Below are 72,089 nucleotides of genomic sequence, written 5' to 3' on the forward strand. Positions count from 1 at the left end.
TCTTTATCTGAATAAGTACGCGGGACCACTGTGTGCAGTAAGACCATCTCTTTCTTTACTTCCTGTCATGCCAACTCCCGGCATGCATTGCCAGTGCGTAACACGTAATTACACAATCAAACAATGAACACATACTGCCCATACAACAAATGTACCAGAGACAATTATGAATACACCACACAATACACCATAGAAACACAAGACAAGCAACAGGGGCAGGTAAAGGGTAAGAGAGAGCCAGTGTAGACAGCGCATCCGGTCCTGCAGCATCTGTGCTGGTCCAGTCGACCGCCATCTTCCCCGGTAGGGCACAAGCATCGAAGGCGTTTGGAAAGGGAGGGGGGATCAGTGTGTGCATATCAGTGTATGTGTGTGTGTGTGTGTGTGTGTGTGTGTGTGTCTAGAGTTCAGCTGAGACAGTGTCCTTCGCCCCGCCAGGCAAAGTAAACAGTCTTCCAGCCAACCCAGGTGGCCTTGCATGGAATGGGGGGGAACAGTCTAAACACAGTCGTTATCAGGGTGTTTTGTTCAGCTCCAGCCTTGAGGCCGCAGCTGGCGCCAAAGGGGTATCCGCATGAAGTGATGGTGGTTTTTACTTTAGTGTGAACAACTCATATGAATTTCAAAGCTGTTCTAACAGTCCAACACTGGTCTCTCAATCTCCCGTTGGAGAGCCGTGAGCTTTCTATGATGTTATCCAAACTTATGTTCCGTGATGTTGTCATTCTTTTTGCTCAAAGAGCCGATTCTGAGAACTCACGACCGCAGTGCACTTCCCCAAGATGTGGTCGAATTTGCGCTCAAAGGTGTTATTCGAGCTAGCTAGATGCAATCCAGTTTTTCACTCAGAGGTCTTGTTCTGAGTATTTACAGCAGCTGTAGCCTCTCCAAGATCTTCTCCGTGCTGCACTCAATGAGCCCATTTTAAGAAACTCACGCCTCGTTCCATCATTTCAATCCCAGCGGGCAGCCTTGTGGGGGTTCCGCTTTCTTAATTCTTCGATAAGCCAGGGCCAAGCCAGCTCCGATCAGCAAGAACCCTGTTACAATGGTTCTGAATAGGTAGATATCTTCAGCAGTCAGGCTCACCCGAGCCCAGACTTCTCGTTGACAAGGGGTGTCAATTGCATTCAGAGACCAGTTGAACAAATCCATAATTCCTATTTTAGGTTTTAGAGAACAGACTGTGAGAGAGTGTTCCAGGGAAAAGTAAGTAAAAACACAAGACAAGACAAGGACATAAGAAGCTAAGCAGGGAAGTTAAGGGCAGGAGAGGAGAAAAGTGCGACCGTCTTAGCTGAGAACCAAGAGACAAAAAAAAAAAAAAGAGACAGACATGTACAGACTGAACTATCTGTTCAACAGTCAGAGTGTTTATCTAACAGGAGACACTCTTTACACTCCACTCAGCACAGGGACACCGAGGAACCTCGGTAGACTGTAAACCCAGGATAAAGAGTTTGAGTGAATGTGGTGTTGAAGGTGTGGAGGTGGATCAGAGTGTCAGAGGAGACTCTGTAGAAGGACAGAGTGCCAGCAGGACAGTCCACATACACTGCTGCTCTGTTAGAGACAGAGGAGGAGGAGGAGGAGGAGGAGATGGATGTTTGTCTTTTATTATGCCAGACATAGCAAGGACCATCATCAGAGAACTCAAGACTCCAGGACTGATCATTGAGTCCAAAAACAAAATCGTTACTGTCTCCTTTCCTTCTGATGCTTCTGTAACTCACTGATATACAAATGTCTCCTCTCCACTCGACCTCCCAGTAACAGCGACCAGTCAGACCATTTCTACACAGCAGCTGAGGATGAAAACCAAATCTGTCTGGATGATCAGGATATGACTGAACCTCCTCCACATGTGTCACCTTTGTGTTGTTGTCAGACAGTTGGAGGTTTGTGTGCACTGTGTTTGTGTCGATTGTGAGTTGACAGGAATCTGATGGAGAGAACAAACACAATCCAGCTGCAGTTATTGATCCATCATCTGTTCATTGATTGACACTTTGATGATGACTCCTGACATGATGAAGATGGTTGAATGTGTGCTGCTTTGTTTTCATGAATCCCATTAAAAACACACTTACACTTCCTCAGACCTGGTCTCAACCATCGGACTCCAGCAGGCTCCACCCTGAAAGGAGGAGGGGGGTCAGAGCAGCACAGTCAGCATGCACACATGGACATTACATGGCTCTCATACACACACTGTTACACACTGATAAAGGAACAGGCCAATATTCTCACAATTTCACTTGAATCCGTATGTAGATCAAACTGCTCATGACTGATCCTGGATCTGTCAGCACACTCCATTGAATGAAATATGTCTTGATGAATGCTCAATCATCCAGGTAAATAGATCCCAAAAGGCTGATTCTGTTCATCTTGACGTAACATTTTCAGTAACAGTTGAGTAACGAGTAACAGTTTTGTCACTCATCCAAAGTGACTTCTTCAGTCTCAGCTGACTGCAGGTTTCCCAATCTTATAAACAGTACATTTGCACAATAACTGAAACCAACCCAATGAATGAACAATGGACTGTGAGGTCAGTTCCTTGATAATTAATATAAAAATTGTCATGACCATTGATCAACAACTACTGAACAAAGCACACTGATTAATTCAATTCAATTTATTTATATAGCGCCAAATCACAACAAAAGTCACCTCAAGGCGCTTCATAGATACAGAGAAAAACCCAACAATCATATGACCCCCTATGAGCAAGCCCTTTAGCATCAGTGGGAAGGAAAAACTCCCTTTTAACAGGAAGAAACCTCAGACAGAACCAGGCTAAGGGAGGGGCGGGGCCATCTGCAGTGATTGGTTGGGGTGAGAGAAGGAAGAAAGGATAAAAACATGCTGTGAAAGAGAGACAGAGATAATAACAGGTATGACTCAATTCAGAGAGGTCTGTTAATACATAGTAAGTGAGAAAGGTGACTGGAAAGGAAAAACTCAATGCATCATGGGAATCCCCGGCAGCCTACGTCTATTGCAGCATAACTAAGGGAGGATTCAGGGTCACCTGGTCCAGCCCTAACTATATGCTTTAGCAAAAAGGAAAGTTTGAAGCCTAATCTTACAAGTAGAGACAGCGTCTGTCTCCCGAATCCAAACTGGAAGCTGGTTCCACAGAAGAGGGGCCTGAAAACTGAAGACTCTTCCTGCCATTCTACTTTTAAATACTCTAGGAACAACAAGTAGGCCTGCAGTGTGAGAGCGAAGTGCTCTAATAGGGTGATATGGTACTACAAGGTCATTAAGATAAGATGGGGCCTGATTATTTAAGACCTTGTATGTGAGGAGCAGGATTTTGAATTCAATTCTGGATTTAACAGGAAGCCAATGAAGGGAAGCCAAAACAGGAGAAATCTGCTCTCTCTTTCTAGTCCCTGTCAGGACTCTTGCTGCAGAATTTTGGATTAACTGAAGGCTTTTCAGGGAGTCTTTAGGACTTCCTGATAATAATGAATTACAGTAGTCCAGCCTGGAAGTAATAAATGCATGAACTAGTTTTTCAGCGTCACTCTGAGACAGGATATTTCTAACTTTAGAGATGTTGCACAAATGGAAGAACGCAGTCTTTCATACACTCAACAAAAATATAAACGCAACACTTTTGTTTTTGCTCCCATTCCCCATGGGATGGACGTAGAGACCTAAAATTCATTCCAGATACACAATATAACCATCCCTCCCAAACAGTGGTCACAAATCAGTCCAAATGTGTGGTAGTGGGCACATCTGCCATATTGAGATAATCCATCCCACCTCACAGGTGTGCCACATCAGGATGCTGATCTGACATCATGAGTAGTGCACAGGTGTACCTCAGACTGCCCACAACAAAAGGCCACCCTGGAATGTGCAGTTTTGTCTCACAGCAAAATGCCACAGATGCCACAAGCAATGAGGGAGCGTGCAATTGGCATGCTGACAGCAGGAATGTCAACCAGATCTGTCGCCCGTGCATTGAATGTTCATTTCTCAACCATAAGCCGTCTCCACAGGCGTTTCAGAGAATATGGCAGCACATCCAACCGGCCTCACAACCGCAGACCTCGTGTAACCACACCAGCCCAGGACCTCCACATCCAGCAGGTTCACCTCCAAGATCGTCTGAGACCAGCCACCCAGACAGCTGCTGGAACAATTGGTTTGCACAACCAAACAATTTCTGCACAAACTGTCAGAAACCGTCTCAGGGACGCTCAACTGCATGCCCGTCGTCCTCATCGGGGTCTTGACCTGACTCCAGCTCGTCGCCGTAACAGACTTGTGTGGGCAAATGCTCACATTCGATGGCGTCTGGCACGTTGGAGAGGTGTGCGCTTCACAGATGAATCATGGTTCACATTGTTCAGGGCAGATGGCAGCTGAGAATGTCCCAGTTCTTGCATGGCCAGCATACTCACCGGACATGTCACCCATTGAGCATGTTCGGGATGTGCTTGACCGGCGTATACGACAGCGTGTACCAGTTCCCACGAACATCCAACAACCTCGCACAGCCATTGAAGTGGAGTGGACCAACATTCCACAGGCCACAATTGACAATCTGATAGACTCCATGCGACGATGTGTTGCACTGCATGAGGCAAATGGTGGTCACACCAGATACTGACCGGTTCTGGGTCCCCAGACCCCCAATAGCGCAAAAAACTGCACATTCCAGGGTGGCCTTTTGTTGTGGGCAGTCTGAGGTACACCTGTGCACTACTCATGATGTCAGATCAGCATCCTGATGTGGCACACCTGTGAGGTGGGATGGATTATCTCAATATAGCAGATGTGCCCACTACCACACATTTGGACTGATTTGTGACCACTGTTTGGGAGGGATGGTTATATTGTGTATCTGGAATGAATTTTAGGTCTCTACGTCCATCCCATGGGGAATGGGAGCAGTAACAAAGGTGTTGCGTTTATATTTTTGTTGAGTGTATTTGCTTAATATGTGCGTTGAAGGACATGTCCTGGTCAAAAATGACTCCAAGGTTCCTCACAGTGTTACTGGAGGCCAAGGTAATGCCATCCAGAGTAAGAATCTGGTTAGATACCATATTTCCAAGATTTTCAGGGCCGAGTACAATAACCTCAGTTTGATCTGAATTAAGAAGCAGAAAGTTAGCGGCCATCCAGGTCTTTATGTCTTTAAGACATTCCTGCAGTTTAACTCATTGGTGTGTGTTATATGGCTTCATGGACAGATAGAGCTGGGTGTCATCAGCATAGCAGTGTAAATGTATGCTGTGTCTTCTATTGATGCTGCCTAAGGGAAGCATGTATAATGTAAACAGAATTGGTCCTAGCACTGAACCCTGTGGAACTCCATAATTAACCTCAGTGTGTGAAGAGGACTCTCCATTTACATGAACAAACTGGAGTCTATTAGATAGATATGATACAAACCACTGCAGCACAGTACCTGTAATACCTACAGCATGTTCTAATCGCTCTAATAGGACATTATGGTCGACAGTATCGGATGCTGCACTAAGGCCTATAATTAGCTAACACTGCTGGGTCTCGAGATGCTTTTTGAGTAAAGGTTTAACTACAGCCAGCTTGAAGGCCTGTGGTACATAGCTGATTATTAGAGATAGGTTGATCATATTTAAGATTGAAGAATTAATTAATGGCAGGACTTTGAGCAGTTTTGTAGGAATGGGGTCTAGAAGACGTGTTGATGGCTTGGAGGAGGTAATTATTGAAGTTAACTCAGAAAGATCAATTGGAGAAAAAGAGTCTAACTTAACATCAATGGTACTAAGAGTAGCTGTAGATAATATTACATCTGTGGGATGATTATTGGTAATTTTTTCTCTAATGATTAAAATTTTATTTGTGAAGAAGTTCATGAAATCATTACTAGTTAACGTTAAAGGGATGGTTGGCTCAACAGAGCTCTGACTGTTTGTCAGCCTGGCTACAGAGCTGAAGAGAAACCTGGGGTTGTTCTTGTTTTCGTCAATCAGTGACAAATAGTAAGATGTTCTGGCTTTGCGGAGGGCTTTCTTATAAAGCAACAAACTATTTCTCCAGGGTAAATGATGATCTTCTAAATTTGTGACATGCCATTTCCTCTCCAGATTACGAGTCATCTGCTTTAGGCCACGTGTTTGAGAATTATACCACGGAGTCAGGTACTTCTGATTTGAGACCTTAGTTTTCACTGGAGCTACAGTATCCAGAGTTGTACGTAGTGAGGAGGTAAAATTATTATTAACAAGATGATCGACCTCTGTTGGAGTAGCGTTCAGATAGCTGCTCTGCTCTGTGTTGGTACAGGGCATTGAAGATGATAACAGTGGGTGGATTATATTCTTAAACTTAGTTACAGCACTTTCAGAAAGACATCTACTTTGATAAAGTCCACTCGCCACTGCTGTGTAATCAATTATTGTAAATGTAAATGTTGTCAGGAAATGATCAGACAGGAAAGGGTTTTCAGGAAACACTGTTAAATGTTCAGTTTCTATGCCATATGTTAAAACAAGATCTAGATTGTGATTAAAGTGGTGGGTGGGTTCTTTTACATTTTGAGAGAAGCTAATTGAGTCTAATAACAGATTAAATGCCATGTTGAGGCCTTCATTTTTAGCATCTACATGGATGTTAAAATCACCCACAATAATTATTTTATCTGAGCTGAGAACTAAATCAGACTTAGAAATCAGAGAGAAACTCTGTGTAAGGCCCAGGTGGACGGTAGATGATAAAAAGTAAGGCTGGTTTCTGAGTTTTACAGCTGGGGTGGAGAAGGCTAAGCATCAGGCTTTCAAATGAATTAAAAGTCTGTCTTGGTCTTTTGTTAATGTGAGGCTGGTGTGAAAAATTGCTGCCAAAAGCATGGATAAGTTTCTCAAGGTCCTTGCGTGGTATGTGATGCTTGGCCTTGGAGATTTGACGCAGTTGGTAGATAGATATTAACTAGATATTTAACTAGAGAGGATACTGGTTTGTCGAACTTAAAGGAGCTGTCAAAAATATACCAAAGTTGTTAACAGTGCCAGGAAGAAAGGCGGCAAGGGGTCCAAGAGTGTCAGCAAATTGGCCCCGGGGAATACGGTTTTCAAACAACACGATTTCCATTTTCTTGTCATTTAATAAACAGCGTACTGACGGTGAAATATCATTATTCAGCTGAAAGTACATTTTTATATCATCAGCATAATAGTGAAAGGAGATATTATGCTTTTTGAAGATAGAGTCTAGGGGTAGCTTATACAATGAAAACAACATAGGGCCCAACACAGTTCCCTGGGGCACACCACACACTGTTCCAAAAAATAGTAATGCCAAAGTATTTTACTGTGTAGTTTACAGTTGTGTACTGTTTTTCTAGAATATCATTACATTTACATAAGTAGACTGTGATCTGACACGTCAAATGTAAAATAACATAACATCACTGTAAATGTAATAAAACACAATTTACTTGTTTGTTAAATATATTTTGTTGTACATATGCATATTTAGATCGTAAAAATACATCCAGGAATGTCTCCCATCATGCCTTGGGACATGTGCTGCTGTTTAGATGTTATTGTTCTATTGTTTATGGTTACGTTACTTTTAACTGTTATCTCGAATGTTGTGTTTACGCCGTGGTGCAGCATCACTGACAGTTGTTGTTTTGTAGAGAGAGTGCTGTACCATGAGTGACTTCTGTTGTGCTGTTGTTGAACCTTGAGGCACATTGTAGCACACTCAATAAGGAGCTCCCCCTATCAGCTTGGGGTTAAATAACAAGCTCAATCTCTCTCTGTGAGCTTATTTGTTAAGATTTCTCTGCATGCCACAATGTAAAACATTGCACGGACACGCTGTGCTAATTATATATTTTGAAAAAGAAATTTAGAGGTAGGAATTGCAATTAATATAAATAACATGACGCTAAGCATCGGCCAATGAATGTGAACTAACAACAAGGTCGCGGGTATGGCTGCGACCGTAGGAAAAAACCCCTAATATGAAGGTATTTTACTGTGCATTTTACAGTAATGTTCTGTTCTTCTAGAATATCATTAAAGTTACGTAAATAGACTTTGACTTCACATTTTGAATGTAAATTAACGTTAAATCACTGTAATGTAATACAACATAACTGTCATGATTATTAAATGTATCTGTCTGTACATATGCATATTTAGATTGTTAAAATACATTCACAAATGTATCATGATTTCACAAATATCTGTCCGTTATTTGAAAGATCGAATTCAAATGTAATGCTATGGAAAAGTATATAACATGATCCCTATAAGCTTGTGTTACATCAGATAAGTATTATTATCGCTGCTAGTTAGGCCGTTCGTGGCTCAAGAGTTAGCAGTTCGCCTTGTGATCAGAGAGTGTTCGAGCCCCGGCTCGGACACTCTCCGTCGTTGTGTCCGTGGTCAGGACTCTTCACCTACCGCCTACTAGTGATGGCCAAAGGGGCCAATGGTGCAATATGGCAGCCTCGCCTCTGTCAGTCTGTCCCAGGGCATGCAATCAATTATTATTCAAATCAACTGTTAACTGTATATTTCTGTACATTTACGTATTATGATTCATATTTCCACATTCAGTGACCTTGTTTATAGGTAATTTCATTGTTTGATTGCGTAAAAATGTACCTAATTTAATGTCTAAAAGCACTTGGAAAAGGCAGAATCCCATGTCAAATTAGCGCAACAAACTCTATTTTCATTACTGAAAATAACCATATTTTTATGGGACAGTTATTTTCTGTTATTTCACGGTCGTATTATGGCACCCCAGCTGCCGGAAGATTACCATTGTTTTACGATGTTTTTTGTAACAGTGCAGTAGAAGGAAGCAAGAAAAGATGAGCAGCCACCAATGGTGACGGAGTATGACCTATTCGAAAGATACCATCTAAACCAGTTAAAGGCACTACCCCTTATGCCAAGTGTATCTTCAAGCCTCGTTAAGAGCATATTATGGTCCACCATATCAAAAGAAGAAGCCAAGTCCAATAGAACTAAATCTGTAGAGCACCGAGTCGGCAAATAAAAAAAGGTCATTAAGGACTCTCAGCAGCGCTGATTCAGTGCTAGGGCATGGTTTAAAGCCAGACTGGAATATATTGCAGATATTATTTGCATCCAAATAGGCCTGCATCTGCAAGAGGACTATCTTCTCCAATGTTTTGACAAGAATGGAAGTTTGGAAATCGGCCTACAATTTGCAAGGTCCTTAATATCAAGGTTACTTTTTTTAGGATGGGCTGTAATACCGCTTGAAGCCAGCCAGAAGACAGTGATAAATTCATTAAGGATAAGATACTGCCCAATTACATCAAAACCATCCTTGACAAAGTGAGATGGGAGGATATCAAATGATTTTTCAGTTGATCAATTATTTGCTTAAGAGTGGGAATTAACACCAGCACAAACTGATGAAAAGTTGATGGGCACCCTAAGACTACGTCCACACTAGCCCAGACAGATTTTAAAATACCGTTTTTGTCTGAAAATGCTCCACGTCCCCACCAGCGTTTTCAGTCGTTTTCACAGAGTTGTGCGTCCACATTGAAATGGCCAAAAAAATTACGTTCCAGTACTGCGCATGTGTGAAATCCAAGATTTGACCTGCCTCATTTCTGTCTGCCGTTTATTTACTTTGCGGCTCATTGAAATGTCGCGGCAAAAGGTCGAGGAAGCACCCCAAGTTTTTTTAATGGACTAACAATGAGGTGGAGTTGTTGCTGCAAGTAACACAAATGTACAAAGTTGCCAAAGCAAGTGAGAATTAAATAATTTGAAGAAAATCTTTCCAGAGCATGTCAGAATTGAGAGCAAACAAAACAACTGCTGTATAATGCCCTTCGCTATCTTTGTTTAATTGGTCGCATGATTGCATCATATGACTAAAATGTGTCATCGTTTAAGAAAGTCTCCGTTTTCACTGTCCACACTGTGATGCAAATGCGTCTTCAAATGTATTCATTTTCGAGAGCGTTTTCAAAACACTGCGTTTCTCTTTTGGCAAAACGCCGTCTCAGTGTGGGCGGGAGGCCAAAACGGAGAGAAAACGATGCACTTTCGTTTGAAACCGCATTAGTGTGGACATAGCCTAAGATAGGGGCAGGGCTCCTCACTAAGTAGTGTATGGCTTTTAAAGATCTAATTTTGTCTGCGAAGTAATTTAAAAATTCTATACAGAGGGCTGGAGGGGACGCCCACAGGACTTCGGGACAGGGATTGACCAATGAATTAAATATTTTAAATAACATTCGGGGGATGTGAATGGCAACAATAATATCCAATAGAAAAGCCGCTTTAGCCATTTTAGCAGCATTTTGAAATTCCAAGGGGCTCATACGTAGTATATCAAGGGAAAACTGGAGCCTATCTTTCTTCCATCTCCTCTCAGCTTGGCGGCAAGCCTGACGTAAGACACATTTAGTGTCATTTGACCAAATTTGGGAGTGAGTTCTGGGACGTTTCCCTTTAACTGGGGCAACAGCATCAAGGATATGAGAGCATGTGGATATCAAAGAATTTGTGTAATCATCAGCCGTAAGAGATATAGAACAATCAGTAACAGATAATGCAGAGTAAATAAATGTTACAGAGAATTTAGCAACAGTTTCTGGGTTGATTATACGCGCCAGGTGTCGGGGGCAATCTGAATGCTGATTTAATTTGCATCACATGGAAAATTGTCAGAAATCCCAGTATTGTCAATATTCTTAATGCAAAATTCCAGGCCACATGAAATAAAGAAGTCAAGAGTATGGAATTTATAATGGGTAGGTACATTTGCCCACTGAGACAGGCTAAAAGAATCCATAAGAGCGAGAAAATCCTTGGCTAACAGATCATTTTTGGAGCAGATATGAATATTAAAATCACCAGTAATAAGAGCACAGTCGTAGTTTAACAGAGATCCTAAAAGATCAGAACTTCAAAACTGGGCTAGGTAAGGGAGGGCAGTTGCCGCACTCTAAATTTATGTTTAATGACCTCTACCTCTACCATTTGCCCTGGGTGAAAAAAAAAATCCTGATTGAGGTTATTATAATTCATGCATGAAAGGGTTAATGTTCCTGCAACTAGACTCCTTGGAGACCCCTACATAAATGTCCATGTACTATCCAGTTAGACTACTGTGTCTGTCCCTGAAAATGTTCCTGCATGTGTGATTGTTTATGTATCATCTGCAGGAAACAAACAGGAAGTGAGTGAAAGACACAGGAAATGTTTCCAGCTCTTCCTCCTCTATCAGACATTCTCTCCATACCTGAGAGTGTCCAGTCTCCAGCCTGGATCCGTCAGTCCAGACGACAGCAGCTTAATTCCTGAATCACCTGGATGATTGTAGCTCAGGTCCAGCTCTCTCAGATGGGAGGGGTTGAAGCTCAGAGCTGAGGCCAGAGAAGTACAACTTTCCTCTGTGATCAGACAGCCTGACAGACTGCAGACACACAAAACAACAATCCATCTGTCAACAATCATTTTCTCTTTGTCACAATAACATCTATCCATTTACATCCATTCAATGTAACTTTATTTAAAAATGACAATTCCCAACAGACAACAACAGTCATCTGAAGCTGTTTAACAGTGTAAGGTAACAGCCTCCAATATTAGAGAGAAAGCCCCAAACATCAGACAATCCACTGTGAGCAGCACTTGGTGATGGTGGGAAGAAGAACTCCCTTTGACACAAAGATCCTCCCAGTGAAAACAGGCTCCAGGAGGAGCATCTACCATGACTGGTTGCAGGGTGAGGGGAAAGAGAAGAGATAAGCTCAGAGAGACAAGAACAAAACACAAACTAAGGGGAGAGAAGACAAAAGTTAAGCACATGCAGTAGTGACATCAGGAGTGAAAAGAGGGGAGAAGAAAGCAGAGCATCATGGGAAGTCCACCAACAGCCTGAGCCTATAGCAGCGTAACTAAGGGATGGTTCGGGGTCACCCGATCCAGCTCCAACTTTAAGCTTTATCAAAAAGGAAAGTTAAAGGATGATCTTCAAAGTAGAGAGGGTGTCGGTCTCCTGAACTCACACTGGGAGCTGCTTCCACACCAAGTCCAGCATAGCCAGGCATTCTTTGTGTTAGCTGGTTTGACAAAATGAGCTAACACAAAGAAAGCTGGTTTCATATACTAAAGATAAAAAGCGTAGACAAGCAAAGCAGAAGAAGGTTTTGGAATCCAAGGTAAAACACACAGAAGGAGATAATCTTAAAAAAAAAAAACATACTACACTCTACATTCAGCATTAGACTGTCTACTGACAAAAGATACAATAACTAAAATTAGATTTGCTAGGCAAAGGGTCTATGAACATGGTGACAAACCTGGGAAATACTTAGAATACCTGACTGAGAAGAAATTAGACTTTTAGAACATCACTTCAATTAAAGATGTAAATGGAAAACAGTTTTTTGACAACAGCAGTAGTAATATTATATTTAGAAAGTTCTATGCATCACAGATTCAGACAAATACAGCAGACCCATTGGATGTATTTTTCACCCCTCTTAACCTTCCCAAGTTGTCTGAAGACCAGAACCTCAAACTGGACTCTCCTATATCAAAACAGGAGGTATTAGATGCCATTACATAGCTGAAGGTTGGCAACATAGTGGGACCGGACTGCCAATTTTTATAAAGAATTTGGAGAAATTTTAGCTGGCCCCCTGTTGAACAATTACAATGACTCTTTTAACCCCTTCAAGACCTACCTTAAAACCAAGACCGCCAGAGCTTATCTTTCTATTTTTACGTGCTGCAGTGCTTTTTTTGGGAGCATTTCCAGTTGCTATACATCAGTACATCAAAACTGGATTGAGTTACTTTATAACAATCCCTGCTCCGCAGTTTTCACAAATGGGGTGCGGTACTCCAGATACTGAAGGGAACCAGACAAGGCTGTCCCTCTTTGCATAGAGCCACTGGCAGAGGCAGTACAAGCTCAGGCAGACACAAATGGTCTGTCCATAGGACAAAGATAGCATGAGATTACTCTGAATGCTGATGATTTACCTGTTGTGTTGACTCGGCCGAAAATGTCAATCCCCTCTCTGGTTGAAACTATTAACCTTTTAAGACCTACCATAGAACCAAGTCCGCCAGAGCTTATATTATACTTTTACATGCTGTAGTGCCATTTTTGGGAGAATTTCAAGTTGCTATTCATCAATACAACCATTATAGCCCAAATTTTAATAATATGTAGCCATTAAGTGAATGGTAATTACATAAATTGCAAAAAAGTGCAATAAACTACAAAAAAATTGAAAATCATTTTTGTATTTTTAATATATATATTTCTAGTTAGAGAAATTTAAGAGGCTTATCCCTCAAAACTGTAAATACAAAAATGTTGCACAAAATAGTTTCCCACCACAGGAAATCTGTTTTGAGTGTCTTCCCAGTTTTATTTTTGAATAAAAAATAATAATTACAAATTTGCAAAAAACAGCATGTGCATTAAAATAAACTATTTCCAGCAGTGCAATTTGAGTTCTAAGCATCCCAGAAACAATACAGAAATTCATAAAATCCAACATAACTTTTAAAAACACCAGTATAGGCTTATAAGGCCTCGAAGGTAAAAGAAAACCAAAACATTTCAGCGAAAATTATGTCACTTCCGGTTTTGGGCACGTAATGGCGGATATAAGGAGGTATCAGCTGAGCCCATATGGGTATAGTTGCCAATTGGGTACAACAGCACGCTCCTGTCTGGTTGGATATTGAGAGCTCTATGTCCAATTTCCGTTTGAAAAATTTGCTTTTTGTGGGAAAAGTTAAGACCTTAAAGATGTTCTGTAACAACCCACTCACATTATCTACTTTCAGAGTTTGGCGAATGATTCAAAAACTAGAAGGAAGGTCTCACTTAACATCTCTTTTTACTCCCTCATCTGATTATCCTCCTTTTTTGACTGGGACCACTGACCCTGGCTTTCGGAACTGTGCTGCGAATCGTATTTCTATCTTTTCTGACTTAATTGACAGGGCCAACCTTATATCTTTTGTCCAGCTAATTAATAAATAAAACATTGATAGGCGCGAATTCTTTAGATATTTACAAGTAAGGGACCATAACCAAAGAGCTACAAAAATACTTAATAAACAAACGGTCTTTAACTATGAAAAGCAGATATTTCAGCCAAATCTTAGAACGTCTATGAAAATTTGTTGTGGCCTGTTAAAAGAATTTGGGCTCAAGGACACAACTTATTTAAAGAGGACTTGAGAAAAGGAATTACATATAGAGATTAGTGACGAGGCATGGAATGAAGTCTGAGAGAATGCTAAATCTCTGAGTGTCTGTAATAAAGTAAACTGTGCCCTAAATGTAAAATAGAAATGGGCAACCTCATGCACTGTCTATGGTCCTGCCGGAAAATGCAACAATTTTGGTTTGTCATAAAGCAGGGGTGGCCAACTCCAGGCCTCAAGAGCCGGCATCCTGCAGGTTTTTGATCTCACCCTGGATAAACACACTTGAATCAAATGATTAGTTCATTACCAGGCCTCTGGAGAACTTCAAGACATGTTGAGGAGATCATTTAGCCATTTGAATCAGCTGTGTTGGATCAAGGACACATCTAAAACCTAAAGGACACCGGCTGTCGAGGCCTGGAGTTGGCCACCCCTGTCATAAAGTGTGAACTGGATAAGATCTTCACCACTGACACTGAATGCAATCCATTGCGCATGCTACTTGGATTGGCAAATGACAAAATCGGGTGGTAGTTTGGAACGCAGCTCTATGTACTGTTAATGTTCTTTGCAAGAAAAGGTGTCCTTTTGAACTAGATCAAGAACACGGCCCCATCTAAGACTAAATTGCACCGGACAGTACTGAAATATGTGTCACTAATTTGCTAAAATGCAAGTTACATAGTAGGGACAAAAAGTTTCATAAAATATGGGGCCCATTTATGCCGGTTTGGATATTTCTGCTATTTTCTTACAGGCCCTGGTATAATACAAGCACGTCACTGCTATTTTACATACGTGTATCGTTAATTGTATCTCATAATCAAAGTGTCTGGATTTTCTATTCATTTATCTGTATTCTTGAGCCAGGTTGTTTGCTTTGTCTGCTTTGTTCTGTTCTGTTGGTTTTGTTTTGTTTAATGATGGTGTCCGTGTAAAGTATAAAACTCAATAAATACATGGAAGAAAAAAAAACGTACCAATACTAATGAGACCTGAAGGGACATCTTCCATGGAGGAAGCAGAGTCTGGTGATGAGGGGAATGATTCATCTCCGGGGGCGACTATGTGGACCATGCTTGGTCCACATAGTCGCCATTTTCAGTGGATGATGTTCAAGATGTTTATATTAAGTTACTGTTTATACAGTGATTAGGATCGGGTTTGAAATGATCATCAGTGGACAAACGTAAATCCTGACCTGAGAGTTTCCATTTTACAGTGTAGACTCTTGACTCCAGCAGACAGAAACTTCACTGAAACCTCCAGATCACAGTTACTCAGGTCCAGCTGTCTCAGACTACATGAGTGGGAGCTGAGAACTGAGAACAGAGCGTCATAGCCTCTCTCTGAGAACTTGCAGTGACTAAGTCTGAAAATGAAAGATAAACATTAAACAAACATTGTTGCTGAAGTGAACTGAGGGTGCACTGAATAGTTATTACATGTAACAATACTTAATTCTGTCTTTTCAGGAATCATTCATACCTTACTAAGATACAAGAAAAAATTAGGTTTATTAGCTAAAATACACTGCTAAAAAAAAGAAAAATATACACTTATCAAGATGGTATTCAGTACAGTGGTGGCTCAATTCTGGTAGTTTATGGCAAATGCAAATTGGATTTCACATGCCAGGCAGTGAGGGGCGGGCCCACTAAAGGATATCAGGCCCTCATACCACCATGATGAAGTCTTTTTTATGATTGTTTGCTCAGACTCATTAACACCAGTAGTCTGGTGGAAGTTATTTTGTAGCTCTGGTAATGCTCATTCTTGTTTGTAGAAAAGAGAAGATCAGTTTAAGCTGGTTTTGTCCAAATAAAATTAGCAGGTGCCTTGCCCAAAACAGGGATGGTTTTATGGGTGGAAACCAGTTATATTTTTCCCCTCCTTTCTGACTTTGTTAGTCCCGCTGATTGCTTAAGGATGGTCTACAGCCCTGTCCAACTCCCTGTCTCCCAGAATCTCCTACATGCTCTTGAGAATGTGCTGGGAGACACAGTAAACCTTCTGTCAATGCCACATATTGATGTGTCATCCTGGATGAGTTGGACCAACAGTGCAATGTCCGTGGTGTCCGGGTAGCCTTAGGCTACCAGTATTGACATGGACCCTAATAAACAAATAAAAACAAAAGTCAGAAAGGGTGTGTGTGTGTGTGTGTGTGTGTGTGTGTGTGTGTGTGTGTGTGTGTGTGTGTGTGTGTGTGTGTGTGTGTGTGTTTGGAGGGGGAGGCACCAGAAAATCCCCTCCTGCTTTGGGTGTTATTTCATTGCTGCCCATCTAAGGTATATGTTAGTAGCATAGTATATTCTTATTGGTTAAATCTGCCAACTGATGAAAACACAATATCCTTTGATCTGACCTCAAAGTATTCACTCTACAGTGTGGAGCCCTAAATCCAGCAGTCAGTAGCTTTACTGCTGAATCATGCAAGTTGTTGTTACTCAGGTCCAGCTCTATCAGACTGGAAGATTGGGAGCTGAGAATTGAGGACAGAGCTTCATCGCTTCTCTCTGAGAGGTTACAGAGATGCAGTCTGTGGAAAAAGAAGACATTTAAGAGTCTTTTTTGTCATATATTAAAGAGATGTTGCAACATGCTGTAAATTTGTCACACTAACAATGAAAAATATTCGAATACAACAACAAATCAAAAAAGATTACCTTGATTTTCTTAGAATTGTAATTGACTGTGTTTATTCTTAAAGAGTTCTGAATATTACTTAAACTTACCTGAGCATTTCCAGTGTACACCATGGACTCTCCACTGCAGCAGAGAGAAGCTTCATTCCTGAAGCTTGCAGGTCATTGAAACTCAGGTCTAGTTCTCTCAGACTTGAGGAGTGGCAGCTGAGAACTAAGGACAGAGCTTCACAGCCTCTCTCTGAGAGATCAGGAATACTCAGTCTAGAAAAAGAAAAGAAAAATATATTTTTCATATGTTGCACCTCTTACAATTAAATCAAATGTCTGACCTGCTGGCAGAGGCTTACAGTGCTCTTTGTCATTTTCCCAATTTAAATAGCTACGATAATTCAAAATAATTCTTACTAGTGATGGTAATTTTGATTCGTTTTACTGAATCGAGTTTTAATAAGTCACTCACCAAAGTGAATCGGGTTTTTTGAGTCATTTGCATCACTGAGTCAGTTGACCAGAGAGTGCTAAAAATGTAGTTTCACTCAAACTTAATTTGCTTCTCTTTTCATGTATATCCTACTGCTAAGATGAGTGATTCTAAAAGAAAACAACTATTTTATGAAAAAAAAAAAAGTAGCAAAAAAAATTTCTAAAGGGAACATTTTTTTGTTTATTTTTGTATTATTTTTATATTATTAGAATTTTCCCTAAATGTGTCAAATATCTATTTTCTCATCTAAATGTCCACTAAGCTGTTAGCCAGGGGGTGGTAATGTGCCTTAACATTGGTTACCAACCAAGAAGAAGAAGAAGAAGCTGTGAACCAGGAGGGAGCGGGTGAGCGCGTGAGGGATTCGTTCGCGCTATGATTCAGCACAGGAAAGGAGGGGGTGAGTAGCTCAAATGTGCTGTTAGCATGTTAGCAAAGCGATGCTACTGTCTAGCTATTCTAGCTATTGTCTTGATGTGAGCTCCTACTCAGGGTTTTTTCTTCCAGTTCAGAGCAGAAATGTTTTTGTTAAGATACTGGATGTTGTGTTTTTCTCCACAATTTTTATTATAAGCTAAATATATCTCTACTAATGAAATTAGTTTGCTAACAGCAACAGGGACAAGTGAGTGAGTCAGTTGGGCTTTTGAATCATGATTCATGAGTCAGTAAAGTGATTCTCGAGTAGTGAACGATTCGTTCATGATTCGCGCATCACTAATTCTTACTGAATTCTTACTGCTCACATACTGGACCTTACTGCAGCCTCTCACAGTTCATCCATTTCATGTGCTCCTCACATACAAGGTCTTAAACAATCAGGGTCCATCTATTCAATTCAATTCAATTTTATTTATAGAAATCACAACAAATGTCACCTCAAGGCGCTTCATAGATACAGAGAAAAACCAGTGGCGACAGTGGGAAGGAAAAACTCCCTTTTAACAGGAAGAAACCTCCGGCAGAACCAGGCTCAGGGAGGGGCGGCCATCTGCTGCGACTGGTTGGGGTGAGAGAAGGAAAACAGGATAAAGATCTTAATGATCTTAAGTTCCATTTCACCCCATTCCCACATAGCAAAATTGGTATGGCCCAGATCTGGCCCACACAATGTTCTTACACATGGCCCACATACCACAAAGAATGACGGCCCTGTGGTGTACCAGTTCGGGTTTGCCAGAGGTGGCCCACACATGGGCGAGCACAAGGCCAGTTGCAGACCTGCTGGTGGTCCTTTGCTGGCCCATGTGTGGATTACCTCTGGCACACCCGATCTGGGCCACCAAAGGGCCGTCAATCTTTTTACTCTCCCAGATTACTCAAAGTGCTCTATACAAATCACCCTATTGGGTGTCACATTCACCCAAACACACTTTCACTAAACTAAGTACTTCCTAATTACATTCTAGTGACGAGATTTCCGGCTCTTTCGGCTCGGCTCACTAAAAAGAGCCAGCTCTTTCAGCTCCCAACTGGCTCTTCAGATTGTTTTGTTGATTTGTTTATTATTAACAATAATACAAAATTATTCACAAAAGGAATTACTGATGTAAAAACAAAGTGGTTTTATTTATATAAATATATGAGGTGGTCCCTAGAGACAAAGCACATAGAAACTCCAAAAAGCACGTACGAATTCCAAAGCACATTTCTAGCGTTAACTGAACTTCCGAAACATAGCAAACTAGATCACTTAAATTACACAATTGAAAGCATATGTGTACTGTTTGCGTATTTATACACAAGCACTCATCCATCCATCCATCTTCATCCGCTTTATCCGAGGCCGGGTTGCGGGGGCAGCAGCCTAAGCAAAGAGGCCCAGACCTCCCTCTACCCAGCCACCTCCTCCAGCTTATCCGGGGGAACTCCAAGGCGTTCCCAGGCCAGCCGAGAGATATAATCTCTCCAGCGTGTCCTGGATCTGCCCCGGGGCCTCCTCCCGATGGGACATGCCTGGAACACCTCACCCAGGAGGCGCCCAGGGGGCATCCTTGTCAGATGCCCGAACCACCTCAACTGGCTCCTTTCGATGTGGAGCAGCAGCAGCTCTACTCTGAGCCCCTCCCGGATGGCCGAACTTCTCACCCTATCTTTAATAATAATAATAATAATAATGGATTGGATTTATATAGCGCTTTTCAAGGCACCCAAAGCGCTTTACAATGCCACTATTCATTCACTCTCGCATTCATACACTGGTGGAGGCAAGCTACGGTTGTAGCCACAGCTGCCCTGGGGCAGACTGACAGAAGCGAGGCTGCCATATCGCGCCATCAGCCCCTCTGGCCAGCACCAGTAGGCAAGTAGAGTAAAGTGTCTTGCCCAAGGACACAACGACCAGGACAGAGAGCCCAGGGATCGAACCGGCGACCTTCCGGTTACAGATACGCTTCCCAACCCCCTGAGCCATGGTCGCCCTTTAAGGGAGAAGCCAGCCACCCTTCGGAGGAAGCTCATTTCTGCCGCTTGTACCCACAGCTCGTGGCCATAGGTGAGGGTAGGGACGTAGATCGACCGGTAAATTGAGAGCTTCGCTTTTACACTCAGCTCCCTCTTCACCACAATGGACCGATGCAGCGTCTGCATTACTGCAGCTGCAGCCCCAATCCGTCTGTCGATCTCCGGCTCCCTTCTCCCATCACTCGCGAACAAGACCCCGAGATACTTGAACTCCTCCACTTGGGGCAGGAACTCATCCCGACCCGGAGTGGGCACTCCACCCTTTTCCGGCTGAGAACCAGGGCCTCAGATTTGGAGGTGCTGATCCTCATTCCCACTGCTTCACACTGGGCTGCTAACCGTTCCAGTGCGAGCGGGAGGCCCTCACCCGATGAAGCCAACAGAACCACATCATCCGCAAAAATCAGAGATGAGATTCTGAGGCCACCAAAGCGAAAGCCCTCCGCCACTTGGCTGCGCCGAGAAATCCTGTCCATAAAAATTATGAACAGAACCGGAGACAAAGGGCAGCCCTGGCGGAGCCCAACACCCACCGGGAACGAGTCCGACTTATTGCCGGCAATGCGAACCAAGCTCTTGCAACGGTTGTATAGGGATCGAATGGCCCGTAGCAATGGGCCAGACACCCCATACTCCCGCAACACCTCCCACAGGACACCCCGAGGGACACGGTCGAATGCCTTCTCCAAGTCCACAAAACACATGTAGACTGGTTGGGCAAACTCCCATGCACCCTCAAGGATCCTCGAGAGGATAAAGAGCTGGTCCAGTGTTCCGCGACCAGGACGAAAACCGCATTGTTCCTCCTGTATCCGAGGTTCGACTAGCGGACGAACTCTCCTTTCCAGCACCCTGGCATAGACTTTCCCAGGGAGGCTGAGGAGTGTGATCCCCCTGTAGTTTGAACACACCCTCTGGTCCCCCTTCTTAAAGATGGGGACCACCACCCCGATCTGCCAGTCCACAGGTACTGCCCCTGATCTCCACGCAACATTGCAGAGGCGTGTCAACCAGGACAGCCCTACAATGTCCAGAGCCTTCAGGAACTCAGGGCGGACCTCATCAACACCAGGGGCTCTGCCACCAAGGAGTTGTTTAACTGCCTCAGTGACCTCGCCCCCGGAAATTGGCGGGTCATTCCCCTCATCCCCAGACTCTGCTTCCTCCTCGGAAGACGCGTCAGTGGGATTAAGGAGGTCCTCGAAGTATTCCTTCCACCGCCTGACAATTTTCTCAGTCGACGTCAGCAGCGCTCCGCCAGCACTATACACAGTGAGGGTAGAGCACTGCTTTCCCCTCCTGAGACGCCTGACGGTTTGCCAGAATCTCTTCGAGGCAGTCCGAAAGTCTTTTTCCATGGCCTCTCCGAACTCCTCCCACACCCGAGTTTTTGCTTCAGCCACTGCCCGAGCCGCATTCCGCTTGGCCTGTCGATACCTGTCGGCTGCCTCCGGAGTCCCACAGGCTAACCAAGCCCGGTAGGACTCCTTCTTCAGTCTGGTGGCTCCCTTCACCTCTGGTGTCCACCATTTGGTTCGGGGATTACCACCACGGCAGGCACCAACCACCTTGCGGCCGCAGCTCAATGCAGCAGCTTCGGCAATGGAGACGCTGAACATGGTCCATTCGGACTCAATGTCCCCAGTCTCCCTCGGAATGCTGTTGAAGCTCTGTCGGAGGTGTGCGTTGAAGATCTCGCGGACTGGGGCCTCTGCTAGACGTTCCCAGCACACCCTCACTACGCGTTTAGGTGCACCAGGTCTGTCCAGCGTCCTGCCCCGCCACCTGATCCAACTCACCACCAGGTGGTGATCAGTTGACAGCTCAGCCCCTCTCTTTACCCGAGTGTCCAGAACATATGGTCGCAGGTCTGGTGATACGATTACAAAATCGATCATCGACCTACGGCCTAGAGCGTCCTGGTGCCACGTGCACTTATGGACACTCTTATGTTCGAACAGGTTGTTCGTTATGGCCAAACTGTGATTAGCACAGAAGTCCAATAACAAAGCACCGCTCGGGTTCAGATCAGGGAGACCGTTCCTCCCAATCATGCCCCTCCAGGTCTCGCTGTCGTTACCCACGTGAGCATTGAAGTCCCCAAGCAGGACAACAGAGTCTCCAGGTGGAGCACCTTCCAGCACCCCCCCCAGGGACTCTAAGAAGGCTGGGTACTCCGAACTGCCACTCGGCGCATAAGCGCAGATGACAGTCAGGACCCGTTCCCCGACCCCAAGGTGCAGGGAACAAACCCTCTCATCCACCGGGAAAAACCCCAACGTACCGGCAGCAAGCCGAGGGGATATTAGAATACCCACCCCAGCCCGCCACCTCTCACCAGGGGCAACTCCAGACTGAGACATAGTCCAGCCCCTCTCCAGGAGACTGGTTCCAGAGCCCAAGCCATGCGTAGAGGTGAGCCCGACTATATCTAGCCGGTACCTCTCAACCTCACGCACTAACTCAGGCTCCTTCCCCACCAGAGAGGTGACATTCCATGTCCCTATTGCCAGTCTTGGCAGCCGGGGGTCAGTCCGCCAGGGCCTCCGCTCCTTGCCGCCACCCGACACACAATGCACCCGACCCCTATGGCACCTCCTGCGGGTGGTGGGCCTGCGGGAGGATGGGCCCATGTCTCCTCTTCGGGCTGTGCCCGGCCGGGCCCCATAGACTAAGGCCCGGCCACCAGACGCTCGCCCTCGGGCAGGGTAAACTGTTCCCTCGGTGTTCTTTTCATAAGGGTCTTCTGAATTGCTCTTTGTCTGGTCCCTCACCCAGGACCAATTTGCCATGGGAGACCCTACCAGGGGGCGAAAGCCCCCAGACAACATAGCCCCTGGGATCCCTGGGACACACAAACAGCTCCATCACGATAAGGTAGCGATTCAAGGAGGAGCACAAGCACTCATATATATTCAAATCAAAGGGCGATCGTGGCTCAAGAGTTGGCAGTTTGTCTTATGATCGGAAGGTTGCCAGTTCGAGCCCCGGTTCGAACAGTCCCGGTCGTTGTATCCTTGGGCAAGACACTTCACCTCCCACCTACTGGTATTGGCCAGAGGGGCCGATGGCGCGATATAGTAGCCTTGCTTCTGTCAGTCTGCCCCAGAGCAGCTGTAGCATGCCTCCACCAGTGTGCGAATGTGAGCGTGAATGAATAGTGGTGCTGTAAAGTGCTTTGAGGTTCTTGAAAAGTGCTATATAAATGCAATCCATTATTATTAATTTTTTTTTTTAAAGTTCATTTACCTGTTACTACCACTCACCAAATCCGGTTGTTGGTACTTCCTGGCTTGTGTAGCCACTAGGTAACAAAAGCCCAACACTGCGCCTAGCATCCTGGAACACTTCTGTTGTGTTTTTACGTGTTTTGGAGTTTGAACGTGCTTCAGGGTTTGTACGTGCTTTGGAGTTATTATGTGTTTTGGAGTTTGTGCGCGCTTCTGGGTTTGTACGTGCTTCGGAGTTTGTACGTGTTTGGAGTTTGTACGTGTTTTGGAGTTTGTACATGCTTTGTCTCTAGCGGTCACCGGAAATATACTTTTATTCATTCAGTCCACATAAAATGTAATAAATAAATCATCCATCCATCCATCCATCTTCATCCGCTTTATCCGAGGCCGGGTCGCGGGGGCAGCAGCCTAAGCAAAGAGGCCCAGACCTCCCTCTCCCCAGCCACCTCCTCCAGCTTGTCCGGGGGAACACCAAGGCGTTCCCAGGCCAGCCGAGAGATATAATCTCTCCAGCGTGTCCTGGGTCTGCCCCGGGGCCTCCTCCCGGTGGGACATGCCTGGAACACCTCGCCCAGGAGGCGCCCAGGGGGCATCCTTGTCAGATGCCCGAACCACCTCAGCTGGCTCCTTTCGATGTGGAGCAGCAGCTGCTCTACTCTGAGCCCCTCCCGGATGGCCGAATAAATCATATAATACAAAAACCAACTATTCACATTTCAACTTTTAACTATTTAAACGTTCAGCTTTTTCCTTTTAAACAAATTTAAAGTGAAACAACACAAAACCCTGCAAACCACAACACAATTAAATATACATTTAAATACGAAAACAAAAAGAAGATGCATATTCTCTGTCATTTAGGCCTGCATTATTAAACTTTCTTAATCCTTTATTTTCTGCAACTGAAAATAGTTGTGGATGATTACTATACCTTTCTATACCTTACTATACCTTATGAGGACATTCAAGATGGCGCCGAGGACGGCAGCCTCGGTACTGCGCTCTCTCGCACCTTTCTTGTTTCTGTTTATTTTCTGTGCTTTTGGTCACTCAGACCACATCACTTTCTCCAGAGATAAACTGCTAAGTTTATCTCTGCTAAGTGACGGAAGAGGCAGGTAAGTAACGGAAGTGACGGACAAGGTAAGCGACCCATGTTGTAGGTGACGTCAGACGCCGGAGATTTTGGCGGAGAAAAAAAACGTAAATGGTAGCATAGAGTTTAACAAAGGTTTTTCAAGCTTCAGTATTACCAAATATACTAATCAATTGTCATATGTCATGACCCTGTGCCTTCTCGGCTGACTCTGTATGGCTACAAGTGTTTTTGTTGTGCTACATCTCCCTCTCTCCCCTCCCGCGCACTGCGCTCTACCGGGGTGGAGTCATGACGGCTCCAGCCCCTGGCTCGGACACCTGCAAACAATCATCTCACTCACTTCTTAAGACGGCTGCTGAGAGTGCTTCCTCGCTGGATTATTGTGTAACACTCATTTCTCGCCAGCCTGAGGACCGCCGTTCGGTGAGCTAAAGACCGGAGCCCGAGCTACCTGAGCTTCAGTGGATTGTGTATATAGCCGTTCCCTTCCCGTGCCTGTGTTCCCCGGAGACCCTCTTCCTGTGCCCCCTCACTTGTATATACCCGCACCTGGTGTCTATGTGTAAATAAAATTGTGAACCTTAGTGACGGTCTGCTTCCGAGTCTCTCCTGAGCCTGACATCATATAACTAACATCATCTGTTCTATCACCTTTAACACCCTGGATGACAACGGGGAGAGTTTAGATGCTCTCCAAGATTACATCGACCGCTGTTTTCAAGATTTAGTAATGAAGAAGGCTCAGGGTGCATCTTCCCCGGCCAAAACTGAGACGCCGTCATCGAAGAGATGTCGCCCGGCAGACTCCCCCGGTACAACATCGCCTGCCGGCAAAGACATCGCAGACATCCTGGAGTCAATCGACAAGCGATTGTCCAGTTTCGATGCGAGGCTGTCCCTGGTGGAGATTTTACACCGGGAATTTAAATCTCTGAGAGAATCCCTGGAATTCAGCCAGCAGCAGGTGGAAACGCTTGCCGCTGAAAATGCCACGCTACGGGAGTCGGTCAAATCTCTCACCGATAACGTGACCCAGCTAAACATTGAAAATAAAAAAATAAAAGAATCCATTATCGATCTACAAGCCCGTAGCATGAGAGATAATCTTGTGTTTTCTGGTATTCCAGAATCTGCCGGAGAGGACGCAGAGGCAACGGTGAAAAGCTTCATTAAAATCCACCTGAAGCTGCCGGAGGACACCGTAAAGAACATCGATTTCGATAGAGTGCATCGCTTGGGGGGCGTGCAGTCGCGGACCGGGAGACCACGGCCTATTGTGGCCAAATTCGGTCAATTCAAACAGAAGGAACAGGTGAAGAGTCGCGGCAGAGAGCTGAAAGGAACGGACTTCAGCATGAACGACCAGTTCCCCAAAGAGATCCTGGAACGACGCAAGGTCCTGTTCCCAGTTCGACGTAGTTTTATCCAGAAAGGCTCCCATGCTGTCATCGCCGTGGACCGGCTCTACGCGGACGGACAGCTCTACTGCGACCCCGGCACCACACCGTGGTTATATTGACTGCACTCCAGATAAGAACCCGCTACACTCTTTTCTTATTCATTCACACTCTCTCCTTTAACATGGGTTTAACCTAGTAATATCAATATGATGTCATAGCAGATATAACACCGTCACCCTCCGTCATTGCTTTAATTGGAATGTTTCCGTTTCGTTTCTTTTTTTTTGTTGTTGCTCACAGTTCATGTGGTTTCTTTCTTTCTCTTGTCTTTCACTGCTGTGATCACCTACTTCCCCACTCACCTACAAACAACACCCTCTATTTCTCCATATTTTCACACCACGATCACGCAAACACATCCACTCAACGGCAGCACATTCACAACAGCCTCACAGCACGCACAGACTTGCAGGACACATAAGCAAGCCACGCTTGTTCATATTAGTGAATATTCACACACATAGTCAGACTTATGGAGCCTCTCACCACACTTCTTTTTCTCTTTCTATTTACAAACAAGTGATGTTCCCACATCCTCTCCACCTGTCTAAACGAAACACCCAGCGTACATCATTAGACATACACACACAATTATGGGCATGCTGAGGTTTGTCACATGGAATGTAAATGGAGCTGGCTCCAGAGGAAAGAGGTTAAAGATATTTAACCAGCTTAAAAAACTACAGGCAGCTGTTGTTTTATTACAAGAAACTCACAAACCTGTCACAGGTTTAAACGAACTTAAAACACCTGAGTTTCCTAACGTGTTTGCAGCCTGTTATAATTCTAGACAACGGGGAGTAGCAATTTTAATACATAAAAATGTTAATTTTACAGTACTCGATACAGTTATAGATCCAGAGGGTAGATTTCAGCTGTGAGACGGGCGCTGCTCTTGTGGCAACCTGCAGCAGGTTATTGGCATTTTCTTTCTCTTTTTGTTTTTAACTTTGTTTTAACTCTGTTCTTAACTGTGGTTTTAACTTTTTGCCAAGATGGATCTTCTACACCTTAGTTTTATTGTTGTTGGCGATATTCACCTGGAGTCATTCACTCTCACTGACAATCACTTATACACGCGAGGAACTACTTGGATTACGGTGGTCCTGTTTGTCTATGTACGACTCTTCTAATGCTCGGACAGATGTGATTCTTGGTGAGGATTTATTTCCCCGGTCAAAGACTAATTTTGGAAAGCCCCGCCGCTTGAGAAAACGCGGAAAGAAAGGCGGCGTGCTTCAATTCAATTCAATTCAATTCAATTCAGTTTTATTTATATAGCGCCAAATCACAACAAAAGTCGCCTCAAGGCGCTTCATAGATACAGAGAAAAACCCAACAATCATATGACCCCCTATGAGCAAGCACTTTGGCGACAGTGGGAAGGAAAAACTCCCTTTTAACAGGAAGAAACCTCCGGCAGAACCAGGCTCAGGGAGGGGCGGCCATCTGCTGCGACCGGTTGGGGTGAGAGAAGGAAGACAGGATAAAGACATGCTGTGGAAGAGAGACAGAGATTAATAACAGATATGATTCAATGCAGACAGGTCTATTAATACATAGTGAGTGAGAAAGGTGACTGGAAAGGAAAAACTCAATGCATCATGGGAATCCCCCGGCAGCCTACATCTATTGCAGCATAACTAAGGGAGGATCCAGGGTCACCTGGTCCAGCCCTAACTATATGCTTTAGCAAAAAGGAAAGTTTTAAGCCTAATCTTAAAAGTAGAGATAGTGTCTGTCTCCCGAATCCAAACTGGAAGCTGGTTCCACAGAAGAGGGGCCTGAAAACTGAAGGCTCTCCCTCCCATTCTACTTTTAAATATTCTAGGAACAACAAGTAGGCCTGCAGAGCAAGAGCGGAGCGCTCTAATAGGGTGATATGGTACTACAAGGTCATTAAGATAAGATGGGGCCTGATTATTTAAGACCTTGTATGTGAGGAGCAGGATTTTGAATTCAATTCTGGATTTAACAGGAAGCCAATGAAGGGAAGCCAAAACAGGAGAAATATGCTCTCTCTTTCTAGTCCCTGTCAGGACTCTTGCTGCAGCACTTTGGATTAGCTGAAGGCTTTTTAGTGAGTTTTTTGGACATCCTGATAATAATGAATTACAGTAGTCCAGCCTGGAAGTAATAAATGCATGAACTAGTCTTTCAGCGTCACTCTGAGACAGGATATTTCTAACTTTAGAGATGTTGCGCAAATGGAAGAAAGCAGTCTTACATATTTGTTTAATATGTGCGTTGAAGGACATATCCTGGTCAAAAATGACTCCAAGGTTTCTCACAGCATTACTGGAGGCCAAGGTAATGCCATCCAGAGTAAGAATCTGGTTAGATACCATATTTCTAAGATTTTCAGGGCCGAGTACAATAACCTCAGTTTTATCTGAATTAAGAAGCAGAAAGTTAGCGGCCATCCAGGTCTTTATGTCTTTAAGACATTCCTGCAGTTTAACTAATTGGTGTGTGTTATATGGCTTCATGGACAGATAGAGCTGGGTGTCATCTGCATAGCAGTGAAAATGTATGCTATGTCTTCTAATGATACTGCCTAAGGGAAGCATGTATAATGTAAACAGAATTGGTCCTAGCACTGAACCCTGTGGAACTCCATAATTAACCTCAGTGTGTGAAGAGGACTCTCCATTTACATGCACAAATTGGAGTCTATTAGATAGATATGATACAAACCACTGCAGCGCAGTACCTGTAATACCTACAGCATGTTCTAATCGCTCTAATAGGATATTATGGTCGACAGTATCGAACGCTGCACTGAGGTCTAGCAGGACAAGCACAGAGATGAGTCCACTGTCACAGGCCATAAGAAGATCATTTGTAACCTTCACTAAAGCTGTTTCTGTGCTGTGCTGAGCTCTGAAACCTGACTGAAACTCTTCAAGCGTGTAAGAAAACTTCGGAGGAAGAATCGTGTTCCTCTGCCTTCTATGATTCTGGCCAATGTCCAATCTCTTAGGAACAAAACGGATGAATTACAAGGGAATGTGCTTCATCTACGGGAATACAGGGAGGCTTGTCTGATGGCGTTTACCGAGACATGGCTGACCGATATGGACAGTGACACTTCACTGCGAATCAGGGGCTTTAGGACCCCTGTCAGACTGGATCGGAACTGTGGAGTAACACGCAAATCTCACGGAGGAGGGGTTTGTTTATATATCAACCAGGGCTGGTGTAATAATTTTACTGTGCGGTTGTGTCTTTCTGACATCGAGCTCCTTTCAGTATCTGTCAGGCCTTTTTACTTACCGAGGGAGTTCCCTCAAATTTTTGTCACTGTTGTTTACATTCATCCTAAGGTTGACGTTAAAATTGCTGCCGATGCCATTTTTAAAGTGGTACACAATCTGCAGACTCTCTCACCGGATGCTCCTAATTTTATTCTCGGTGATTTTAACAATTGTAATCTTAAGAAATCACTGAACAATTTCTTTCAATATGTCACTTGTCCTACAAGGAATAACAAAACGCTGGATTTGTGTTATGGACCAATTAAGGGGGCATACAAGTCTGTGGCCGGACCTGCGCTAGGTTCTTCGGATCACAATGTTATTCACCTCCTCCCTGCTTACAGATCTGTGATTAGGAGGGAGAAGGCCTGTGTGAAGCGGACTAATGTCTGGACAAAAGACAGTTGTGTTGCCCTTCAGGGGTGTTTTGATTGCACTGACTGGTCCTTGTTTCAAGAGAGCACTTTTGATTTGGATGAACTCACCGATGTGGTGTGTAGCTACATCTCTTTTTGCAAAGACTCTGTGGTTCCAGTCAGAGAATTTAAGACTTTCCCTAATAACAAACCGTGGCTCTCTAAAGATATTAAGGATCTGATTCTTAAAAGGAAAATTGCTTTTAACGAGGGAGACGTTCCCACTGTGAGAATATTGAGGAAGGAGGTGAGGGCTGCAATAAAGATTGCCAAGATGAGGTATAGAAATAAGATTGAGGCAGAACTCAGCAGTAACAACCTCAAAAGAGCTTGGCTTGGTATGAAAACAATGGCAGGGCTACAGACGAAAGGTAAAAGCAGCATTACCCTAGAAGGGTTTACCTCTGACAAACATCTGGCAGACGATCTTAACAGTTTTTACCTTCGTTTTGAGAACTATGACTGCTCTAGGCAGACCAGCACACTGAGGGAAAGGACTATCACTCCCCCATCTATTTGTATTGATGAGACAGGGGTAGCTAATCTTTTCAGACACACCAAAAGCAAGAGTCCTGGACCTGATAACATCTGTGGACAGGTACTGAGAACTTGTGCTGATCAGCTGAGTGGGGTTTTTCACTATATCTTCTCACTTTCTTTAGAGCTACAGACAATACCTAAGATTTGGAAACATGCGATCATTGTTCCTGTTGCTAAGGGCAGTTCTCCTAAGGCACTGAATGATTTTAGGCCTGTGGCTCTGACTTCTTTAGTGATGAAGACATTTGAGAAGATAATTAAGAAGGAGATTTTAATGCAGGTTGAACACCATCTTGACCCCTTCCAGTTTGCTTATAGAGCAGGGAGAGGTGTGGAGGATGCTGCTGTCACACTCCTGCATCTCTTGTATAAGCATCTTGAGGCCCCCCACACCCATGCAAGATTATTATTTGCTGACTTTTCATCTGCATTCAATACAATTCAACCCCTCTTACTTGCTGACAGGCTTTACAATCATTTTAAGCTTGACACTAGTCTGGTCGGCTGGGTGACAGACTTTCTGACTAATAGGTCACAATGTGTGAGGGTGAATCATGTCTTTTCTGATGTGCTCTCCTCCTCTACTGGATCTCCCCAGGGTTGCTGCCTCTCCCCCCTTCTGTTCATTCTGTACACAAATGAGTGTCGCAGCAATTTCACAAACAGACACATCCTGAAGTTTGCTGACGACACAGTAATCGTCAGTCTTCTAGTGGGGGACGAGTCAGGCCATGGACAGGTTGTAGATGATTTTGTGAATTGGTGTGATGAGTCCTTCCTCTCACTTAACGTGTCAAAAACTAAAGACATGATTATTGATTTTAGGAAGTCCTCTTATAGCTCATCACCCACTATCATTAAAACTGCCGATATTGGGATCGTTGAGAGTTATAAATATCTAGGTGTGGTACTTGACCATAATCTGTGTTTTGAATCTCATGCTGATGCCACTACTAAAAAAGTTCAACAAAGACTGTTCTTTTTAAGGAAAATGAGATCTTTTAATGTCTCATCTGAGATGTTGTCTTTGTTTTATATAAGTTTTATCGAATCTGTGATGTCTTTTTGTATCGCTGCCTGCTTTGGTAACCTGACGGTGAAGAATAAGAATCGGTTGGGACTTCTGGTAAAAACCGCTAGCAAAATTTCAGGGCGCTGGCAAGATGGACTTTTTGCCATTTACAATAGAAACGTGCTTAGAAAGGCTCATTCTATTATTAATTGTGTGAACCATCCACTTCACAGTGAGTTTGAGTTGTTGCCTTCCAGCCGCCGTTTTAGAGTACCTCAGAGGAGGACTAAAAGACTCCAGGTCTCTTTTATCCCTACTGCGTCTTGTCTCCTTAATGGCAAATAATTGTCCTTGAATTTTCTATCATTATTATTGTTATTATTGTTTTATAGTATTGTTCTGTTGTTCTTATCCTCCTGCTGCTAAACTAATTTCCCCTTGTGGGACAATAAAGAAAATTGAATTGAATTGAATTGAATAATTATTAAACTATCAATATTGAACAAAAAACTATGTATTGTAAGTATATATGGTCCAAATGTTGATGAACCCTCATTCTTCCACGGATTTTTTAGTGCACTCTCTGAACACCTTGATTGCACACTCATTCTTGGCGGTGACCTCAACCTTGGACTAAATGAAGACATGGATAGGCTCAACACAACAGGAACTCAGCGCAATTGGCAGTCCACAAATATAATAAATCAGCGACCGCGGCTCAGGGGGTTGGGAATCGCATCTGTAACCGGAAGGTCGCCGGTTCGATCCCTGGGCTCTCTGTCCTGGTCGTTATGTCCCTGGGCAAGACACTTTACCCTACTTGCCTACTGGTGTTGGCCAGAGGGGCCGATGGCGCGATATGGCAGCCTCGCTTCTGTCAGTCTGCCCCAGGGCAGCTGTGGCTACAACTGTAGCTTGCCTCCACCAGTGTATGAATGTGAGAGTGAATGAATAGTGGTATTGTAAAGCGCTGTGGGTGCCTTGAAAAGCGCTATATAAATCCAATCCATTATTATTAGTATATGAGCGACTTTGGTCTTTGCAATGCATGGCGCTCTCTTCACCCCACCAGTAAGGAATATACTTTTTTCTCGCATGTTCATCACTCTTACTCTCGTCTGGATTATTTTTTGATCAGCAGCTCACTGCTGTGTGACATTTCAGACACTGAGATTCATCCTATAGCTGTCAGCGATCATGCTCCTGTATCTTTAACACTAATGCACAAGAATAACACTACGCCAAGAAAAAACTGGAGATTTAATATATCACTACTTAAAGATGAAGACTTTATTAAATATCTTAAAAAGGAATGGACTTCATATTTAGACTTTAATGACACTCCCGGAATATCTGCTTCTGTTCTATGGGAAGCAGGGAAAGCTGTGATGAGAGGTAAAATAATTTCTTTCTCATCACACAAAAAGAAAGAAGAAAACAAAAATATTCAGGAATTAGAAAAAACCATCAAATCACTAGATGAAGCCTACGCGTGCAACCAAGATCAGGAAACATTGAACAAAATATGCAAAACAAAACTAGAATTAAATGAAATTATTAATAAAAAAACACAATTCCTTATACAAAGACTATGCTTGCAGAATTTTGAACACAGTAACAAATCAGGTCGATTTCTAGCTAACCAGCTAAAAATAAATAAAGAAAAAACAACTATATGTGCTGCTAAAGATTTATCGGGGAACACAATATATGATCCTGGAAGAATAAACAACATCTTTAGGGATTTCTATGAAACTTTATACTCACCACAAATAAACCCATCTAAAAATGAAATTGATCTGTTTCTTGACAATAGAATAGAATAGAATAGAATAGAATAGAAATCAACTTTATTGTCATTGCACATGCACAGGTACAGGGCAACGAAATGCAGTTTGCATCCATCCAGAAGTGCTTTAGTGATATAGGTATATTGCAATATATATTAGCAATAGTATAGATATGTAAGTATATTACAGAAATGGGTCTATTATGATATGTTATAATGTACACGGTATGAAGTATGTTGTGAATATTCTATAACTAAGTATGTACAGGCTATGAACAGGATATAAATATGAAAAACTATACAGAATATGAAATAAATAACTTTACAGAAATCTGAGATATACAGCTATACAGAAATGGGAACTATGCAAGTTGTAAACAGTTGTAGGATTAAAGATTATTGAATGTACAGAATGATTCTTTACACAGAGCTATACAGTAGTGCAGTTAAGATAAGTGAGGGTGTAGATAGTTTCTACAGAGGCTATATAAAGTGCTAGTGGTTGTGAGTGGTGGTTCACTACATGTTATTATTGTGTGTTTGAGGGTACAGTTGTCCATTGTGGGGGTGTGTATGTTCAGTCCATGAGTTTAACGTGGGTCAGATGTCAGGAGGCAGAGTTCAGGAGTCTGACAGCTGTGGGGAAGAAGCTGTTCCGGTACCTGGTGGTCTTAGTCCGGAGGCTCCTGTGGCGCCTCCCAGAGGGCAGGAGGGTGAAGAGTCCATGTGATGGGTGACTGGGGTCTTTGATGATTTTCCCAGCCCTTTTCAGACACCGCTTCCTGTAGATGTCTTTTATGGCAGGAAGTGGTGCTCCGGTGATGCGCTGGGCAGTTTTCACGACCCTCTGCAACGCCTTCCGGTCCGAGGCAGAGCAGTTCCCGTACCAGACTGTTATACAGTTGGTCAGGATGCTCTCGATGGTGCAACGATAGAAGTTCACCAGGATGTCTGAGGACAGGTGGTTCTTCCTCAGAGTCCTCAAGAAGAAGAGGCGCTGGTGAGCCTTCTTGACCAGCTTGGAGCAGTTGGTCGTCCAGGTGAGATCCTCGGAGATGTGGACTCCCAGGAACTTGAAGCTGCTCACACGCTCCACAGCCGTCCCCTTAATGTGGATGGGTGGATGTGGGTCAGCATTCCTCCTGTAGTCCACGATGAGCTCCTTGGTCTTCTCGGTGTTAAGCAGCAGGTTGTTTGTGTCGCACCACTCAGCCAGACGATCCACCTCCTCCCTGTAGGCGGCCTCATCGTTGTCACTGATGAGGCCAATCACCGTGGTGTCATCTGCAAACTTAATGATGGTGTTGGAACCATCAGCAGGTCTGCAGTCGTGGGTGAAGAGGGAGTAGAGGAAAGGGCTCATCACACAGCCTTGTGGTACACCGGTGTTCATTGTGATTGTAGATGAGCAGTGGTTATCCAGCCGGACATGTTGGGGGCGGTTGGTCAGGAAGTCCAGTAACCATTTGCAGATGAGGGAACTGATGCCCAGGTCTGTCAGTTTCCTGATGAGTTGTGAGGGGTGGATTGTATTGAATGCTGAACTGAAGTCTATAAACAGCATTCTGGCGTAGGTGGTGTTGTTGTCCAGGTGTGAGAGGACAGAGTGCAGTGCGATGGAGAGTGCATCCTCTGTGCTCCTGTTCTGGCGGTATGCGAATTGGTGGGGGTCCAGGGTGGGGGGGAGACAGGATTTGAAGTGTGCTAGGACCAGCTGCTCTAAGCACTTAGTGATGATGGGGGTGAGTGCTACTGGGCGGTAGTCATTGAGGCAAGATGGGTTGGAGTTTTTGGGTATCGGGACGATGGAGGTGGATTTGAAGCAGGCCGGTACCACAGCGTGGGCCAAGGACAGATTGAATATGTCTGTGAGCACTCCTGCAAGCTCCCCAGAACACGCTCTGTGAACACGCCCGGGGATGCCATCAGGACCTGCAGCCTTGTGGATATTGATCCTGCTCAGCACCGCTCCTACATCGGTGGGGGAGAGAGTCAGAGGTTGGTGGTCTGGCGTCATTCTGCTTTGGTTGTGGTTGTGGGGTTCCCTCGCTCAAAACGAGCATAAAAGTTGTTGAGCTCGTTGAGGAAGGAGACATCAGAGGATGCGGGGGAGGGTTTGGTGGTCCTGTAGTCTGTAATGGTCTGGAGTCCTTGCCACATGCGTCGGGGGTTGGAGTTGGAGAAGTGTTCTTCTACCTTCTTTTTGTAATGGTGTTTGGCTTTTTTGATGCCCTTCTTTAGATTAGCCCTGGCTGTGCTGTAGGCGTGTGCATCTCCTGACCTAAAGGCGGTGTTGCGGGCCTTCAGGAGGAGACGAACATCCCGGTTCATCCAAGGCTTCTGGTTGGGGTACAATGTAACTCTTCCAAAATTACTAGACAGTCAAGCAATGGAACTGGATTCGCCACTGACGCCAAGTGAACTCCAGGAAGCCCTGATAAGTATGCCCAATAATAAGGCTCCAGGTCCAGACGGCTTCCCTGCAGAATTCTACAAAGAATTCTGGACAATTTTGGCACCAGTATTCCACGGCATGTTGCAGGAAATCGAGGAAAATGGCAGACTACCACCAAATATGAATTCTGCCAACATTAGTCTCCTGCTAAAACCAGGCAAAGACCCTTGATTTCCCTCAAGCTATCGTCCAATTTCTCTTTTAAATGTAGACCTTAAAATAATCTGCAAAGCTCTCTCAAAGAGATTAGAGAAAATGACCCCCCTCTTAATTCATCCTGACCAAACTGGTTTCATAAAAGGTCGGCACTCCTCAACAAACACTCGTAGATTACTTAATTTAATAGACTACTCATACGATAAAAACATCGAAACCATAATATTATCTCTAGATGCAGAAAAAGCATTTGACAGAGTTAACTGGAAATTTTTATTCGCAACTTTACACAAATTTGGTTTTGGAAACTCTTTCATAAACTGGATAAGAATATTATACAATTCCCCAACAGCTCGTATCAGAACAAATGACCAGACATCCTCCAGCTTCTGTCTCCTGAGGGGCACCAGACAGGGATGCCCACTCTCCCCTTCACTTTTTGCAATTTTTATCGAACCTCTAGCAGCAACATTTAGACAGGCTACAACAATTAAGGGCATAAAATGTAAGAACATAGAACATAAAATCAGTCTCTATGCGGATGATGTGTTGCTTTTTCTGCAAAACACACAAACCAACCTCTCTGAGGTAATTACTTTAATAAACTGGTCTTCAAGAGTTTCAGATTATTCAATTAACTGGCCAAAATCTACAGTTCTCCCCATTAACTGCTCCTTCCATAATTCTTCCTCTTCCCCACTGCAATCCGGAAATATTAAATATTTAGGTATTAATGTCTCTCCTAAGCTTTCAGACTTAACTAAATTAAACCACATCCCACTTCTAAAGAAAGTAGAAGGCGATCTGACTAGATGGAAATCTTTACCCATATCACTCATGGGAAGGGTCGCCACTATAAAAATTATGATCTTGCCAAAAATAAATTACTTATTTTTGATGATCCCTAACAAACCATCACAAGATTGGTTCAGATCTCTGGATTCATATATTTCCAAATTCCTTTGGAAAGATAAACCCCCGCGTATCAGCTTAAAAATGCTACAAAGAACCAAGGATAGAGGAGGATTAGATCTGCCTAATTTTTACCAATACTTCTTAGCCAACAGGCTTCAGTTCATCTCAGAATGGTTAAAACATACCTTCTTAGTTGAGCCCTGGCTAGATGTTGAACAGGCACTATGCAAGGATCTAGAGATTTCAGACCTACCATTTATTAGCTCAAACATCAAAAGACATGAATGCTTTAAAAGTATCAACATCAGCTTTTCTCTGACAGCATGGTGGGAGTTTCTAAAAATAACGGAGTCTTCATTAATCCCATGCAAACGTACACCTATCTGGAATAACCCTGACATATTACAAAACAATAATATGATTAATTTCCCAGAATGGAGTTGTAAAGGAATTAAATACTTAGAACATATATTAGAGGGAACAGAATTTATTTCATTTGACAGACTAGTTGCACAATATGGGATCAACAAGAAAAGATTTTTAGAATATCAACAAATTAAATCCATAGTAAAAAAGAAATTTAACCTCAGTCAAGTTGAATTACAAACACCACCAAGTGCGGCACATTTACTTTCTCTTAAATCCCCCAAATTATTATCTAAAATATACAGAACACTTTCTAAATTAGATGAATCAATATCCCTTCCTATTGCAAAGTGGGAAGCAGATTTATCAGTCAGTTTAGACCAAAACTTCTGGTCTCTGGTATGCTTAAAAACCTTTAAATTAATTAAAAATCCCAGTCTGCAATTAATACAATACAAAATATTACATAGAGTGCACTATACAGGTCATCGGATGTTCAAGATGGGCTTTACATCTTCCAACAACTGCTCACACTGTCAAGGCAATACACCAGACAATTACATCCACGCTCTTTGGTTCTGTCCACCAGTGCAAAAGTTTTGGCGCGAGATATGTGAAGACTTATCAAAATGTCTGAAATGTAACATTCCAACTTCCCCCTTAGTGTGTTTACTGGGCAGCTTAGATAATGTCACTTCAGAAAAGAATATAGCCCATATGAGTTTCACTGCCCTATGCATAGCCAAGAAAACAGTCCTCATGAACTGGAAAAATAAAAATAATCTTAATTCTAACCAATATAGAAATTATCTATTAGATTACATTAGTCTTGATACAGCCTCTGCCACCAAATCAGATCAGTTGCTCTGGGCTCCTTTTATCAGCTCCATCACCTAGTGGGGGTGGGGGGTCATAGTTTGGTCCCGCCTTCACTGTTGTGATTGGTGTGGGGGTAGGGACAGGCTTAGGGCGTCGGAGGGTTCCCCGGAGGCATCTTCCTTGGGGGGCTCAACCCGGGGTAGCGGTCATGTCCGGTTGGGGGCTCTGTTGGCTCTCAGGTGACTGTTTCCTCGCGGCTGCGTGCAGCGGGGCTAGGAGGGTCTGTGCTGACGGACGTGGGTTACTGACCTGGTAGCCTGGCTGCCCCTGGGTGGGTCCGGGATGGGCGTGAGGTTCTGGGGGCGCTCGATCTCTGGGCTGGGGCCCGAGCCGGGCCTCAGGGGCTTGGGTCCTGGTTGGTGTGTTGCCGGGGTTGTGGGCGGGTGGGTGCATGGGGGCCCAGCCCTGGAGCAGGGTGCCGCCGGTGCGTTGAGCCACCTGGGGGGCTCTTCAACTGGTGGGGGAGATGGTCACATCTTGCAGGAGCTTTCCTCTCTTCAGGGACTCTCTCTGCAGGAGGGGGAGATACAGGAGAGGTGGAGGAAGATCTCAGCCTGGGCGTTTACTGTCTTATGTAGTCTGGAAGATGAGTGGATGGTGGGGTGGGTGCAGTTTTCTCTGTGGTGGGGTTGGGTGAACTGTCCCGGGCTCTGTGGGGCCGAGAGGCGCTGCTGCACTGGGCCCCGGTCTGGATGGGCCTGGGCCCCCTTTCCCTGGCGGGTCGCGGAGTGTGGGAGTGCCTACTGGGGTCAGCGGGGGAGCTGGCCACAGGGAGGGGTTACCTGCCCCTTCCTTCCTTCCCTCCCCATCTCCAGCTGCCTCCCTCTTCCCCCTCTGTCCCCTTCTGGCTGCCTCTGCCTCAATTTTATCCCACAACTTAGACATTCACATTATTCACACTCTCATTACACATACATATAGGATCTTGGGGGTGGGCACAATCACGGAGTCCAAATTACCATCAGGGTGTACACCTCACCCCTGGCGTCGTTGCCCACCTCTCAATTTTAAATACATTTAGACATTGAGGGCTATCAGGAGGGACTATGCGCTTACCTGCTGCTCCTTGGCAGGTAGCTCCATGCCCTCCTGGGTTTTAATTGCACCTTAGAACACACATGCATCAACACTACAATGAGCGGGTGGAGGGAGGTTTGGAGTCTTCTCCCACCCCCATTCTCTGCTGCCTGCTGGAGCGGGAGGGCTAGGAGGAGTTGGCCGTCCGACTGCGGTCTGGAGTGTGGGGCCTCCCTGCTGCTACGGAGTCGGGGTGGTCTGCCTCTCCCCACCGCAGGGAAAAGGGTAACACCACCTGGGTCTGGGTGCAGCTCCCCCCTCCAGGGGCAAGGGTACCTAGACCCAGTTTGTAGAGTACGCTTGGGGAGTGTGATCGTGTGTACAGCGTCTCTTTATGTCTGTCTTCACATTGGTTGAGTGTGGAGTGAGTGCATATGAGAGCATGAGGGTGGGAATGGATGTTTGTGTCTGTGTGTGCCTGTATGTCTGTGTCTATATGTCAGGTTGGGTATCAGACACCACCTCTCTGGGGACACCTCAGGCCCTCCAAGGTTTGGAGGCCTATCTCCACCCACCACCACTTCCCCTGCCAGTGGCGGACTCCCTCAGGTGTCGGTGCGTTGGTGCTTCTTTGTATCTGGGGGTGGGCGTCCAGGTACACACCGGCTCACTCCTTGGCGGCCGCTTATCGGGGCCTGGAACCTGGGGCTCGCTCGGACCACTTCGGAGGTGGGGTGCCCCCGGCCTCTCGGCCTGGGGCTCAGTCACTCAGGTACAGCTGGCTGCCGGCGGAGCTCACGGGCGCGTCACTGCAACTCCCCCTGGCTTCTGCTCCACGGCTGCTGAGTGAACCCTCATCTGGGACTCTCCTCAGCTCTTTCTGGGACAGTGGCGCGGCTGCCCCTCTGTTGGTCTTCCATGGTCTCTTGTGTTCTGGGGGCCTCTGGATGTCTGGAGTTTTGATCTCCTCCATACCTGCTTCATACCCTGGAGGACGGGGCTGTGGCCCCCCCACACCCTCTAGCAGATCGTTACATGGAGAAACCTTTGGAATACAAGCGCGCTGATCCAAACAGGTATGCACACGGGTGTTCACTGCTCGTAGACTTAAATTACACCTTTCTTGGCTGCTACTTCGAAGCACATCTGTCCTGCGTGCTGCACAACAACATTGAATGTTTAGTATTTACTGCTGTTTACACTAAGCTAGATTAATGTGATGGTGTTGTGTTTAGTATGTTGCTTTGTTTTTTTTGTTTTTTTGCTTGTTTTCTATTCTTCTCTCAACAGGTGATCCAGGAGATTTTTATTTTTTTTTCTTCCCCCCTTTCTCACTGTCCCTCTCCCCTTCTGTTTTTCCTTTCCTTCCTCTTTCTTTCTCCCTTTCCTATCCCTCACTCATGTCTGTCCCGTCTGTAACATCTGAAAATAAAATATAATAAATAATAAAAACAAAGATCGACCAAATGGACCAATACGGCAATGCCACGATGATCCATTTGGCAAAGTAAATCCATTGGGTATCCTTGTTGGTCTTCAGACAACAATTCTGATGGCTAAAGAACCAAATGGGACAGGCAAAAAAACCCAAAAACTGCTAAGTTTTTTGGAGATTTTATTTGGAGGCGCAGCAGCTCTCTGTGGCTCCTGGAGGAGACGTAGACGGGGGACTCGCACTGGTGCGCTGGTGAAACTACATCGGCCAGGATTCCGCACGGCACTCCCCTCCATTCACCTCGCAAATCTCCGCTCTCTTCCAAACAAAGTCGACAAATTACTGCTCTTAAACCGGACTAACAAGGACTTTGCACGCTCTGCTGCCCTCTGCTTCACTGAAACCTGGCTCAGTGTGCGAGTCCCAAACGCTGTCTTAAATCTGCCGGGCTTCCAACTTCACCGGGCGGACCGCGAAATGGAGCTCTCAGGGAAAACAAAAGGTGGTGGAGTCTGCTTCAACGTTAATGAAGGTTGGTGTACTAATGTCACAATGTTACAGAAACACTGCAGCCCACACTTGCAAAGTCTTTTCATCAATTGTAAACCGTTTTATTCACCGTGGTAGTTTTCTTCCTTCATGCTGGTCAGAGTTTACATCTCTCCTCAGGCCAACGCAAACAACGCACTGTGCGAGCTGGCTGACCAGATCACCACCCTGGAAAGAAAATTCCTGGATTCCTTTACAATTATCCTTGAGGATTTTAACAGAGCAAACCTCAAGCACGAACTCCCTAAATACAGACAGCATATAGACTGCCCCACCAGGGACAACATCATACTGGATCACTGTTACACCACTCTAAAAGATGCCTATCGCTATGTGCCCCGGGCAGCTTTGGGACATTCTGATCTCTGCATGGTCCATCTTATTCCAGTTTATAGGCAAAAACTCAAACATGCCAAGCCTGTAGTCAAAACTGTGAAGAAGTGGACTAACGCAGCAAAGCGGGAACTGCAGGACTGTTTTGACTGCACTGATTGGACTTTTTTTGAAGCTGCATCTGATAACCTGGATGAGCTGACGGACAATGTGACATCATACATCAGTGATGACGTGTGTGTGCCAACAAAGACCTTTTGCACATACAACAACAATAAACCATGGTTCACTTCTAAACTCCAACATCTTTGTAAGGCCTACAGAAGTGGTGACAGGGCCTAACCCTAACCCTAACCCTGTACAAGCAAGCCAGGAACACACTGACCAAGGAGATCAAAGCAGCTAAAAGGATCTACTCCCAGAAGCTGGAAGAACAGCTCTCAGCCAACGACCCTGCGTCAGTGTGGAGGGGCCAGCAGGAAATCACCAGCTACAGATGCCCTCCACCCACTGTTGAAGCAAACAAAGACCTGGTCAATGAGTTAAACACATTCTAACTAATTTCCCCTTGTGGGACAATAAAGAAAATTGAATTGAATTTGAATTGAATCTACTGCAAGTTTGAGACGGACAGACTCCCACGCCTCACCCTCCCCTCCCCAGAGACATTGCTTCAGACACTGACCCCCAACACACCTTCCACCTCTCCCCCCTTCACCCTCACCCTCCCCAATCCAGTCTCAACGACCACCCCAACCCTCCCCAATCCAGACCCAACGACCACCACCACCCTCTCCAATCCAGACTCAACGACCTCCATCACACCTCTGACCCTCCTGCCTCAAAACCTGTGCTGAACAGCTGGCTCCCATCTTTACTCGTATCTTCAACAGATCCCTGGAGCTGTGTGAAGTTCCATCCTGCTTCAAACGCTCCACCATCATCCCTGTTCCCAAGAAACCCACCATCACAGGACTGAATGACTACAGACCTGTCGCCTTGACGTCTGTGGTCATGAAATCCTTCGAACGACTGGTGTTAGCCCATCTGAAAGACATTACAGGCCACCAGCTGGACCCTCTGCAGTTTGCCTACCGGGCAAACAGGTCGGTGGATGATGCAGTGAATATGGGGCTGCACTACATCCTGCAACACCTCGACCGCCCGGGAACTTATGCCAGGGTCCTGTTTGTGGACTTAAGTTCGGCTTTTAACACCATCGTGCCTGAACTTCTCTCTTCCAAACTCTCCCAGCTCAGCGTGTCACCAGCCACCTGTCAGTGGATCACCAGCTTCCTGACAGACAGAAAGCAACAAGTGAGGCTGGGGGAGATCACCTCTGAAACCCGGTCCCTCAGTATTGGTGCCCCTCAAGGATGTGTCCTCTCACCACTACTGTTCTCCCTCTACACTAACGACTGCACCTCCAAGAACTCGGCTGTTAAACTCCTAAAGTTTGCAGATGACACCACCGTCATTGGCCTCATTCAGGATGGTGACGTCTCTGCATACCGGCAGGAAGTTGAGCGGCTGGTACTCTGGTGCAGTCAGCACAATCTGGAGCTGAACACTCTTGAAACTGTAGAGATGACAGTGTACTTCAGGAGACATCCCTCAACTCTGCTCCCCCTCACCATATCAGACAGCCCTGTGTCAACTGTGAAGATCTTCAAGTTCCTGGGTACCACCATCTCCCAGGACCTGAAGTGGGAGATCAATATCAACTCCATCCTCAAAAAGACCCAGAAGAGGATGTACTTCCTGAGACAACTGGGGAAGTACAGTCTTCCACAGGAGCTGCTGATCCAGTTCTACACTGCGGTCATTGAGTCTGTCCTGTGCTCCTCCATCACAGTCTGGTATGGAGCAGCCACTAAACAGGACAGGAGCAGACTGCAGCGGACTGTACGGGCAGCAGAAAGGATCATCGGCGCCCCCCTGCCCTCCATCCAGGATCTGTACCTCTCAAGAACCAGGAAACGGGCAGGGAAAATCATCGCAGACCCCTCACACCCTGCACACAGACTTTTTGATCTGCTGCCCTCTGGCAGACGGTACAGAAGCCTGGAGACCAGGACCACCCGACACAGGAACAGTTTCTTTCCCCTCGCCATCTCCCTTCTTAACAGTTGACCTGTCACACTGCTCCCACTGCCAGACTGCAGCTGCACCTTATGTACATTTTGTAGTATTCATTCCACCTCATTCATTTCTGTATTTTATGTATATAAGTTTAGATTCGTTATTTATAGTTGGTTTACACAGCTTTGTGTATGCATGTGTAATGTATATATAGACACGTGTGTGTGTGTGTGTGTGTGTGTGTGTGTGTGTGTGTGTGTGTGTGTGTGTGTGTGTGTGTGTGTGTGTGTGTGTGTGTGTGTGTGATTTACATTGCTGTGCTTGAGAGCCACCATCTACCGGAACCAAATTCCTTGTATGTGTCTGCACATATACTTGGCCAATAAACACGATTCTGATTCTGATTTCTAATGTGACATTGTTGTCCCTGGCTCTCTTTCTCTGTCTCTCCCTCCCGCTCTGTTCCTGTGCTACTGTGCCCCTCCCCCCTCTTCCCAGCGCAAGCACAAGGCTCGTGTGCGGAGTGAAGTGGAAAAAAGTGCGAGAGAGAGTGTGAGAGAAAGAAAAAAAAAAACCACGGCTCCCAAAAAGGAGCCGGCTCGTGTCGTTCACTTCAAAGATTCGGCTCTACGAGCCATTTCGTTCGCGACCAACACATCACTATTACATTCATACACATTAACACTCTTGACATGCAGAAAAGAGAAGCTATGGATTGAACCACTAACCTTCCGATCAGTAGGTGACCTGCTCTACCTCCTGAGCTACAGCGACTCAGTGGCAAACATGAGTAAACCCTCACTAGGTGTTGGATAAAGCATTCACTGATAAACCTGTCAAACCTACATTTGAAACGTTGGCTACCATAGCAGTATAGTATTGGATTCCTATGATGGGTGTTCCTTCTTTAGTCACCTTTTTCACTCAACATGTTTCAATAGGCCTCTCTACATTGATTCATACTTGTTATTAATCTCTGGCTCTCTTCAACAGCATGTCTTTCATCCTGTCTTCCTTCTCTCACCCCAACTGGTTGAGGCAGATGGCCACCCCTCCCTGAGCCTAGTTCTGCTGGCAGTTTCTTCCTGTTAAAAGGGAGTTTTTCCTTCCCACTGTTTTTCAGGGTGAATGCTCATAGGGGTCATATAATTGTTGCATTTTTCAACCATCCCATATTTGCACCTTATGGTGTTTTGCCTAATATTTTAATAGTTTTCAAGATGCATTAACTACTTTCTGAAAATAGTCCATCAACCTGCATATTATTTTCGAAACAGGAGTGTTCCCGGGTTCAAATCCATGATCATGCAAGCTTCATCTCAGAATCCAAAGACATGCAATTAATGAGGTTAGAAAAATCGATAGATCTCAAAAGGGAATTTTTTGTGTTGAACCAGAAAAGTTTTCATGGAAATCATTTCTGCAAAAGTAGATATAGTGATTAGTCATGTCCTTACATAAAAGTCCTCCACAAAGCAGTGAGAAGAAGTCAAAGATCTCATGCCTCTTTCTCCACAGTGTAAATGTCAGGGTCCCCTGACATTTGCTTACTAGCAATTGCATTCTGTCACATTTTTAAAGGTTCTGAGACTGTGTAAATTCAAACACTAAGAGCACGACATACAAGAGAGTGACGAAAATGCATAACGAAGATATGGCAAGAGGAAGAAACACGAGAAATATGATTGAATCTGCAAGCAGCTGCAGAACTGTACTAGTGAGGCTGAAATGAACTCATGCAGAGCAATAAGCTCACAGGACATGTCACATGTCACAGATTTTTATTTTCATTGTTTTTGTATTTACTTTGAAAGGAGTTGATGGTGGACCTCTGGGTACATCACAGGATGATTCTAGATGGTTCTTTGATAAAAGGTGACACCCAGAAATGTTTAATACACTCTGACATTTACTGCTGCTATTAAACACTAAATGTGATATACTTTAGTTAGTGCTGATAATCATTTTGTTATTATTTGAAGTTTTATATTATTATATTAAAATGTAAAAAGGTTTTACATTTTAATCTTTTATAAATAAAAGACTGATCACACATTTACTTACACAGCTTTGTTGGAGGCTTTGACCACTGGTAGCAGCCTCAGAAGAGCCTCCTCTGAAGCAAAATATTTCTTCAGGTCAAACACATCCAGATCTTCTTCTGATGACAGTAAGATGAAAACCAGAGCTGACCACTGAACAGCAGACAGTGAGGAGAATAGTCCTGACCTCAGTGACCGTTGGATCTCCTCCACTAGAGAACGATCATTCAGTTCATTCAGACAGTGGAACAGATTGATGTTTTTCTCTGCAGACAAATTCTCACTGAGCTTCTCCTTGATGTACTGAACGGTCTCCTGATTTGACTGTGAGCTACTTCCTGTCTGCGTCAGCAGACCTCGTAGGAGAGTCTGATTGGTCTGCAGTGAAAGACCCAGGAGGAAGCGGAGGAACAAGTCCAGGTGTCCATTTGGACTCTGTAAGGCCTTGTTCACAGCACTCTGGTAGAAGTGTTTCTCTGCAGATTCTCTTGTTTCAGACTTCTTGGAGGTTGTTTGTTGTTGTTCCAGCAGATTGAGTCCAGAGTTGATGAAGGTCAGATGGACATGAAGAGCAGCCAGAAACTCCTGAACACTCAGATGGATGAAGCAGAACACCTTGTCCTGGTACAGTCCTCTCTCCTCTTTAAAGATCTGTGTGAACACTCCTGAGTACACTGAGGCTGCTCTGATATCGATGCCACACTCTGTCAGGTCTGATTCATAGAAGATCAGGTTTCCTTTCTGCAGCTGATCAAAAGCCAGTTTTCCCAGAGACTCCATCATCTTCCTGCTCTCTGGACTCCAGTGTGGATCTGTCTCAGCTCCTCCATCATACTTGACCTTCTTCACTTTGGCCTGAACCACCAGGAAGTGGATGTACATCTCAGTCAGGGTCTGGGGCAGCTGTCCTCCCTCTCTGGTTTCCAGCACATCCTCCAGAACTGTAGCAGTGATCCAGCAGAAGACTGGGATGTGGCACATGATGTGGAGGCTTCGTGATGTCTTGATGTGGGAGATGATCCTACTGGCCTGCTCCTCATCTCTGAATCTCTTCCTGAAGTACTCCTCCTTCTGTGGGTCAGTAAACCCTCTTATCTCTGTTACCTTGGCAACACATTGTGGAGGGATCTGATTGGCTGCTGCAGGTCGTGTCGTTATCCAGAGATGAGAGAATGGAAGCAGTTTCCTCCTGATGAGGTTTATCAGCAGCACATCCACTGAGGTGGACTTTCTAGGGTCAGTTAGGATTGTAGTTTTGTGGAAGTCCAGAGGAAGTCGATACTCATCCAGACCATCAAAGATGAACACAACCTGGAAGTCTTCAAAGCTGCAGATTCCTGCTTCTTTGGTTTCAGTAAAGAAGTGATGAACAAGTCCCACCAAGCTGAACTTTTCCTCTTTCAGCACATTCAGCTCTCTGAAAGTGAATGGAAATATGAACTGGATGTGCTGGTTGGCTTTGTCTTCAGCCCAGTCCAGGCTGTATTTCTGTGTTAAGACTGTTTTCTCAATGCCAGCCACTCCCTTTGTCAGCACTGTTCTGATTGGTTTATTTCCTCCAGGTGAGGCTTTAAAGATGTCTTCTTGTCTGATTCTTGTTTCTGGTCTGTGTGGTTTCCTGGATGCTGTTTCAATCTGTCTGACCTCATGTTCATCGTTGACCTCTGCAGTCCCTCCCTCTGTGATGTAGAGCTCTGTGTAGATCTGATTCAGAAGGGTTGGGTTTCCTGCTTTAGCGATGCCCTCAAACACACACTGGAACTTCTCTTTCATGTTATACTTGAGTTTAAGCTGACATTGTTGAAGAGCATCTGAATTTAAAAGAGGAGATTAGATGATTAGTCTATTGCGGTTTTTGTGGTGCGAAGATCTATATGTATTCACTTGTTTGCCTCTTGATGACTTTTCTAATACCTCACCACCTCCGATTTCCATAAAAAAGCTTGTCACAAAGCCTGGACAGGTTTGAAATTTTAGATATATCAAATACTTTCAAAAATGATTTTCTGAAAAGCCCTATTAGAGCACTTTAATCTCACACTGCAGGCCTGCTTGTTGTTACTAGAGTATTTAAAAGTAGAATGGCAGGCCAAAAATGACCCCAGGGGTTGCTTTTCTTCAAAATCTTTAAAATGCAAAGTTGTAATATATTCATATTCCAGGTATTCCCCATAAAATGTGTTTGTAACATGAGGCCATTTGCATTTTATTTATTTTTTCATTAATTTTAAGAAAATGCAGTTTTTGTATCACTACCCCACTCTTCCATAAGTGGGGTCATAAATGACCCCAAGCAGTTGCTGTGGAATCTTCCATGAAACTTTCATTCTTAGCAACTCTGACTGACCCACTTACACTTCTGATGGATCAAGAATTAATTTTTACACAGTAACATACACGATTTATAGTCAGGGCTGCACATAAGTGGTCTGCAGATGTGCATTCGGTGTCAAAATAAAAGTATTCCCGGAAATTCAGAGAATACACCCTTCTTTTGTGGTGGAGGAACACCAAAGTAATTGCTTACGGAGCTTGCTTCTTCGACATCTTTAAGAGTTCTGAACAAATTTCTGTCCTCCTCCAGAACATCTAATGTACGCAAACGAGCGTTCCAACTTCTTATCTAGTATGCGTCTTTTATTTTGACAGCAAATGCGCACCTGCGGACCATTTATGTGCAGCCCTGTTTATAGTTTTCTGTGCATTTCAAACATTGTCCTTTCTGATGGTTTTTTTAAAAAAATATTTAAAGTAACATGGCTGCTATGAGGCCAGCTAGGATCCCTGTGGACCTTGCCCTACAAATTATCCAGGACGGATGGGATGAAGAGCCCATTGGAGGCACTGACTCAGTATCTGACATCTAAGATATTAAGATATAGAGGACCCAGACTATTGTCTCCCCACTGAACAAGGCCAGTCAGATACAGAGGAGTCCTCTGATGAGTCCTCTGAAGAGGAAATGGATACTGAATCTAACAGAATGAGCCCCTCTTACTGCTCTAGCCACAATATTCTGAATTAGTCGGCCAGGGCTTGCACCTGGGTTTAGTACTGTCTCCCCAATAGATGGATGGAAGATGTTCATGTCTGACAATATAATAGAAGAGGTGCTGACATGCACAAACATGGAGGCACGAAGAGTAGCCACAGACAGGGGAAAAGAGTGGAAAAATGTAATCAAACTTAAGCTCCTGGCCTTTATTTGATTGACCATTCTTGCAGGAAGTGAGAAGAACTGGGATGTACCAGTCGGTGTGTTTTTTGGGAGTCCTCTGCATAACCCACTATAAGGCCACTATGTCAATTCAAAGATTTAAAGATATTCGCCGTTTCTTGCACTTTGAGGACAAGAGGACCAGAGCCTACCGACTGAAAACAAACCACATGGCAGCTTTCTGCTACATATGGGGCCTGTTCCTGGTCAACTGCAGGCAGAAATTCATCCTCAGTGTTACAGTGGATGAACAACTTGTGCCTTTCAGAGGGAAGACCCAGCTTCTGCAGTATAGGCCGAGCGAGCATACAAAAGTGATACAAAAACTGCGATTTCTTAAAATTAATGAAAAAATAAATAAAAATGCAAAGGGCTTCATGTCACAAACATGTTTTATGAGGAACAACTCAAATATGAAAACATTACAACTCTTTGTTTTAAAGATTTTGAAGAATAACAACCAAGTTTGTAGCAAAATGAATTGTTTCTATTTGGGGTCATTTTTGACCCCACTCGTGGAAGAGTGTGGGTACTGGTAGGTTGTGCATCCAAGGGTTAAAGCATGACTATTTCTGATTCCAAACATGTTAGGTGGTTTTCTAGTTTGTTTTTTAGGATCTGCTATGAACCATCCTTACATCTCATGTAAAGCTCTGTTGTCTTCTGTTTTAACTAGATGTGCTTCCAAAGCCTAAATATCAGGCTGTTATAGCCAGTGAACTGAAGTTAGATAATATTAAAATGATCAGCCATTCACGCATTAGAGCTCTGACCGCTGCGCTATGCTGAGGCAACAGAGATATCATATGAAAAAGCGTTCACATTGGTCAGCTCAGGTATGTGTTTCTGCCGTGTTACAGGAAAAATGATTCTATGTTTCTTTACCTTCTTTTAAATGTACAAAGATGCCTTTTGTCTGCCCTTTGCCTATGGTTAGATTAGTTTAGAATTATCCTTTAGACTTTCCCAGCAAAGACATCTTGTTTCTGGGACATATTGTTTTAGATTGTTTTATCTTCCCTAGCTCTCTGCTGACGAGACTAGTACCATATATGGAGTTGTTTTATTTTATCTGTTTATTATTTGTTATCCTGTTCTCACTGTCTCTGTGCTCTGTGCCTATAAAAATTACCAAGCCACTGTGCATGGTGTGAGTTGTTCTCTAGCAGCTCACCCGTGTACACGTTTGATAAAGAAAGTAACTTTGTCTCATTGTGTCTTTATTTCTCCTGGGTCTTTTGCAGAGTTTTCCCCCAACATGCCGTATCTATCTCTCTTCAGACAAACTGATGACGACTGATTCCTACCTTCTGATGTAATCGATGAAGCTTTCTTGACTGAGGGACTTCCTGTTGGAGTAAAATGTGACTTGAATCATGAACTGGTCTTTTTAAAACTGAAAACGTGCATGATTTCAAAATAATGTAAATATAATATTTGTATTCAAACATACTTTGAGGAGTAAAAACACTGAATTAAAAGGTAAGCCCATAACATCCTCAGTTTACATACATTTCATAACATAAATTTTGACAATTTTGTGTCTGCATATTGCTCTGAGTGTTTAATGTCTGTTTTTCTCTGACTGACCTTCATTCATCCTCTCTATAATCGACCTCGCCACCTCCATAACTCGGTCTGAATATGCCTGCACCATCAGATCTACTGTTTTTAGTCTGTCTGCATTCTCCAGCTGGGACTTGTAGATTGTGGGTAAATCACCTCCAGGTTCATACTGCAGGTAAAAGTGGAAATGCTTCACCTCCTCGTCTCCCAAGTTCTTCAACATTTCCAGCAGCTGCACTGGTAAGGCCTTCTCCATCCCTGATCTGTAAAACATGAGAGCACATGAATCATAGACAGTCCTACATCTCCTATTTACTTGTGTAGGGCATTGCACAACAGATTGCAACTTACATGTTTTAATCTGGACTAAGGTTTTTTGGGGGGGGTTTGTACTGTAATGGGAATACTATTACATGTCAAAGGAATCAGTAATAATTGTCATAGGTGTCCTGGAAATGAGGACCTAAATGCAGACACTCAAACTGAAGAAGCTAATAAAAAAAATAGGAAACTGAAAACTTCTGTTTGAGGTTACTGAAACCTAAAACTGAGAACACACACTAGGGTGAGAGAGCACTGTGGGAACCAAACACAAATGGGAACATAACTTCCCTGTTCATTTTCCTGATGTTGCTGTCATTCGGAACTGCTACATCTATCACTATGGCTTGTTTGTCTACTACCATTACATATATATATCGTTAGTCTTCACCATTTTATTTATCTGGAAGTCCCACAGGATCTTAGCTCAGCCAATCTCCACCACCCTTGAGGGTGTCTCCCATTTTGACCTGCCCTCTTACCTGGTGTGATAGACCCCAGCCTCTTTGGATCTTGTGCTCAGAACTTGTTCTTGTGCTGCCATGATTAGTGCCTCTGTGCTGTCTTTCAGTCCAGCTTTGTCCAGCCACTGGTAGGATTTCTGGATGTCAGCCACTTCCTCTATCTGCTGGTGGTAAATAACGTGCAGGTCCTTCACTGAGTACACAACTACTTTTTAAGTAAAGGTTTAATTACAGCCAGCTTAAAGGCCTTTGGTACATAACCGATCATTAGAGATAGGTCATATAGATCATATTTAAGATCGAAGCATTAATTAATGGCAGGACTTCTTTCAGCAGTTTTGTATGGGGTCTAAAAGACACGTTGATGGTTTGGAGGAAGTAATTATTGAAGTTAACTCAGAAAGGTCCATCAGAGAAAGAATCTAAACAATTATCTACTGTATTCAAAGTAGCTGCACGTGATTATATGTCTGTGACATGGTTTTAAATAATTTTCTCTAATGGTTAAAATTCAATTTTGAAAAAAATTTGTGCATTTATTACAGCTTTGATTGACAGAGCTCTGCCACTGTCAGTCTGGTTACAGTTTTAAAAAAGGGTGTAAAGTCCTTACTGTATGCGACTCTGAATACTGTAGCTCCTGTGAAAAAGAAAGCCTCAAATGAGAAGATATAACTCTCAAACACACACCTTAAAGCAGATAACGTGAAATGTGGAGAGGAAATTGTTTCTCAGTAATTTAGATAATCAAAATCCTGTGCTGTGGGAGTAGTTATTATTTTACTGATCGGTTTCTTTTTTCTTCCTTATTTACTTCCTTATTTACTCACTTTCAAGGTACCTTATAACCTCACTTCTCCATATTTATCTGATCTTCTCCAAACATACTCACCACATCGCACACTCCGCTCTTCTTAAGCTTCCCTTCTGTCTATTCCACCTGCTCGCCTGACTACCTTGGGACTCTAAGTGGTTCTGCCCCGAGACTTTGGATGCACTTCAACCAGATCTATTCAGAATTGCATACACCTGATTTGTCTTAGTCCATTTTTACCTTGCTCAGCTTTTATACTTGTGTTTTGTTTTTTTTACCCTATTTCTAAATTTTATTTTTCCATGTTTATTATATTTTATTGCTGCTATTGTTCTTGTGTTATTGTGAGGTGACCTTCAGGGTCTTAAAGGCATCTATAAATAAAATGTATTATTATTATATTATTATTATTTATTTATCAAATGAATTTTGATTTGATTCTAAGCAGAGGGACGTTCATTAGCTTAGACGTTTTTTATTTATGTAACTAGCATCTTTCTTCCTGTACTATCACCTGGTGCAGCTGTTATGATGGGCTGATAGAGAAGACAAAGACAAAGTCCCACATAAAGAGGTCAGTCCTGCCTGACAGTCAGTCAGATACTCTGAACTCCTTCACTTATGTGGGCTTAAAAAGAGCTGATGTGCTGCAGAAGGCAGAAGTCATCAAGTAATGCATATTAATATACCATAGGTGCCAATTTCCTCATTCAGTTGAGAGCCCGTTGTTCTGTTTTTGAGATAATTTTATATGAAATATTGATGTTTTCACTACTGATTGAGTGGCTCTTCTCTTTTGAGAGATATTAGTATTGTTGAGATTGATTACATCCCCGTGTCCACAAGAAGAAAACATGAGACTGAGAATATTAGGCAAGTTAAATTCATTTAAAAAGATATAACACAATCATTAGGCTTTAATTTCCAGACATGTTTAGGTGAAATTCCTAATTATTCTATAAATGTTACACTGACTGCAGCAATAAATAATAAATGAAGTTTTCATAGTCTGTGGGCCCACTGTGGGTCCTGAATAATTTCCATGAAATATTAAAAAAAAACATCAAAAACATGACAAAGCACCAACTGTATGATATATGTTTAACATGTCTGCTGGAATAAAATGTTTCTTTCTTCTTCGAGCTTTTGAGCTGTTTTTCAGCAGCTCTGATGTCACTTTGTGTTCAAACTGAAACACTGAAACAAAGATCCCGTGAGTCCTCATTATGACAGGATTTAGTGTCAATGTGTGTGATTGGAGCCTGAGCCTTAGACTTTTAACTCGTAATAAGGTGACAAAACATTTCAGGTCATCTTGTATATTAACACAAAACTGATGCAGTGATTAGTGGAACAAAATTATTTCCTTAAGGAGCAAATGATTCCTGTTATGTAATGAATAATGTTTAACACATTAATTTCGACGAAATTTCACTATTGCTTGCAGCTCACTTTGCCTTGATTTCCTTTTGTTTCCACATTCAGATCAATCATGGGAGTCACTCTTAAATTTTGATTTCTGTAGATAACTGACCTGTTCAAATGAATTAAGGCTTAATAAGGCCAGAGTTTTGCAGCCTACCAGCCAGTGGGAGTTAATGGTAGCATTTTATGAGACCCAAAAGTGCAACGAGTAACGCTGTAAAAACAACAATTAGTAACTGTTAAAGTTAGGACAAGTTTTCAATGTACCTGACTCAGAAATAAAAATCTGCCACTTGCTACAAGCAAAAGCTTGCCAGCCCAACAAACTCCACCCTGTAGTTTCTGTGATACATGTTTTCAAGCTGTTTAAAACCGACTAAAAAATAATCCCTGAGGAAAGCTGCAGATAATAGTAAAGTGCATGTGAGCTTTCTTGTGAGTGTTGTACTTGTCTGGGCAACACCCAGCAGAAACTGACTGTTAGTCAAACCTGAGTGATTATACAAGTTTGAACTGGTCTAGTTCACTGTGGTTAGTGTCCGTGTGAAACTCAAGTCTATGGATTCACTTCGAAACACACTTTAATTTGTAGTTCACATGCCTTCTTTGCCTTTGGACATTAAATCTGTTGCAATAATTTGTACAGAGCTGTACAAGATATCAGAAATGTAACAGTTCTCCAAAATCACATTTTACGCCTCCATTACTGGGCAACAGTTTGTGTTGACTCCTCAGTTTTTCTTTAGAGAGAAGAAGTAACAAGAAAAAACAATCTTTTTATCTCAGGCCTGATTAAAAACCTGCAAAGAACACAGCTATCATTTGGATAACATGCTTCAATGACTCATTAACAGCTCCAAGTATCACAATACGAGAAGATGGAACCATGACAGGATACTGCAAATGTTTCCTTTTCAGAGTAATTGAAAACCATGTGCACCCCACATAAACTGTTGTTTTCAGGGATTCATTTAATTTATGTTTTACTCAACAAGAATTTCTGTGTTTCTTGACATTAGCAATAAATGCCATTGAAGCAGGGATGTTATAGATTTTCTACTGTGGGTTTTCCTGAAATTTGGATCATGACTTTTGAGTTCTCTGAATTTTTGGGTTACTTTTTTATTAATCCTTCCTGCCTGTGAGTTCACATTTGGCTTATGGGCAGAACTTTGTACCATCAGAAACTGAATTTAAATGAGTTAAATTCAAATTCAAATGGCTCAGATTGAATCTCAATCTCAATTCACTTTTTGGTGACTTGTTATTATATGCCGATATGATGTTAAGACAACTGTGTATTTATCCTTCAATTGTTGAAGTGATTGACAGACTGATTCATGAGATATTAGCATGATATATTTTGTCAGTCTAATCCTGTCAGAGTAACAAATATTTACTTCCTGTTGTAGAAATTTCATTAGTTTGTGAAGCAGTATTTTGAATCAGAAGCCTACATGTTTAAAATTTATCTGAACTCCATCTACAGAAAAAAATCCACTGTGATCTGTGAGTCCAGCAGTGTTAATATAAAGACCCGGAGCTGAGAGTCTCTCCAACGGTTCTCTGGTCAGGCCACATTCAGTGCGTCAGTGAGTGGGAGAGCAGCCCCTCCTCTCTACCACACTGACTTTGATGGAGAAATTATTATTTTCTTCTTCAAAATAAAAAATATCAAACGTCATCTGTTCATTAAACAATTTGATTCCAGTCATCAATAAACTATAATATATGAAAGATATAAGTTTTAAAAAAAAGAGCGACTTACAGTTTGTTCAAACAGAGCAGAAGATGAAGAATCCCCAGTCCACACCCGAGGTTTGTCTCAACTTGTGCTGTCTGGCTCCAAATGCTCATTCGCTTTGCTTGTTTTTCATCTTTGTTTGTTTTCTCCACCCATTTGATTAAGGGTGCATTGGGAATATAAAATACCATACAGGCACAAGTAAGCCACATAGAAAAATAAATAAATAAAAAACAGCACAGAGTGAGGAAAGCCTTTACATCTACTTTTTACATCTCTCTTTGAATGTCTCAGTGTGAGATTCTATTCAGAAGGAGGAAAACATGAGACTGAGAATATGGCGCACATGATTTCATTTAAAATTGTTTTAAATGATCTTAATTTTTTTAGATTAGATTTATAATTATTCTACAAATGTCACCCTGACTCCAGAAAATAATAATAATGATAAATGCTTCATAGTGGGAAAAGGGCATTAAAGCGAGGGCAGGAGGTAGACTGTCCAACTAAGAGCATGTCAGCACAAAGGCGTGACCACGGCAACCAAGAAAACAAAGGTTAAGTTTCAAGGTGGTGTCGGAGAGGCGGATGCTGTCCAAGATAAAGACAATGTTGGATAACACCTCCCACCCACTCCATGACATGCTGGTCAGTCACAGGAGCACGCTCAGTGAGAGACTGAGATTACCGAAAAGCACCACTGAACGACACAGGAAATCTTTCCTACCTGTGGCCATCTCCCTGTACAACGCATCCACTTAACACACTGTTTGCTGCTACAACTACACATGTTTCTTTTCCAAATATTTATTTATAAGTGACTTATTTATGTATGTATGTATGTATATGTATATATTGTACTATTCTTAGTTAGTGTATTGTCTGTCTTGTCTTAATGTTGGTTAATAATGGAGCACTGTAACAAAAAAAATAATTTCCCCCAGGGATCAATAAAGTATTCTGATTCTGAACCTGAGACTTGTTTGTGCAACAAGGATTTCTGCTTCTTTGAGATGGAAACAAACTGAAGCTGGAATTTAAAAGTTATACCTCACAGGAAAATGAGCTGAAAATTGAAGTTCCTTGTTCCAAATATGTCAATCGTAGTAAGGTTAATAAATTCTAGAGGTCTATCATGTTGAACCCGCACTATGCAGAAGACGGAATAAAATTCAGCATCTTAATTCACCATTAACTGCTCTGACTGTTATTTTCTGCAGGTCATTTAAACCAGATGATCCTGTGAAAAATGCAACTTAATCATAAAGGTGGACTTTTAAAGAAAAAGGATTAGAATTTGAATTACAAAGTCTGTGACACAAAATTTTGTGAGATGTGTGCAATCAGCACTTTGCCTGGATGTGTTATTAATTAACGGAATGATGGACCCACTCGCAAGAAACTGAGAAGAGGTAGGGTGTCCAAAGGCACACACACAGAGCTCCAGAAACATGAAGAGGTCTTCACAGAAAGAGGCAGAAATTGACATAAAACATGACATGACTGAGACCTGACACATTACCCGATGACGCTGAAATCAGTGTGATGAGCTGACAGATGAGTAACAGACAAGAAGGTGGAGAAACCTGAGCCATCTCTGCGGGAAGGAAAACAGAAACACCCACATATCCACACACCCACTGACAGGGGAGAGAAAGAGAAAAAAGGCAAGCAAGCACAAGAGGACTCAGGGATGACAGAATCGCTCAAAGCTGTAATTGCAGTGTGAAAACTTTGGTTTTGTCCTAAAACTCTACACTCAGTGTGAAGAATTTTAGCACTGGATTTAATAAAATGCTGACTCTAAAAGAACAACACAGATGTGTCTGTCCCAACAAAAGAGCATTAACCAGGAAAGTCTTTACACAACCTTCTGCTGTTTGGTTTATAGATGCTGGATTTACGAGGTGGGCCTAAAGGCACCTGTAACCCAGTTCCTAAAATCATCATTATAAAAGAAAGAGTCAAACATGTCACGTTCATTGTTTCTGCTCTTACTCTCTTTCTTTAATGACAGTGAAACATAATCAATATATTTATTTAAACTTGAAACTGACACAGATTTATATATGATGTGTGTTTCGGTTAAACAAGAATTAAGTGTTTTTTCCAAGTGTTGATGAGCTCTGCTGAGAGCGTATTATTTTATTCCACTGCTCTTGTGTCTGTCACGACCGAGGCCGTCTCAAAAGGAAAAGGACTCAATTGCTGGGCGCTGAACAGCACGTAAGTAGTTTCAGTGACAACTTTTATTTTCACAACAAGTGTTCACAACTGGAATGTGAGTTTCACAAATGCTAAATACAACAAAAAAACTTAAGGGGTTTCTGCAGCCTGAGCTAAGTCAGCAATCTGGTCATTCGTCAGTGGAAAACAGCTGCTCCGAGGATTGGGCTGGAGGGAGAGTCAACCTGGGTCCGGGGAAAGGGTCAGAGTCACTGAAAATAGAGTATAGACATTCAGGTAGGGTTTGGGAGGAATATGGGCAAGCTGTGTGTTCTGAATCTTCCTGAATACTGCTTACTTGCCACGGGTGGTCTGTAAGGCAAGGCAAGGCAAGGCAAGGCAAGGCAAATTTATTTGTATAGCACAATTCAACAACAAGGTGATTCAAAGTGCTTTACAGAGACATTAGAAACAAAAACAAATAAAAAGCATGATTTAAAATTGATTAAAACAAGCAAGCAAACAAACTAACTAAACACACACATTTCACACCTGTTCGCGCGATCTGAACCCTTATCGTAAGGGGAGCTACCAGTCCTTCTGTGGACGAGCTACTTTCTATTTTAAATTCCCTGAATTTAAAACACTCTCTAGACCCAGTCTAGACCCAGTTGGGGAGCTACCCAGAGCTCTAATCCCACACCTGTTCGCGCGATCTGAACCCTTATCGTAAGGGGAGCTACCAGTCCTTCTGTGGACGAGCTACTTTCTATTTTAAATTCCCTGAATTTAAAATACTCTCTAGACCCAGCTGGGGAGCTACCCAGAGCTCTAAACCCACTTAACAAACAAACAAACAAACAAACAAACAAACAAACAAACAAACAAACAAACAAACAAACAAACAAACAAACAAACAAACAAACAAACAAACAAACAAACAAACAACAGTATATAAGATCAAAACAGATAAAATAAGAAATAGATAAGATCAGTAGTTAATGTAAGTTTTGAAATTTAAGCTTAAAAGTGTGGATTTGGTGCTTTATTCAAATGCAGCTGAGAACAGGTGAGTCTTCAACCTGGATTTAAATAAACTGAGTGTTTCAGCTGATCTGAGGCTTTCTGGGAGTTTGTTCCAGATATAAGGAGCATAAAAGCTGAATGCAGCTTCTCCGTGTCTGGTTCTGACTCTGGGAATTGATAAAAGACCGGATCCAGATGACCTGAGGGATCTGGAAGGTTCATACTGGGTCAGGAGGTCACTGATGTATTTTGGTCCTAAACCATTCAGAGCTTTATAGGCCAGCATCAGAACTTTAAAGTCTATCCTCTGACGGACAGGCAGCCAGTGTAAAGACCTCAGAGCTGGACTGATGTGGTCCACTTTTTTGGTCTTAGTGAGGACTCGAGCAGCAGAGTTCTGAATGAGCTGTAGTTGTCTGACTGATTTTTTAGGTAGACCTGTAAAGATGCTGTTACAGTAATCAAGCCTACTAAAGATGAAAAAGATGAATGCATGGACTAGTTTTTCCAGGTCCTGTTGAGACATCAGATCTTTTATCCTTGAAATATTCTTGAGGTGATAGTAAGCTGATTTTGTTATTGTCTTAATGTGTTTTTCTAAGTTTAGGTCTGCATCCATCACTACACCCAAATTTCTCGCCTGGTTTGTGGTTTTTAGATGTATAGATTGAAGTTCTCTGGTGACCTGTAATCGTTTTTCTTTGGCGCCAAAGACTATTACTTCAGTTTTGTTTTTGTTTAGTTGGAGAAAATTGTGGCATAACCAGTCATTGATTTCCTCAATGCATTTACCAAGAGCCTGTACAGGGCCTCGGTCTCCTGGTGACATTGTGATATATATTTGTGTGTCATCTGCATAGCTGTGGTAGTTTATTTTGTTGTTCTTTATAATCTGTGCCAGTGGGAGCATGTAAATGTTAAACAGAAGGGGTCCCAAAATGGAACCTTGGGGAACTCCACATGTGATACTTGTCTGCTCAGATGTGAAGTTACCTATTGATACAAAGTATTTCCTGTTTTCTAAGTATGTTTTGAACCAGTTTAGTACAGTTCCTGAAAGACCTGTCCAGTTCTCCAGTCGTTTGAGTAATATGTTGTGGTCAACTGTATCAAATGCTGCACTGAGATCCAGTAAAACTAAGACTGACATTTTTCCACTGTCTGTGTTCAGACATATGTCATTAAAAACTTTTGTCAGAGCGGTTTCAGTGCTGTGGTTCTGTCTAAAACCTGACTGGAAGGCATCGTAGCAGTTATTCTGTTTTAAGAAGTAATTGAGCTGTTGAGAAACTGCTTTTTCAATGATCTTACTTAAAAATGGGAGATTTGAGATCGGCCTGTAGTTTTTCATTTGTGTCTTGTCAAGATTGTCCTTTTTCAGTATAGGTTTGATTACAGCAGTTTTTAGTGGTTCTGGAAACACACCTGACATTAAGGAAAAGTTGACGATCTGTAACAGGTCTGACTCTAAAGTCTTTGAGACCTTTTTGAAAAAACTTGTAGTGGCGTGGAGGGGTGAGTGGTCTGGGTGAGTGGTCCAAAATTCCTGGCGTTGAGGCAGGGAGGCAGGCAGGTGAACGGGATGAACAACCCGTGGGACTGTCAGGTGGTCCAGCGTCTGGATGGGAGTCAGATGGGTGTAGACACGATTGAGCAGGTAGATGATGGCGTCCTCAGTTCCGAGACGAACTGAGGACACCGAGACGAGGCTGATAAGCGAACTGAAGGGGATACAGATGTGGTCTTACTATGGGTCGCAGCTGGTCCAGGATGAGCCTTTCCAGGGTCTTCATGATGTGGGAGGTCAGTGCCACGGGCCTGTAATCCTGGGGGCCACTGGGACGTGGCGTCTTTGGTACAGGGACGAGGCATGATGTCTTCCACATCACCGGGACCCTCTGCAGACTCAGACTCAGCATAAACAGTTTATGAAAGACTCCACACAGCTGGGGGGCACAGGCCTTGAGGACGAGGGGACTCACTCCGTCTGGTCCAGCAGACTTGCCTGAGTGAAGTCTCCTCATTTGCATCTCAACCTGGTATTGAGTGAAGGTGATGGTTGGGGGAGGGGTGTCAGGAATCTCACAGGAGGCAACATGTGAAGAGAGAGGCTGGCACAGTGGTGTGGCTCTGGATTCTAGGCTGACTACAGGTGAGGTTGTGGGGGTGGGAGCAGACACTGTGGTGTCGAATCTATTGAAAAACAGATTCAACTCGTTGGCTCTATTCTCACCTCCCCTCAGCTCCCCTGCTGTTGGTTGGCCTGAATCCAGTGATGGTCTTCATGCCCCTCCACACCTCTCTCATGCTGTTATGCTGGAGTTTCCACTCCAGCTTCCTCCTGTAATTGTCCTTAGCCTCTCTGATCAGCAGAACACAGAGGCCCCTCCCAGGGGTGGAGATGGCGGCTCGGAGGGAGACACACTAGCACACACCCGGACCATGACAGTGTCAGCCAATCGGTGAAGCTCTAGGCAGCTCTTGCCCCACCCCAGCTCCCGTATTTCCGGGCTCTAACTTTCTACAGCCGAGCAGAGCAGGCGCGCTAAACTTTTTTTTTTATCGGTGAGCTGGAGAAAATAAGCTTTAAACGATTGAAAAACCATTTTAAACTAATATCGTTCACTAAGTGTGGGTTTGCACTTGTTGTCGTGGAGGACAGAGCGACACCAGAGGCTTTACTGAGCTGTGGCGTCACCACTGAGCATCCTGCTGACAGCGCTAAGCTAAAGGTGGCTAATTAGTCACGTGATGCACGGAGCGTGGGTACAGTTGTTTAGAGTCTCTGAAATGTACTATTGTTATGCTAATTAGATCGTTAACCGAGTCATTAACCTGTGAATATAAAAAATAAACCTGTGAAAGTTTTATGGGAGATAAGCAGGCTTGCTGATACTGATGTCAGCTGGTTATTTTAGATGCTCAGTAATGTTTGAGTGTATCTCCACCTGCACTATTGGGCCTGTGGTACAAAGAGGATTAAGCATTTTAATGCTCCTGTTCATAGACTGAGTTCTTGTGTTTACATGTTATTGAAACTGATTATTTGCACTTTGTTCAGTTTCTGAGGAGCATTTGTGATTACTCCAGTTCTTAAAAAGAGTAATACACTTATTTCTTTGTGATTATATATAAAGTGAGTTATTTCTGATGGATGTAATGAATGTGAATACCGTGAAAATGAATTAAATGTGACTATAGTTCCTGAATATTTGAAGCCTTGTGGGAAATCTTTAATATTACTGCAGGTTACAAATGAACTTTAATCCTGTGAACTTTGAACCTTGACCTTTGAATGTTGTACAGCTTGACTGAAGTGATGATAGCTGATCTGTAGTTCCTGCAGCGTATCACTACTTTAGTTTAATCTGTGAGGGTTTTCCTTAAACTGGTTGTGACATGTTTGACCTTGTTTATAGGTCAGGTTTTTATATGGGACCAATCCAAGGACCAGTTTGGTGATTTCAGATCCCAGAGTGTTCCAGTGTTCACTGGATAGTACCCGAGATCAAAGGAGGCGATATGCATACACTCATTCACACACTGATGGACTTTAACCCTCTTCTGTACAAGTAACACAATCGTCAGGCTTAGGGCGTCGGGGGGTTCCCCGGAGGCATCTTCCTTGGGGGGCTCCACCCGGGGTAGCGGTCATGTCCGGTTGGGGGCTCTTTTCTGACTATTTCCTCGTGGCTGCGTGCAGCGGGGCTAGGGGAGGGTCTGTGATGATGGACGTGGGTTACTGACCTGGTAGCCTGTCTGCCCTTGGGTGGGTCCGGGATGGGCGTGAGGGTCTGGGGGCGCTCCATCTCTGGGCCGGGGCCCTGGCTGGGCCTCGGGGCCTTGGGTCCTGGTTTGTGTGTTGCCGGGGTTGTGGGCGGGTGGGTGCATGGGGGCCCATCCCTGGCGCAGGGTGCCGCCGGTGTGTCGAGCCGCCTGTGGGGCTCTTCAACCGGTGGGGGAGATTGTCACACCTTGCAGGAGCTTTCCTCCCCTTAGGAACTCTCTGCAGGAGGGGGAGATACAGGAGAGGTGGAGGAAGATCTCAGCCTGGGCGTCTATTGTCTCATGTAGTCTGGAAGACGAGTGGATGGTGGGGTGGGTGCAGTTTTCTCTGTGGTGGGGTTGGGTGGACTGTCCCGGGCTCTGTGGGGCCGGGGGGCGCTGCTGCGCTGGGCCCCGGTCTGGATGGGCCTGGGCCCCCTTTTCCCTGGCGGGTCGCGGAGTGTGGGAGTGCCTACTGGGGTCAGCGGGGGAGCTGGCCCCAGGGAGGGGTCACCTGCCCCTCCCTTCCTTCCCTCCCCATCTCCAGCTGCCTCCCTCCTCCCGCTCCACCACAACCACCCACACATGCAGGGCCTTGGAGTAGGGGTATGTCACCAGGGTGCAGAGGAGGCTACCCCCCCCCCCCCCCCCCCTCTGTTCCCTTCTGGCTGCCTCTGCCTCAATTTTATCCCACAACTTAGACATTCACATTACTCACACCCTCATTACACATACATATAGGATCTTGGGGGTGGGCACAATACACGGAGTCCAAGTTACCATCAGGGTGTACACCTCACCCCTGGCATCGTTGCCCACCTCTCAATTTTAAATACATGTAGACATTGAGGGCTAACAGGAGGGACTATGCGCTTACCTGCTGCTCTCTGGCAGGTAGCTCCATGCCCTCCTGGGTTTTAATTGCACCTTAGAACACACATGCATCAACACTACTATGAGCGGGTGGAGGGAGGTTTGGAGTCTTCTCTCACCCCCGTTCTCTGCGGCCTGCTGGAGCGGGGGGGCTAGGAGGAGTTGGCCGTCCGGCTGCGGTCTGGGGTGTGGGGCCTCCCTGCTGCTGCGGAGTCGGGGCGGTCTGCCTCTCCCCACCGCAGGGAAAATGGTAACACCACCTGGGTCTGGGTGCGGTTCCCCCCTCCAAGGGCAGGGGTACCTAGACCCGGTTTGTAGAGTACGCTTGGGGAGTGTGATCATGTATACAGCGTCTCTTTATGTCAGTCTCCACGTCGGTTGAGTGTGAAGTGCACATGAGAGCATGAGGGTGGGAATGGATGTTTGTGTCTGTGTGTGCCTGTATGTTTGTCAGGTTTGGTATCAGACGCCACCTCTCTGGGGACATCTCGGGCCTTCCAAGGTTTGGAGGCCTATCTCCACCCACCACCACTTCCCCTGCCGGTGGCGGACTCCCTCAGGTGTCGGTGCGTTGGTGGTTCTTTGTATCTGGGGGTGGGCGTCCGGGTACACACCAGCTCACTCCTTGGCGGCCGCTTATTGGGGCTCGCTCGGGCCATTTCGGAGGTGGGGTGCCCCCGGCCTCTCGGCCTGGGGGCACAGCTCACTCAGGCACAGCTGGCTGCCGGCGGAGCTCACGGGCGCATCACTGCAACTCCCCCTGGCTTCTGCTCCGCGGCTGCTGAATGAGCCCTCATCTGGGACTCTCCTTAGCTCTTACTGGGACAGTGGTGCAGCTGCCCCTCTGTTGGTCTTCCTTGGTCTCTTGTGTTCTGGGGGCCTCTGGATGTCTGGAGTTTTGATCTCCTCCATACCTGCTTGATACCATAAAGGACAGGGCTGTGGCTCCCCACACTCCCTAGCAGATCATTACATGGAGAAACCTTTGGAATGCAAGCATGCTGATCCACACAGGTATGCACACAGGTGTACACATGGGTATTCACAGACGCGGACTACAGCTTTCTTGGCTGCTGCCTCAAAGCACACTGTGCGCTGTCTATCTTGCGTGCTGCACAATATCGTTTATTATTTAGTAACTATTGATATCTATGACTAGCTAGTTTATTGTGATGGTGCTTTTTTTTTCTATTATTATGTTGCTCTTTGTTGTTTGCTGTCTCCTCTGTTTTTTTTTTCTCCATACAGGTGACCCAGGAGTTTTTTTTGTTGTTTGTTTTTTTTTTCTCTCTTCCCCCCCTTTTCACCGTCTCTTCTCCCCTTTGGTTTTCTTTCTTTCTCTCCCCCTCTTTCTTTCATTCTTTCCCCCTGTCCTATCCCACAGTCATGTCTGTCCCGTTTGTAGCAACTGAAAATAAAATAAATTCATAATTATAATAAAGGTCAATCAAATGGACCAATATGGCAAGGCCATGATGATCCACTTGGTAAAATAAATCCGCTTGGCATCTTTCTTGGCCTCAAGACAACAATTCTGATGGCTATAGATCCAAACGGGACAAAAAAAAAAAAAAAAAAAAAAGGAGTCACAAAAAAAAACAAAAAAAACCAAAACAAGTAACACAATCACACACACACTCCTCATCGGACTCTGTTGGGATACACCTGTTTCGTCACGGGCCCCACTGCTACCATTTGGACTTAAGAAGACCAATTTTCTACTTGTGCACAATTTTATTTATTTATTTTTTTGTTACTTTGGGGGAAATTTTATACATTTGAATTCCTTGTTAAAATACATTGTAACTCATTGTTGTTTAAAAATATCTTTAAAAGGCTTAAAATCTTTGACTCCCATCACCCTCTGGAGCACAAACTTGGAGTAATCAGGACCCTACACCACCGGGCAGAACATGTTCCCTCTAAGCCTGAAGGAAAAAAGAAGGAACACACACATGTAAAGGAAGCACTCAAAACGTGCGGCTATCCTAAATTGGCATTCTTAAAGTCAGCAAAGAGGCACAGAAAAGAAGACCAGACACCAGCGAGGGAGGATAAGAAGGACAGACGCAACAACATTGTCATCCCCTATGTAGCCGGTGTATCAGAAAAACTCAGGAGAGTTTTCTCCAAGCATGACATCCCAGTGCATTTCAGACCCAGCAACACGCTCAGACAGAAACTGGTTCACCCGAAAGACAAAACGCCAAAACACAGACTTAACAATGTGGTGTATGCTGTACAGTGCAGCGAGGAATGCCCAGACCTCTACATTGGAGAGACCAAACAGCCACTTCACAAGCGCATGGCACAACATAGAAGAGCCACCTCCACAGGACAAGACTCAGCAGTCCATCTGCATCTTAAGGATAAAGGACACTCTTTTGAGGATGCCAATGTTCACATTTTGGACAGAGAGGACAGATGGTTTGAAAGAGGAGTGAAAGAAGCATCTATGTCCACTGTGAGCGACCATCTTTGAACAGAGGCGGTGGTTTACGACACCAACTCTCTGCCATCAATAATCCAGTTTTGAGATCCCTTCCCAGAAGCCTTAATGCCCACTCACATCCTGGGCCATCTGACCTCAGGAAATCGCATGATAAGGTGGGGCCAGGTTTCACAATGAACTCACCCGAAACTCTGGCTGATTGGGACCCACACCCAGTTTCACACCTTGGCTCAGGCGATTAGAGGATCATCAGGGGGTCCTTTTGTCCCTCTGTGGGGGGTCACTCCCACTAGGTTTATATCTGGGACTCTCCACCATTTGACCTTAGAACTGAAGAAGCTAGCAGATCATTACATGGAGAAACCTTTGGAATGCAAGCATGCTGATCCACACAGGTATGCACACAGGTGTACACATGGGTATTCACAGACGCGAACTACAGCTTTCTTGGCTGCTGCCTCAAAGCACACTGTGCGCTGTCTATCTTGCGTGCTGCACAATATCGTTTATTATTTAGTAACTATTGATATCTATGACTAGCTAGTTTATTGTGATGGTGCTTTTTCTTTTTCTATTATTATGTTGCTCTTTGTTGTTTGCTGTCTCCTCTGTTTTTTTTTTTCTCCATACAGGTGACCCAGGAGTTTTGTTTGTTGTTTGTTTTTTTTTCTCTCTTCCCCCCCTTTTCACCGTCTGTTCTCCCCTTTGGTTTTCTTTCTTTCTCTCCCTCTCTTTCTTTCATTCTTTCTCCCTGTCCTATCCCACAGTCATGTCTGTCCCGTTTGCAACTGAAAATAAAATAAATTCATAATTATAATAAAGGTCAACCAAATGGACCAATATGGCAAGGCCATGATGATCCACTTGGTAAAATAAATCCGCTTGGCAACTTTCTTGGCCTCAAGACAACAATTCTGATGGCTATAGATCCAAACGGGACAAAAAAAAAAAAAAAAAAAAAAAAAGAACTGAAGAAGCTTCTCGGATGAGAGGTGAAACGTCTTCAAGTAACTTAAAGAAGTCCAGACGCTTTTCTATGCAAGCTCCTTTGACAATTAGTGTATGAATTTTAAAGTAACAGGTAATAAAGAGAGTGTAGCAAATGTAGTCAGGTTTATTACTCTGTATCACACATGAGTGCCCGAGGGAGGCGGGGCTGACTGGGGAGACACAGGAAACAGAGAGACAGGGCTGACTCGACATGAAACGATGAAACGTGGGACACGGGAACAGAAACTAAACACAGGCTGAAATGAACACTGAGGGAGGGAGAACTAAGATTACTGAGAGCCTGATAAATAAGAAGAACAAAAACCAAGAAAAACAAGAGTCAAAGAATGGTAAATGGTAAATGGCCTGTATTTATATAGTGCTTTACTAGTCCCTACGGACCCCAAAGCGCTTTACATATCCAGTCATCCACCCATTCACACACACATTTACACACTGGTGATGGCAGCTACATTGTAGCCACAGCCACCCTGGGGCGCACTAACAGAGCCGAGGCTGCCGGACACTGGCGCCACCGGGCCCTCTGACCACCACCAGTACTTATAATCCTAGTTTAAGCTTGTGGATCATATCGGACACATCAGCAGCTCTTTGGAGACAAAGATTTGAGATTTAAGATGAGTCATAGTCTTTCTATCCATGGTAGCTTCCACTGCTGAGGCTCGGGAAACATGAAGAGGATAATTAAGAGCAAGCATCAGCTCTGTCTCATCTAACTACACAGTATTATGATCATGCACTTATGTCTCAAACTAAGACACAATGAGACAAAATGAGTTCTGTGAGTCTTTAGATTATCAGTAAATTCTGGTGACAGTTTGACGCTCAGTGGAGCCATTTTTGGTTTGTGATGAGTGTTTTGTGAGCTTCTGTTTTGTGAATCACTCTTTGTAATTTAGAAGATCGTGCAGAAATGTGCGCGCCCTTATCTGAGAGGACACGGAGAGAGTGTCGCAGACTCGAGGTGAGGAGATAAACCTCGGAGCTGGACGGCCTGCACGTTACCCATGTGCATCTTTTCAGTGACATCAAGTGAACCCATAATAAGCATTTCTATGTCTTAGACATCATGTCCATTTCTAATGAGAGATTATTTTTAAATGAGGGACACCTGGTCTAACAACACGCTTACAACAGAGCTAAAGGTTCACCACAGTGAGACGGTGGGACTCTGATAAGAACTGAAACACTGTGTATGAACAGCTGAGACAAAACTATATATAAACACTCATTTATTCCAGTTTAGTTTACAATGATTTTAAAGTAATGTGGAACGATTCATGTTCATGAGCTGTTACAAACACAACTATTGATTTGTCTATATATGGTCGGACTACAAGGCTCGTGTTGAGGCTCTTGGAATAATGTGTGAATTACAGCAAGAAATGATGGTTTTCCATTTTACCAAAGTGGAATAAAATCACCACAGCAAAGAAATCATGTTATTGTCTGCAGCTAAAATATATGGTGAACATGGTTTTATAATAATGTGCAAACACAACCTCACTCTGCTCTATACGAGGAGCCAACCACAGCTGTCCGGGTCTTCATCCACCACCTCCACCATCTTTGCTCATCATCATTCACTTAATTGCTGATTGGTTTAAATCAAACTCCATTACAGGTTCAACTCCATTATATAATAGCATGTTGACTTTGGATCTGGTGTGCAGTGCCACCTTAAAAGATGAGGAAACTAAGAGATTACAAAAAAAGAAGTGGAGGAGTTAAAGAGCTGCAGCAGATTAACAGTTTCTGACAGTCATGTGTTAGAAACAGGACGATTAGATGAGCTGAGGGATCCATCTACTGCTCAGTGAAGCCTCATCAGAAACAGTCTCAGTGGAAGGATGGCTCTATTGTTAAGGAAGGACACAGGCAGAAAGACTGGCGTCTGTCACACAGGAACTGGACTGAAAATCAGCTGCACATATTCATCAGTACGTGCAAACATATTATAGGTGTGGAATTCAGGACAGTACCATCAGAAGTTGATCCACTGTGCAAATGTCTGATTGGCAGTGGCTTCATTTTTCACTATGAACAAACTGCTAATGCAGCATCACAGGACGTCAGCCATGGATTGGCCTCCCCAGACCTCAACATTACTGAAACATCTTAACAGAGGATGGAAACAAAGGGAACCAACATCCAAGAAAAGAGCTGCTGCTGAAAACTTCCTCACAGAAAACACAAACGAGCTTGACTAAGAGACTCCAGGCTGTGCTGAATTATAAAGGTGGACTGACCTCCAGGGTCCTTAGTATCATATAAGCTCAGTTTGTGTCTTATATACTTTCCATTTATATAACAAAATATATAGAAAGGAGGGTGGTTTAAGATGTGTGTAGAGTTTTATTCATTATCTTTAGACAAACAAAGAAAGCACCATCCATTCATCTCCAGTCTGTATGAAAAACAGGGGAAAGGTCAAATTAAACCTTTGAAATTCCTTTCACAATAAATCCATAAATAAACAAAATAAAACATAGAAAAGTGTTTAAACCCACTTTTCCATGAAGCTGTCAATAGGAAATGTTCCAGTAAACATGTCTGTGTTTCTGCTGTTTTCCTTTCATGCGTCCACAGCTGACAGGTAACCCTATTGGAGTCGCCATAGTGACGGGTGGCGTCTCAGCTTCAGCGTGTTGATGGGCACAGCCATGGTTACCACAGCTGGAGTTGGTGTACGGCGAGCTGTGAGAGGACAGAGATGGAGAACGCACATTTAACTCTTTAACAGGAGATACGTTACGACTAACAGACGACTGCTGTCTACATGATGTCTTTGCAGCCCTTATGCTACATGTTACACAACTTTTCTTCATGCCAACAAGACTGAGGTGCCACATAGTCGACACATACAGCTGATTATGATGCATGTTTTACTATTGCTATGTTCACATCATCTGCTTGGCTTTATTACTGAAAGCCTGGAGATCCTCTGACGTGTGCATGGCTGATGTGAAGTATGATTAGTCCTACATCACATCAACAACAGAGGCAATGAAAGCTTTGTTGTTAACAGGTTGTAGGTAAAGTCAAATGTCTACTTCTACACTTGTGTTGGGTAAAGTTCTTCTCACTGCAGCAGATTTATATCTGTGCTTTCACAGGGCGTGATGTGGAGCTCAGCGCTGAGGTGCAGGTCACCTTGGAGACAGCATCCTGGCTGAAAATATTATCATGCTTCCAAAACATTTCAGCTTTTATTTTGAAAGAAACAAGACTTGAAAACGAATCCCCTTCTTCCTCTTTGTCTTTGTTCTTCAGAGGAGTGTCACCTGGACAAACTCAGGGCTGTTCTAGAGCCTTTCTTATTATTTGACTCCATAGAAATAAAACTGAATGGAATCAAACAAAAACTCCCAAACAGCTAAAACACTTTGCTTTATTCTCTTTTTTAACAAATACGTTGAAGTCCATCCACAACAACACAGCTGAGATCTCCTTTGTAATCAAGTGTTTCCATCCTTTGTACAGATCTGCATACAAAACAATCATTTACGTCCCACAGAAGTCTAGTTACACGTAACTATACAAGAACTGGTGAATGACAGAAACATAAGACACATGATCACAGGTGATAACAAAAAGAGAAAGAATTCATGTGTTAGTGATGTTTTTCAGCCCTGATGGCTCATGTTGGAGAAACAAGCTGAGGTACGTGGAAAGTTCACACACACAAGTGGGCGTGAGCGCACACACAGAGAGAAACACAACTGAAGCATCTGTTTGCTGTTTCTGCTTTCATCATCTCTGCTGCTGTGTCAGGCTGGGGTCTCTCAGTGACGTGGTTGAGGTGAAGTATGACGAGTATCCCTGATTCAGTCCATCGAGACAAAGGGCAAAGAAAGCTGTTGTTAACAAACTCTATGGTGATGTGGCATTTAGCTCTGACTCTACGCTCTGCTGAATCCTTTGAACCTGCTGATCAGTAAAGCTCTACGTGCTGCAGCAGATTGACCTCATCTGTGTTCACAGGTGTGGACCTCAGCGCTGAGGTGCAGGAGACTTTCATTCAGTTCTCCCTGCAAACAGCATCCAGCCTGGAAATACTGTCATCTTTCCCACAAATGGTGCTCTTATCTCAGAGAAGAAGTCTGATGTAAATAACTGCAATCAACAGTGATGTTCTGCACAGATCACTTTTACATTTTGCTCTCTAGATGAGTCCCAGCTGCCTGACCTTGTGTCCAGGTGATCGTCTCACTGAGGAGCTTTTGTTCTGAAAATCTCACGTCCATCACCTGTTTCCTTTTTACTATCTCTGCTCTTTCTTTATTCACAATGCTCATAATATCACACAATTATATTCATCACCTGCATGTTTTTATCCAGCTGCTGTTAGAACCAAACAAATAAAAAGGATGAAAAGCCTGAAATCCTTTGATTTATTACATTTGAAACAAATATGAGAGCATCCCTAACAGCACAGCTGAGACCTTTGTTTTAATCAAGCCTTTGTATCGACACACTTGTAAAGATTCATATACAAAACATAATAGAATAAATCAATATAAAATACACATAATCACAAAAATGCAGCCATGTTGTGAGTTTGCATCTAAAACATGCATGTTTCCCTTTGTACAGGCAGATTTACAGCAGACAAAGCAACACGCTGATCGACTTTGACCGCTGCAAAAACAAAATACCCACCAAGTCTGAAGTCGATCAGAGGAACTGTTGACAGACTGACAGACATACAGATGCTTGATTCATTAGTGCGATTAAATGTTCTTCTTTAGCAGCATCACTTCATGTGTTTGTGTTCCAGGAATAAAGGTCTGTTTAAACTGGACGTCTCCTCAGCATCACTCGTGCTGTCATGGTTTCAAAGCTGTGCAGAAAGAATCTGAGGGATGATACAGAGGTGACCAAAGTTACAAACATCCAGCTGTGCTGGAAATGTTTGCAGAGCTCCAAACTCTTTGGCTTTCTGCAGAGCAAGTATGGAAGAAGCACCTGAGCTAACTTCAGTTTAGATGATATGAGGAAAAATGCTGCTTCCCAAAGTTTCCTACAAGTATCCAGTTTATATTTAGAGAAGCGAAGGCTCTTTATCCTGACAACTACTCCCTGGTGGATCCCTGTCCTGTGACAGCAGCAAAGACTGTGTATCAGTATCATCAAAGCCACTTCAATAACCAGTGTTTAAAGCTCTCTAGCAGATGGACTTCAGTGGCAGCAGCCTCTGTCTGCTGTGTACAGAAGGTTCTCTGATGAAGCACACAGCAGATGCTGCACTACAACAGCAGCAGCAGCTCAGCTTCAGTTTGCTTCGACGCCCTTTTTGACCTGTGAAACAGCAGAAAATGAAACATTTCAACACCCGTTTGTTAGCGTGAGCTATTCTGCTGTTTTTCATCATTTCACAGGTGAAATAAAATCACATTTATTTCCTGTAGGAGTGATCGTGTCCAGCCTGACTGAGACCATGTGCTCCATCCTGCACAGGTAATAAACCTCTGACATGAAGGGCTGTCAAGTAGTTTTAGACAAATGGGGGTAAAAGAGACGTTAAAAGCTTAAAGAGAAACTACATTTTCTAAGAACTGTCTGACGTTCACCTCTCACACAGTGGATACGATTCTGCCGCTGCAGGAATAATCTTTGTGGTTATGAAACTGTCCATGTGTTTGCAGAAAATGTCACATGTTCAAAGCCATCCCAGCACCTGGGGTTTGTATAAGTGCAGCTGCTGGTGGGGAGATAGTCTCACTCTTCTATATAAAGAGTCAGCAGGCAGCAGATCTTCATCTGTGATCTCCTCCATCATCACGTCTTCACTCTTCAGCAGCTATGGCTTCACTTCGTGCCCTTCTGGGAGTGGTGCTGTGCTCCTCATGGTTTCTGCTTCTGCCTCAGGCGGACTTTGATTTACAGAGTCATCCATAATATTTTTTATTTTACTGCCCATCTATTTTCATACAAATGTCTCCGTCTTATGGAAAAGGGGTGGAGCTTATCCAACGAGGACAGGCAGGGCCCCCCCAGACAGTTTAGCAGTCTATACAGGAGGCTGACCTTTGCAACATGTACTTCTATAATGACTTCACCATTTAGGTTATTTGGTTATGTTTCACCCTGGATTTTGTGTGATAATATTTATTTTGTCCACTGATTTAAAAACAACAAACTATATGAATATAAAACAGAGTGAACAACAAAACATCAGCTTTGGAAACTTTGATGTAAAATTCTGCAGTTGTTTTCTCAGATATAGCATAAATCAAACTAACATACATCAGTGTATTATTAATGTGCACACACACACACACACACACACACACACACACACACACACACACACACACACACACACACACACACACACACACACACACACACACACACACACACACACACACGTGTTACAATAAACAGCTCTTATGCTTCTGT

General features: G+C 43.8%; 1 protein-coding gene across 1 annotated transcript; it reads right to left on the reverse strand.

Moving 5' to 3' along the window:
• Nucleotides 1–1,076: 1,076 nt before the first annotated feature.
• LOC308399560 (protein NLRC3-like) lies at nucleotides 1,077–49,879 on the reverse strand (the record flags this gene model as incomplete). The annotated part of the gene is made up of 6 exons (XM_080886898.1): nucleotides 1,077–1,942; nucleotides 2,091–2,137; nucleotides 11,269–11,442; nucleotides 16,576–16,749; nucleotides 44,863–46,651; nucleotides 49,648–49,879. 6 exons carry the CDS (start codon nucleotides 49,877–49,879, stop codon nucleotides 1,407–1,409), a joined length of 2,952 nt encoding a protein of 983 aa, XP_080743024.1. The 3' UTR covers nucleotides 1,077–1,406.
• Nucleotides 49,880–72,089: the final 22,210 nt, after the last annotated feature.

Source organism: Rhamphochromis sp. 'chilingali' (assembly GCF_963969265.1).
Source record: "Rhamphochromis sp. 'chilingali' genome assembly, chromosome: 1".
Taxonomy (NCBI): domain Eukaryota; kingdom Metazoa; phylum Chordata; class Actinopteri; order Cichliformes; family Cichlidae; genus Rhamphochromis; species Rhamphochromis sp. 'chilingali'.